General features: G+C 38.8%; 1 protein-coding gene across 1 annotated transcript; it reads right to left on the bottom strand.

Moving 5' to 3' along the window:
• Positions 1 to 19,929: 19,929 nt before the first annotated feature.
• Positions 19,930 to 53,024, bottom strand: CYTIP (cytohesin 1 interacting protein). The gene is made up of 8 exons (XM_047085383.1): positions 52,786 to 53,024; positions 45,529 to 45,578; positions 45,231 to 45,285; positions 41,157 to 41,259; positions 40,850 to 40,943; positions 37,948 to 38,017; positions 26,109 to 26,175; positions 19,930 to 23,280 (listed from the first exon to the last, which is right to left on the bottom strand). Exons 1-8 carry the CDS (start codon positions 52,957 to 52,959, stop codon positions 22,823 to 22,825), a joined length of 1,071 nt encoding a protein of 356 aa, XP_046941339.1. The 5' UTR covers positions 52,960 to 53,024; the 3' UTR covers positions 19,930 to 22,822.
• Positions 53,025 to 72,089: the final 19,065 nt, after the last annotated feature.

Below are 72,089 nucleotides of genomic sequence, written 5' to 3'. Positions count from 1 at the left end.
AGGTAGACACTACTATTATCTCCGCGTTATGGTGAAAGAAACAGGCTCGAAGGAGGTAAGTTTTTGTCTTGCCCGACATTACAAAGCTAGCAACAAGTAGTGGCAAGATTTGATTCCAGAGCTATGCACCTACAAACCCAAAGTCTCCATCATGTAAAAGTTGATTGTAAAGTTGATCATTGTAAAAGTTGATTAAAGTCACATTTTACATTTTACACTCTTGGGCAAGACATACAACCTCACTGTTCCACAATCTCCTCTTTTGAAAAATGGGAACAATAATATAACTGGCTCTCAAAGTAAGATGAATAGATATGACATAAAGTACAGATAAGAGTTTGAAAAATTCTAGAGCATATAGTAAGCATTAGATAAATGCTAACAGAAATTTTAATTCTACCCAACAATGTTCTTTGAGTAGAAATGCTAAACTCTATATAAATATCTTTGTGTGTTTCTTGAGGTCCATGTAGAACCAAGTTACAGTAACGAGAGTGAACCTTTCTGGAAAGAACTCAATCTGATCACACACTGTTAAAATGCTACAGTTGTTGGAGGTTAATCCTACTTGGATTTGTCCTTTGGTTCCAATCCCACTGTCCATGTGAACTAGTGTCCAATTTCTATGGAGAAAGGAAGCTATAAGTGAAAGCCCCTATACTGTTTTGTGATCCAAAATATTTATAAGACTCTGGTGTATGGAAACGGGAATGCAAGGTGCCATTTCTTTATGATCAAAGTAACATAGGAAAGAGACCCTCCTAAAAATGTTTTCTAAGAAGTTAATAGCGTATGCACTTTTTCTCTAACTTTGCCATTCAGGTTGGCCACCTTAGATGGCATCTCATTTTACACCACATCAAAGGACTATCCCGAAGGCTTACATTAAAAAAGAAACAGGCTTTACATATAGCCCTATCCTTCTACAATTGTTTGATTTGGAATTTCTGGGAAATATTAGATTAAAGGCATATTTATTCTATATTTTTCCTTGGCATCTATGAAAAGTGTCAAAAGCTTTTTAAATGGGGAAGAGCATTACAAGTTCAGAAAAGAGTTATAAAACAAATATAGAAACAAAAAATCATGGGACCATATTCACAAAATCTACCAATTTCTGTATAATGTTGACCAAAATGAAGGCAAAAGCTATAAACATACATATTTAAAGTAAGCCAGAGAATTGCTAACGATGTTTCCAATGATATTTTAAATAAAATAAGAAGGAATAAAGGCATGGCAGTCCACAAAAGACTTGGGGAATGGCCCTAAGAGAGTCAACATCAACACTTAGCAAATAGCATAGAAGTAATTGATACCGAGGCTCAAAAAGTTTTGATCTCAAAAAATCCATCTGGAGGTAACATGAGAAGAAGAAGAATAAAGAGAACAAAGACCAGATTTGTAGTTAAAGATGAATGCAACTGAGCAGAAATAAATCCAGAGTGATCACTTCTAAAACCACAGTAAGCCAAGAGGCTCTGTTGAAACCCAAGATGACCTCAGACAAGTTCACCTGCTCACCCCCAAAAGAACCATGCAACAAGGTCAATAAACAATTTTGAGTTGATGAGGACTAGTGAGGCACCATTCCCAATCTGAAGCTGTCCATGGCCCTGACTCAAGCCATTAGTGTGTTCCACACTGCTCTTAATCTAAGGGCTGGTAACATTAATTTCTTCATTCAAGACTAGTAACAAACATAAAGAGTCCAACATGAGACCCTCAACCAGAAGCTACAAAAACCTTTGTAAATGAACAAAAGGAGAAGAAAATAAGATAATACACTAAGAAATAGAAAACCATTAAACTATCCTGCTCTATGCTTAAAGGGATTATAAGCATATTCATAATCAAGGGGTTATGAATTCTCAAAAGGGATTTGGTGAAGAGCTACAGTGATCAAGGACATACCATAAGGGGCACCTGGGTGGCTCAATTGGCTAAGTAACCAACTCTTAATTTTGGCACAGGTCATGCTTTCATGGTTTGTGAGTTCAAGCTCCTCATGGGGCTCTGTGCTGACAGCATGGAGCCTGCTTGGGAGTCTCTCTCTCTCTTTCTCTCTCAGCCCCTCCCCACTCAGGTGTGCACATGCACACGCTCTCTCTCTCTCAAGAAACAAATAAAACAAAACAAACCAAACAGGGGCGCCTGGGTGGCGCAGTCAGTTAAGCGTCCGACTTCAGCCAGGTCACGATCTCGCGGTCCGTGAGTTCGAGCCCCGCGTCAGGCTCTGGGCTGATGGCTCAGAGCCTGGAGCCTGTTTCCCATTCTGTGTCTCCCTCTCTCTCTGCCCCTCCCTCGTTCATGCTCTGTCTCTCTCTGTCCCAAAAATAAATAAACGTTGAAAAAAAATTAAAAAACAAACAAACAAACAAAAAACACCATAAAAACATGTGACCCTATGTAAGAGTCACCAGAAGTAACACATAGTATTATTAAAGTCTTCAGATATTGGAGCTATCAGATACAGAATATAAAACAGCTATGTACTAAGTATTTTTAAAAATAAAAGATTGACTTTTCTTTCAATGCACAAGGACAAAAAAGTAATGATGAAAATTTGAAAAAGAACCAGGTAGGATATTTAGAGAATGGAAGCATTGAAATTAAACATTTAGTGGATGGATTAAATAGGAGATTAAGCAGAGATGAAAGGACCGTGTGAAGAAATTATCAAGAATTAAGTAATTATGAAGAAATCAAGATGAAAACAAAGTGAAACTTGGAGATGAAATATGCAAAAGCTCCATGAAAACACAGACGTATAGAATAGGATTTTCTAGTACACATCAAATTCAAAATGTGGAGGGGGAGAATAGAAAGAATGAAGGAGAGGTGATATTCAAGAGATACAGCTGAAAAAATTCCCTGACTTGCAAGATAAGCAGCCTTAGGCAATGAAATCAAAATATAATATGCCATTCAGGGTAAACAAAAGAAATTAACACCTAGACATATTGTAGTGAAAAGGTATATTATTGAAGATAAAAAAAGGACATTATAATTATTCACTAAAAAAAAACTAGCAAAGATAATAAATTAAGAGCAGATTTCTCAAGAGCAAAAATTGAATAAGGAAAATTGTAAAATAAAATCTTCAATGTTTTGAGAGAAACTGCTATGTGCCTATAATCATGAATCCGGCAAATCTTTATTTCAAAAAATGTGAAATAAAGATTTTCTTACATTAAGAAATGTAAGTTCACCATTAGACTCTCACTGAAAAGATCAATATTGGGAAGAAAGAAAATGATGTCAGAAGCACTATCTGAGATACAAGAAGGAATGGTAAGAAATTAATAAGGATGAGAGTAATAAATATTTACAAAATAATCATTATTATCATATTTGTATGGTTGGAAGAAAGAATTGAAATACTGGAAAACAATAGCATACAATTCAAGAGAAGGGTGATCACAGTTAATGGGTAGTATCTTTGCTTTCTTTAAAAGAAGAGGTTAACTGTGTCTACTAACTTCAGACCTTGCTAGGTTATTAAGTGCACATGGTACGAGTTCAAGCATGTCCATTGAAAGAACAAACTGGAAATGTATGCCTTCAAATCCAACCTAATGGGATGAAAAGCAAAAGCAAAATACATTCATTTAAAAAGCAGAATTTTTATTTTTTATTTATTTTTATGTATCTATGTTTTTGAAAGGAGAATTTTTAAAAGCATAGAAAAAAACAAGTCAATAGCACAATATAAGATACTAGAACACATACTAATAAAGTAAATAACCAAAACAAATAAAATAAAACTAAATGTTCCAAATAAAAGTAGATTTTTTTTTAAGGATGAACTTTTAAAAATCTGGCTATGTTATGTTTACAAGAGACACATTTACAAAATAAAGATCCAAATGTGTTAAGAACATGGAAAATGATATGCCAAATCAAGAACTGCAACAAAAAAACTCCGTAATATCTATTTTATATTAGAAATATGGACTTTAGTCCAAAAAGTATTAGAGACAAAGACATCTCTACATAGTGATAGAAGTTTCCAGGGGCACCTGGGTGGCTCAGTCGGTTGGGCATCCGACTTCGGCTCAGGTCGTGATCTCACAGTTCAGGGGTTCAAGCCCTGTCCGTGTAGGGCTCTGTGCTGACAGCTTAGAGCCTGGAGCCTGCTTTGGATTCTGTGTCCCCCTTGCTCTATGCCTCTCTCTCTCTCTCTCTCTCTCTCTCACTCTCTCTCTCTCTCTGTCAAAAATAAATAAACATTAAACAAAAAGAAGTTTCCAGTAATCAGAAAAATATAATTCTAGACACTTATACACCCATAAAATAACTCCAAAATATGGAAAGCAAAATTTTATTTAAACATGAGACGTTGACAAATCTAACAAAAAGTGAAAGATTTCTAAACATCTGTCTCCATTTAATGGCCAAGTATAAAAAATTGAATTGTATTGATTTGGCATCCAGATATTAGAGAATACACATCTGCTCAAATACACATGGAACAACAACAAAAAAGGCGACCATGTAACAAGCTAAAAGCAAATCCCAGCTAATCGTAAACAATAATTATTATACAAACTATATTACCTGCAGTGTAATTAAGGGATTCAATAACACAAAAGTAGGGGTGCCTCAGTGGCTCAGTTGGTTGAGAGTCTGACTTTGGCTCAGGTCACAATCTCAAGGTTCGTGAGTTCGAGCCCCACATCATGCTCTGTGCTGACAGCTCAGAGCCCGGAGCCTGCTTCAGATTCTGTGTCTCCCTCTGTCTATGCTCCTCCCCTGCTCACACCCTGTCTCTCTCTCAAGAATAAATAAAGATTAAATTTTTTTTTTTAAAATAACACAAAAGTTAAATAAAGTATCCCATACTTTTAGAAATATAAAATACAATTCTAAAAAAAAGCCACAGTTCTATATAGCTCATTTGCAAAACAAGTATTCATAATGCAAATTTAAGATATTTAGAACAAAACAATAAAAAAATACACATCCAATGTTTGTCAAAACCCATGGGATCCATCCAAACTAGTAATTAGAAAGAGATGTATAGCCTTAAATAATTACTTTAAAAAGCGCAAATCCATTCTAAAAAATTAGATACGTAACAGTAGACTAAATCTGAAGAAAGTAGTAGAGGGGAGAAAATTTTGAAAGCAAAAATCAGTAAAAGACAAAATATAGTAAGTACAACAAAGATAACATGTATACTTTAAAGACTGCTGAAATAGACAAGCCTCAGCCAAAACTGAAAGGGGAAAGTGAGAAGAGACAAACAAATGTTAGGATTTTTAAAGATAGCATAACTAAATAGTTAATGAAGATTAAAAAGAAAATCAAGGGGCGCCTGGGTGGCTCAGTCGGTTAAGTGTCCGACTTCAGCTCAGATCACGATCTCGCGGTCCGTGAGTTCGAGCCCCGCATCGGGCTCTGGGCTGATGGCCCAGAGCCTGGAGACTGCTTCCGATTCTGTGTCTCCCTCTCTCTCTGCCCCTCCCCCGTTCATGCTCTGTCTCTCTCTCTGTCTCAAAAAATAAATAAACTTTAAAAAAAAAAACAAAAAAAACAAAAACAAAAAAAAAGAAAAAGAAAATCAAATGATACCATGCAGAATATTATGCTAAAAGCTTTCAAAACTTACATGACATGAGCAGTCTTAGAAGTATGTAAGTTATTAAAAATCGCTCAAGAAGAAACAGAACTATCTTTTTAATTTTTTAAAAGTTTTTATATATGTATGAGAGCTAGAAACAGTATGAATGGGGGAGCGACAGAGAGAGGGGGAGACACAGAATCTGAAGCAGGCTCCAGGCTCTGAGCTGTTAGCACAGAGCCTGACACAGGGCTTGACTCACAAACCGTGAGATCATGAGCTGAAGTCGGACCCTTAACTGACTGAGCCACCCAGGCAGCCTGAAACAGAATTTTTGAATAATCCTATAATTAGTGTATAAAGTCAAGTAAAAATGTATAGATCTTCTTGAGAAGTAAATAGCAGGCCCAGATGACTTTACAGTTGAATACTACGAAGTTTCCGAGGAATAGATCATGCCTATCTTTCAGAAACTCACCAGGAGAAGAGAAAAAAGAGGAAACACTCCTTGATTCAATCCTTAGACTGATTGGTAGGTCCCAGAGCTACAATAAGGAAAATGAAGGTGATTCAGAGAAGACTTCTGGCCAGTACCAAAAATTTGGGATAATCCTCAACCTCAGATGGGATAGGAAGAATGGGGTAGGAGGGGGTGATTGAGTACCTGCAACATAGACAAGGAATAAGAAAACCAGGAATCATTAGCATGTGCAGGGGCCATCACAGTGAACAAGGGACTCTTACTAGGATAGAATGAGTATACTAATTAGAAGAGAATATTTAGAAACATAATTGGTAATTTCAAGGTGATATAATTCAATGCTAAAATGTTCCAGATATTAAGAACTTGATTCTGAGTTTTACAAAAATAAGTCGATGTGCCAAAAAGAAAAGTAGACCATGATTTATGAAGGAAGACCATCATAAATCAAGCAAAAAATGAAGAAAAATGATGGCAACCCAGGGTGGGGGGGAGATAAAAGATTTGGAGAACAGAATACGCAGATTGTTAAGCTATAAAAAGTGGGAATTCAAGAAAAAGAGAAGGTAGAGATAGAGCAGAGGCAATAATCACAGAAACAAAATAAGGGTAAGCCATCATTGGGTGAAAAAGGAGGTGAATTGTTCAGATCAAATGGTCAATCTAAACACGTGTAATGCACACAGACACCACTGATGCTCCTTGGTCTGATAGGCAAAATGTATCCGAGAATGTTTTCCAAGAATAAGTGCCCAAGAATTCCAAGAGTACGTATTTCAAAATATACTTTATAAGGGAAACAAACTGGCTTTGGATTGTTTACATGCAAAATGAGAACGCAAAAGAGAGAAAATATTTATTACCATCTTGAGAAAGGGCTGTCATCCTAAAGCACAATCCCCACCAGTAGAGCATTCACCTAAGAAAGCAAAGAAGAGGTGTTTTCATATATCAAAGGTTCAGAACATATGCATCTGATGAAGTTTAAAAATAAAGTTGTGGAACATTATATGTGGTAAAATTCAGTTTAGGTAAATGTATTAGATGTTTACGGTTTTTAGATATTAAAAACTACAATTTCATACATAAATTATATTTTTTACAGTACAATTTCATATAGACATGCCCAAAGGTCTGTAAGAAAACTCACTAAAATATTAACAATACCTCTGAGGACATGAGTAGGCGTTAACTGGAAACATTTTTTTATTTGATTTAATAAAAGCCTTGAGATGCCTCGGTGGCTCAGTCGGCTGAGTTGTCTGACTCTTAATTTTGGCTCAGGTCATGATCCCAGGGTCATGGGATCAAGCCCCAGGACCAGCTCTGTGCGGAGTGTGGAGCCTGCTTAAGACTCTCTCTCTGTCCCTCTCTCTCTCTGTCTCTGTCTCTCCCCCCCCACCCTTCTCCACTTGTGCTCTCTCTCTCTCTCTCTCTCTAAAAAAACAAAAAGCATAAAAATTATTTTGTCATTGCCAAGCAACGATGCCCATGAACGTTCTCGTTTGAGGATAGTCTCCTAATCCATGCTTAACTGGTGTTAAACATGTTCCCTCTTCTGACACCTCACAGAGGATTTTGCTCTTAGGAACCTGACATGTAAAAAAAAATTTTTGTTTCCAAAATGAGCCCAAAGGGCACACATGTCTCTCTTGCTTTCTAAAATGACTGCCAAATTTTGTGTGTCCCATGCTTAGTGATGCATACACAACATTTAGCTTTTTATTGTTGTTTGTAAGACAAGAGGGTCAATAAGTATCTTGTGGATCCTTTTGTTTATTAAATTTCCCCCCTAAAGGAGCAACAATCAAAACCCTCCAAATAAATGACACAAAGGGAAAGCACGCGGATTTGTGTGTGTGTGTGTGTGTGTGTGTGTGTGTGTAATTCTTCAAATTGTAAAATCAGCAGAGATACTGCAAACATGATCGGTCACACATTAAAATCCAAGGATTTTGTTAAAAGCAATGAACATCAACTCGACAGTGGTCTGGCAACACACCATTTCTAATCTCACTGTATCTTTTTACCAGGGGCTGGTTCATCTGTCACCTCCAATGACAGAGAAAGGGGAGACGCTCGTTTGTTACAACTGGCCTACAATTTCTGAGACAGATTCTAAGTCTCTTGAGTATTTAAATACGATCGATCCCAAACCCTCTGATTACCAATAGGTTTGAGCACCCATTTGAGGCCCTGATGAGCCTGCCCATTAGCATTATTTGGTGCCAAGTCAGAGAGAGAAGAGTTTTGAGGCACAAGAATCAAAGCCAGCTTCAAAACTTCGCACGTGCGTGGACAATGCTAGGTACTATGGGACACACAGAAATGAGTAAGTAAGCAAATCCGCCGTCAAAGAAGGTAGCATTTTTAGCGGCATAAGGTAAGAACATGTATGACGATATATTCCATACTGTTATATACAATATAAAAAAAAATACAATCAGTGCTATTAAGAAAGTGAAGCGCAAAGACCAAGGAAAGGTAAAGGATGGACAGTTCACATCAAGGAGGAGATATCAAGGGGGAAATTGTGGGTGCGTGTGTGGATGTGAATGCATATGTGTATTCGCACATCTGTGGTGCGACGGGGAGGGTGGCATCTGAGCCATTTACACACAATTTATTGAATTTGAGAAAATTAGAAACGGAGAGGGGGGGAGCTGTATGTAGATCAAAGGAACGGCATCAATAAAACAATAATGTCGAGAAAGCTTGGGAGTGAAATGACGGTGCAAAATACCCAATTCAACCCAAGATAATTTGGCATGCACTCGATCAATCTACAAATTTTGTTAAAGCAGGTGATCATAAAAACCAGAAGATTTCATCTAAAAGATACGGGTGTATATTCATTCACCAACATTGTAACCTAAAACCAAGTACCCTTCTTTGAGTATGGATTAGAATTCCAAAGGCATCATTCTCTTATAAAGCATTTATCTAGAATATCCAGCCCCAATTTCTTTAAAGTGTGAGGTGAATTCATAGACACTTGCGAAGCAAACCAATTGCAGGATTTGAGACTTTTATTATTTTCTTCCAATGTTTTATACTGTCCTGCCCAATTTCAGTAACATTTTTTTTAAAAAAATTAAGTTTATTTATTTTGAGAGAGACAGAGACAGCACGAACAGGGGAGGGGCCGAGAGAGAGGGAGAGAGAGAGAATCCTAAGCAGGTTCGGTGTTGTCAGTGCAGAGCCAGACTGGGGATTCCATGTCACAAACGGTGAGATCATGACCTAAGCCAAAACCATGAGTCAAATGCTCAACTGACTGAGCCACCCAGGTGCCTGCCCCTCAGCAACATTTTTAAATAGCAAGTACACTTGGGAATTACAAACAACCAAACCCTGAAGAGCATAACCTCAACAAAGGTTAGATGAACACACCGAATGTGAATTAACCCGGGAGTGGAGATCTTGTGTTGGTCTGATGAGGCAGTTATGCAGAGAAGTCTGTTAAGAAAGCCTCTACTGCAGTCCAGAGGCATGAGATGCTTGTAGAGAAGCTGGGGAAATACAGCTGAACGGGAAAATCGGGACTGTGTTGAAGGAAGCATTGAGAGCTCTGCTAAGGGGGCGCCTGGGTGGCTCAGTCTGTTGAACGGTCCACCTCCTTACATCGGCTCAGATCATGATCCCAGGGTCCTGGGATTGAGTCTCGAGTTAGGCTCTGCACTGAACGTGGAGCCTGCATAGGATTCTCTCTTCCTCCCTCTGCCCCTTCCCCACTTACACTGGCTCTCTCTCATCTCTCTCTCTCTCTCTTAAAAAGAAAAAAAAGGGGTGGGGGAGATTAACCTAGCAATCGAGTAGGATGAGAGGGAGTAGGCAGAGAGTGGGGGTAGGAGTGTGGATTGTGCAGGGAGTTTCTTCCACAGTCTAGATTTAGGTCCGAAATTGCAAACTGGTTTCCAGGAGGCTAAATATGGCTGCCAGATATATTTTCTTTGGCTTGCACTGTGTTTTCTCAAGTTCAAAATTTAGTTGTTGATGTTTAGAAACGGGGAGACCATGACCATGGACAAGACAGTTAAAAACAGAAAACCTGAAAAACAATTCACAGGAGCCAAGTAGCAGCTGCCCTTCTAGCCAGAAGCTCTACAGTCCCCATCTCTTTCTGCTGTCCTGACACTGAGGCTGATTTGTTTTTATCTTGCCTATACCACTCACTCATGTATGTACTCTCCCTAATCTTTGCAGTTATAGAAGCTGGAAGGTCTGTCCACTTGATACAATCGAAATACAGGATATCTAGGAGAGACAGGGAGAGTGGGGGTCAGGTATATTAGAAGCAGGGAATTCTGGCTTGAGAAAATGGCTGAGGAACACAAGTAATATTTCAAGTTGTGACACAGGAAGAAAACCCCAGGGAAAAGGGTAGAGAGGGGAAAGCAGAGAGCAGAGGATATAACTCAAGGAATGGCTCCATTTAGGTCAGTAAAAGAGGAATTAGAAAAGGAATAATCAAGAAGGCAGGACGAGAGTATTTCATAAAGGAGAGAGTCTGATTGCAGAGAGCAAGTGTTACAAAGAGGTTGAGAAAAACCAGGTTTAATATACACACATATTTAAAACATGTAAAATTATGACTGGATCCCCTAAGTCTAGGAGTGGAGACAAGTTATCTTGGAGTATGATTTTGTTATGAATAGGAAGTTTCTAGAGTGGATCCTTAATTAGCTAAATATAATCTACTGTCTTACAGAAATAACAGGACCTTTCATCAGCTAACTGCAGCTGCCCCTGGCATGCAAAGTTGGGCGCTATTGTAGATGAGACAAGAAAACACTGATGCCTCTTTTTAGACTCTAAAATTAGCCATTTAAGACCTCCACTGCATTGAGATTGTCCTTTAATGCGATCCACTCACAGGGAAAGGACACAAAGGAGATTGACCACAAGGGAAGGAGTAGTCTCAACAGATGGTCTTTGCTCAGTACTAGAACCCTGCTAGGCATGCAGAGAGGGGTTGCTCCCATGTGAAAATTAGAATAACTCCTTCCAATTCAGCCATCCCATCATGAAAGGGGTCCTGAATCCAAAAGACTAAGCATGAGAAATTGAAGGAACTGCCATCTTGAGAGCTCACGTTCTCTTGGCTGAATTAAATACCAGATGATCTAGACTGTCCTCTTTCCAAAAAATCCCAAGATACTGAAGCCTTGGGACCAGGAAAAATACCAATCAGTGCCCTACACTCTGGAGAGCAGGATTTCATTGATGACATTTTGTGACACAAACAGAAAGAACAGTAAGTGAACCTGGGCTGCCAAGTAACTTCTCACAGTCTCCATTTTTCTTTTCAGGAAGTTTGGAAGCACAACCAAGTAAAGTCCCAAGGTTCTCAGGGAATTTGGAAAGGAAGATAGAATAGGATCCATGAATGATAGTTTGCTCATGCTAAGTTGAGCACATCTGAGGATCACAAAATTTATTTCAATATTGAAGACATATGACCTTCTTTTTACTTTTCATGTTGGTAAAGCAGACTTAAGTATTAAATTCAGAATAAAGAAAGATGGCAAACATTTATAGGCCTGATGGAAGAAATCTGTGGCTGAGTACGAAAGATGTGGGACATGGGAAAAACGGATTCACATCAGTCAGTACCTTTTCTCAGAAGCAGGGCCAGAGGGAAAGTGACACAGACACCACTGGGGGTAAAAGAGTTGAGGATATTCTTTTCAGATGGCTTCCATTTCAGTCAAGTAAGAGTCAAAATCATTCCGTGTTGAAAATGAGGGAAGGGCACCTGGGTGGCTCAGTTGGTTGAGGGTCAGACTCTTGATTTCAGCTCAGGTCATGATTTCACGGTTCATGAGTTCGACCTCTGAGTTCGACTCATGAGTTCATGAGTGCTGACCGCTCAGAGCCTGGAGCCTGTTTCAGATTCCGTGTCTCCCTCTCTCTCTGTCCTTCCCCCACCTGCACTCGGTCTCTCTCTCTCTCTCTCTTTCTCTCTCAAAAATAAATAAACATTAAAAAATATATAATAAATTAAGACATGTAATTTTCGATAGTTTTCATAACTTTCTTATCCTTTTTCTCTTATCACTCAGAGTCCAACCCTTTACCAATAAGAGAGCCGGCAGAGAAACCATGAGCATAGAACAGTGTTTCTATGGTTCCTTGACTATTTGTGTAAGAATCTGTCGGGGAGCTTGCTTAAAAGGAAGATTCCTGGACCCCACCCAGGCCGATTTGACAGACTTTCTGGGATCTGATGCCTGCATTTTACAAGTTTCCCAGGTGGTTCTTATGCAACAAGCCAGCACTTGTCTGAAGACTGCTGTTTTAGAACCACTATCTTAGCTCATGTCTAGTCCAGCAAGTCTTAGGCACGACTACTCACCCACATCCTGTTTTTAATCGGTGGCTCTGTCTGTAGTTTTAGAACTAAAATAAAAGAGTCACACACTGTGGTGAGGAAATGGCAATTCTGTCTAATTAGGATCAGTCGCATACCCATTACTGTCTTCTATGTTTCACCTATGCATTTTTAAAAAACACTTAAAAAAATTTGCCTGTACATCACTTATGGTCAAGAATTGAAGGATACTATAATTAAGTATAATTATATAATTTTATAATATTAAACTGCATTGCCTAGTCAATCAGTTTATCATTGTCCACTATTTAGTTGTGGTGGTGATGAGGTTTAAAGATGTATTGACACATTAACTCAATTTCTGGACATTTGGGGAGAAAGCAATTACAAAATTTCACTCTCCAAACAGTGTCAATTATGTACTTCTCATTTCCTTTCTGGCATTACAGGTTCATTAGCATTTGCAGATTCGGATAATAAACAATTGGGGCAAGAATGGAAGACACTGTCTTCAAACATCCACTGAGAAGGGAAGGGGTACTAGGCGATATCTTGTGTGCTTACCATTTTGAGCATGGACATCAGTAATAATTTGTAATCTTACTTGAATGCTCTCAGGTTATAATCACGAAATTGACACTGTCGTAAAGAAAAGAAAAGCTTACTGCAAATTCAGGTGATTTGCTTAGAACAACAGTTTTATAATTTCCCTTATAATATATCTGATTGATTGATTGATGACAAACAACTTTTTTTTTTTTTTTTTTTGAGAAAGAGAGAGAGAGAGTGCATGTACAAGAGCAGAGAAGGGGCAGAGGGAGAGGAAGAGAGAGAATCCTAAGCAGGCTCTGCACTGGGCACGGATCTCAAGAGCTCAGTCTCAAGACTGTGAGATCATGACCTGAGCTGAAATCAAGGGTCAGATGCCTAACCGACTGAGCCACCCAGGCGCCCCTCATATATCTGTGTTAATGTCATAAATGAAGTGAAGTTCTTTGCACGCCTTCCCTAAAGGGTTTATGTACAAAAATAATCACTTTTCTGACTCCAGATTGAGTTAGATGGCCCTTGTATAGGCTCCTAAAATATATTATATATCTTCTTTACCTTAGAACTTATCATAATATGTGTCTTCTGACACAACTGTAAGTATTGAAATAAGAAACTTTTATCTGTTTTCAGTTTCTAACACAGTTCCCCCTAATTAAAACTGGTCAATTGTTCATTGCCTTGTTGAGTGATTGAAGAAACAAATGAAAACTGAACATAAGCATTCTTTTGTGAATCAAAATTCTTGTCCCTTTAAAAAATATTTCATTCATCTGGTAGCTACAAAATTATAAGAAGGAAAATTGTACATGCCACCAAAGGTGAATTAAGCTGTGCACCTAGGAAAGGCTAGTAGACAGTCTCGTGAAAGATATCACAAAGTGACACTCTTTATCATGGAGAATTTAGTTAGCAGTAGGTGTCCCCACCGTTGTAGATTTAGAAACTTGATTCTGTCATCATCAGTATTGTTCCTTGTAATCGGTCCTTTCTCTGGTTGCTTTTAAGATTTTCTTATTGATCTAAGTGTTTCATGGTTCCACTATAATGTGTGAGTGTGGGTGGATGTTATTTACCTGCTCAAAATGTAGTCTTTTTTGACTCTCGTAATTCATGGGTTTTTTCTTGGATTCTGTTAAATTCCCATTCATCAGCTTTTCAAAACAGCAGCCCTCTCATTTCCTCTATTTCATTAGATGTATCCTCAATATTTTCATTCCCTCCTCCCTCTCTTTAACCTATTTCTAATCTTTTCACTCTTTTTGTCTTTCTTTCTCTATGTGAACATAATTTCCTACATCTTTTAGTTCACAAATTCTCCGTATCTATGTTGGGATGTTTTGCTCCTCCCATCTGGAAGGTTTAAGTTCAATGACCATGTTTTTAGAGTAAAAATGTGCTTAAATTTATTTAAATCTTCCCAGTTAATCTTGATTAAAATAAAATTTCACCGTGCTTCCTATTCCTTCCTTTTATTCTTTTCAATCAACTTCCATGTACTTCTTTTTAATAAACTTTATTTCTAGAACAGTTTTGGTTTTACAGAAAAATTCTGGAGATAGTTCAGAATTCCCATATACCCAGCACCCAGTTTCCCCTATTACTGACATCTTATGTTAGTATGGTACATTTGTTACTGTTAATGAATGAATATGGATGCATTTTTAGTAACTAGAGTCCATACTTTATTCAGAATTTCTTTTTACTTAGTGTCTTTTTGTTGTTGTTGTTCCAGGATGCCATCCAGGAGACCATATTACATTTAGTCATCATACCCACCTTGGCTTCTCTTGGCTAGAACAGCTTCTCAGACTTTAGTTGTTTCCAACGATCTTAACCATGTTGGGAGTTTACAGTCAGTATTCTATGAAATGTCTCTTAACTAGGATTTGTCTAATGTCCGTCTCATTATTAGACTCAGGTTAAAGGTTTGAGAAGGAAGACTACAGAGATGTAGCTCTTCTCACTACATCATATCAAGCCTACATGTAATCAATGTCACCTGTCACTATTGATATTGATCTTGATCACCTGACTGAAGTAGTTGTCAAGTATCTCTGCTGTAGAGATACTTTTCTCTCCCCTTTCCATGCTGTATTCTTTGGAAGGAAGTAACCACGTTTAAGGAATGAGGTGCTATACTCCACCTCTTTGAGAGTGGAATGTCTACATAAGTTACGTGGAATTTTTCTGCACAGGAGATTGGTCTCTTCCCTCCATTCATTATTTATTCAGTCATCCATTTATATCAGTATGGGCCCTCCCATGGATATTTATTTTATATCTTTGGCTACAGTCTAATACTCTTTTAATTAATTTGTTGCTCAAACCTCCACATTTGGCCATTGGAGGCTTCTGTCTCCCTTTGATATCTCCATTACAATGAGGTTTTGTTTTTATATGAAATACTTTACATTCTGGCACTACAAAGTACTCCAGGTTCTTGTACACTTCCTGCCCCAGTTCTAGAATCAGTCATTTCCGCAAGGAATCTTGGCTTCTTTTACTGGAAATGGATTTAGAAACCAAGATCTTAGTGCTAGGTCTGCTCATTGATTCTAGGGTATCTCATTCCTTCTACACCTTCTCTGCTAACAGAGCAAATTAATATGTATGAGTATATTAACCCATGTATATAATATAACTATAAATATTTCTCTGTGTAACCATCTGTATCAGTATTAAGCTAATACTGAGTGCATACTGATGTCTCTATCTATAACCCATTTCCACATGGACCACCCTAGTCTCTTCCCTTACTTACAGTAAACTCCCACTCCAATAGAGAAAATCCAGGCTCTCATCATCAACCAGTCATTTATTAATAGTTCAACTCTAATATACATGTACAGAGGTATCAGAATGGTTTAGAGCCACCCCTATCAGAAACAATTTTTTTTCAACTGGAATATGTTTATGTATGGTTTCTTTTGCCTTTAATTTTATAGACTAATCATTCCCAAAGTTACTTAAGTCGGCTCCTTTTCCTTATCTTTTCTTAAGTAGGTTGTTTCATACATTAGTAATACAGTCAGAGTGTCTTGTCCCATTCTGCATTCAATCCTGGGATCCTCCAATGTTTTAAACGGGTTTTTGTTAATTCTCATACAATAAGTTATTTTTTGTGCTGTAAAGTTCTATGAGTTTGGACAAATAGGTAGTGTCATGTATCCACAATCACAATATCATGCAGAATAGTTTTATCATACTTGTCTTGGTCTGCTTGGGCTGACATAACAAAATTCCACAGATTGGATGGCTTAAACAACAGTTGCCTCACAGTTCTGGATGCTGGGTCCAGATCTAGTCTGACATTAAGGTTCCACAGGGTTTGGTTTCTGGGAGAGCTCTCTTCCTGGTTTGCAGATGGCTGCTTTGTCCTCAAATGGCCATTTGTACCCACAAGGCTCTGCTCCCGAGCAGTCAGTCACCAGAACTGTGAGAAAATAAATTTCTGTTGTCTAAGCTTCTCCATCTGCAGTATTTTGTTTCAGTAGACCAAGTAGACTTAGATCTACAAAACTCACCAGGGCTCCATCTATTCAACTTTCTCCACATACACATCCCTCCATCCTACCCCAGACCTCTGGAAACCACTGATTTATTTGTCTCTTCCAGAATTTCACGTAAATGGAATCTTATAATAGCCCTTTCAGATTAGCTTCTTTAACTTAGCAACAGGCATTTAGGACTTATCAGGTCTTTTCCTGTCTCGATAGCTCATTTTTTATACCTGAATAATATTCCATTATATGGATATACCACAGTTTATCCATTAACCTATCAAAGGACATTCAAGTTGCTTCCAAGTTTCAGTGATTATGAATAGAGCTGTTACAAACATCTGTGTGTGGGTTTTGTGTGAACATAAGTTTTCAATCAGTCGGGTTAATACCTAGGAGCACAATTGCTGAACCATATGGTAAAGCTATCTTTAGCTTTGTGGGGGAGAAAAAAGCCAAACTGTCTTCCAAAGTGACTGTGCTATTTTGCATTCCTACCAGCAATGCAAGAGCTTTTCTGTAGCACTACATCCTTGATGTCAATTGGCATGGCCAGTTGTTTAGATTTTAGTTATCCTGTAGCCATGTAGTAGTACTTCATTGTTGTTTGAATTTGTAAATCCCAAATGACAAATAATACTGCATTCTTTTCATGTATTTATTTATCGTCTACGTATTATCTTTGGAGATGCGTCTGTTTAGATGTTTCGAACATGGTTTAATTAGGTTGGATTCTTAGTTTTGAACTTTAAAAGTTCTTTTTGTATGTTGCATATAAGTCCCCTTCTAATATGTTTTTTTGCAAATATTTTCTCTCAGTCTATGCTTTTTCTTTTGATTCTGTCAACAGTATCTTTCCCAAAGCAGAAGTTTTTAATTTTAATAAAGTCCAGTATATTGATGTTTGGTTTCATGAATCATCCTTTTGTTTTACCTAAAAATTCATGACCAAACCCATGTTATCTTCCAGAAGTTTTAGACTTTTAAGTTTTATATATAGGCCTATAATTCATTTTAAGTTACTTTTGTGAAATGTGTAAGGGCTTGCATATGGATGTCCAGTTGTTCCAGAACCATTTGTTGAAAGCACCATCCTTTTTCCATTTAACTGCCTTTACTTCTTTGTCAAAGATCAGTGGCTATATTGTTACAGGTCTATTTCTGGGTACTCTCTTCTGTTGTGTTGATTTACGTGCTATTCTTTTGCCAATATCATGCTTCTTAATTATTGTAGACTTACAGAAAGTCAAGAAATTAAGTATTGTGATTCCTCCAACTTTCCCCTCCTCCTCCTCCTTCTCTTCATTCTTCTCCTTCTTCTTCACTTTGGCTATTCTAGGTTTTTTGCCTCTCCATAGAAATTTTACAATCAGTTTGTCAGGGTCTACGAAATAGCTTACTGAAATCTCGATGAGGATTTCACTAGATGTATAGATTAAGTTAGGAAGAAGTCACATCTTAACACGACGAAGTCTTCCAGTCCTTGAACACAGACTCTCTATTTATTTAGATTTTCTCAGACTGAATTTTTCACATATAGTAACAGTACATATTTTTTCAGGTTTATACTTAAGTATTTCATTTTGGGGTATTATTATAAGCTTTGCTGTCATGTTTTTGTTTTTGTTTTCATTTCAAACCCCAGTTGTTCAGTGCTTGTATATAAGAAATCAACTGGCTTTTGTGTAGTAATTTGTATTCTGTGAACTTTCTGTACTCACTTATTACTTCCAGGATTTTTGTTGTTGTTGATTCTTCCTGAATTGCTACATAATCATGTCATCTGCAAAGTTTAATTTCTTGTTCTCAGTTTGTATATACTTTTTGTTTCCTTTCTTGTCTTAGTACACTAGCTAAAACTTTTAGCACAATGGTGAATAAAAGTGATGACAGGACATCCTGAGTTTGTACTTGATCTTAGTGAGGAAATAGACAGTTTCTCACCATTATGATATTTGCATATATTCTTTAATAAGGGACTTCTCTTCTATTCCTAAGAAATATAAGTCTTATTTTCTTTCAAACTGCTTTATTTTCTCAAATTCTGATGATTCTGCTATTTGTGGCATCTCCTGACTTTTGCTCATGGTTAATCATTTCCTTCTGTGCTTTGTAGTTTTGATTATGAAAATTTTATTTTGTTTTTCTGTGCATTACTGACCTATGCTCATAAAGATGTACCCACATAGAAGTGACAAATTTCATCGTGTCAATCACTGAATTCACTTCAATACACTCAAATTCCCTGAGAAGAATTTTAAAGGAAGTAGCTAGTTCACACTTTAATATTCTTTGAAGTTTCCTAATATTTCATGCACCTGAGGAACAATGTTGGGAGGTCAGTAATGGACCTGAATTCAGTTTCCTCTTCAGCTTTTTTGCTTAGTTATACAATCTTGGCCAGGTTCTTTAATTTCAGAACTCTTTAATCTTACTACTTCTGTATTAAAAATTGTTAACATTCTCCATTTATATTTACTCAAAGAAGTTTAGAAAAGACTCACTGTATTATCAAGTTTGTGAACTCCTTGAATGATGTTGTGAACAAATCCTAAGGCACCTCCTTGATCCCCACCTCCTGATATTCACGCCTTGCGCAATCCCTGCTCTTTGAGCTTGGATGGATCCCATGACTTACGTCTAACATAATATGGCACAGTTGGTCGGTTGTCACTTGTGCAGCATGTCCTGCGATGTGGCAAAGATAATGTCACCTGTATGGTTACATTGCATTATTTAAGGCTGCCTTGCTTGCGGTCTCTCTTTCCATTGCTGGCTTTTGGTGAGCAAGCTTCCGTGAATCCTATCTATGGCACAAAGAAATGATTCTGACAGCAACCTGAGGGAGCTTAGTAATGTTTCTTTTCCCAGTCAGAACTCCAGGTAAGAAGTCATCCCAGATGACACCTTGATTGCAGCCTCATGAGTCCATGAGCAAACCCAGCTAATATTTGCCCAGACACCTGACCCACACAAATTTTGAGCTAATAAATGTGTTTGAAACCTCTAAGTATGTAGTAATGTGTTAAACATCAAAAAGCTAATACAAGGGCAAAGCCTCAATTAAGTAGGTAATGCCTTTTTAAAATGTCAGGGGCACCTGGGTGGCTCAGTCAGTTAAGGGTCCAATTTTGGCTCAGGTCATGAATGTCGCGATTTGTGGGTTCGAGCCCCAACGTCAGGCTCTGTGCTGACACCTCAGAGCCTGGAGCCAGCTTCCGAGTCTATGTCTCCTTCTCTCTCTGACCCTCCCCTGCTGATGCTCTGTCTGTCTCTGTCTCTCAACAATAAATAGATGTTAAAAAATTTCTTTACAAAATAAAAAATAAAAATGTCAAAAAATTAGGTATCAAGAGGTCGTCCCAGATTTCTTAAAAATCTGCTTTTAAAATAATCATTTCTTTTAAGGTGAATAGGTAAAGAGATAGAGATAGAGAGAAGGGGGGGAGAGAAAGGGAGGGAAGAGACCTCTGACACTGAAGAATAGCATTCTTTATTCCAGAAAGGTATTAACTTTTTTATTGCCCATATTCTGTAAGGAAATAGATACAAAGTACCAATAACCTTGTAAACTGAAGGGTTGGATATAGTTGTTATGTAGTATTTACTATACTTAAGTTGTATACATCCATAAATACTTATACTGTATGATCAGTACACACAAATTATACCCAAGTTTGATTTCTTCAGTTCAAACTAGGATTTTTAATACTATTTGTACATGCAACTAAGATATAAAAACACTACAAAGTAGAAAGTGATGAAGAAAAGCTCATTTCAAAAAAATAGAGTACCCACGTTTCTGACACCACAAAGGTGGTGTTCCTTTAGCCACATGACAGAATAATTCTCAATATGCTTCATTCAAACTTGGCTTCTCGATGCCTGCCATTCGACAAAAAAATGCATTTTCACAACCAGTTATCAATTAGTGAAATCCACCAATATCGCATATTTGACAACTTTGGGATAAGCAAAAAACAAAGCACTTAGCTTTTCAATTATTTTCTCAAAAATTACATCAAAGTGAGTCATTGTGCTCCAAAAGATTAGAGAAATGAAGTCTTCTAAAGCCCCACTGAGGTCACAAGTCTGAAAAGCTCTGCTGTGAGAAATTTACCCACATTTCCACTGAACAGCTAGTTTTCTTACAACTTGTGAACACACAAAACATGAGATACCCTTCCTTCCTGTACTTTGGTTAAAAAGTGCTTTTCTTTTTTTCCAGAACATATCAAACTCTTGACTCTAATTCTTCTTACCTCAGACTATAGTAAAATTTGCTCTGTCCCTTCCCTGAACTTTTTTAGATTTGACGATTACTGTAAGGAAGAAGCATTATACTGTATTTAACACGTAAAGCCAGAAGAAAAGCAAATAACCTATAACCTGCTTTCCCAGATGATCTGTGGAAGTTCTTAAAACACTGATCACGTTGTAGAAGAATTTAAAGTCATGTTTCCTCAAATAAACATGATGATTTCTTTCCCCCGGATTTGGCAAAATAAGGTTAACAAAATACACTGCAGATGATCATTCTAATCTATGATGGGAAATAAACACTGTCAGGCAATCACAACTGGTTTGCAAGCCCTTGCTTAAAATAAATGTATTGTTAACCACGTAGCTATTAATGTGCCCATATTTGAAAACTAGCCTGTGGAGGCCAAGAGAAAGAGTTATTCTAAATGTGTTTGTTTTCTTTTTTACCAAAGACAATTTTTATCCATGCAGAGTCTCTGAGGGGTGTGCTTTATGTATTCTCTGAGGAGTGGGGGTGAGGGGAAGTTCTGTGGTGATGACCACACAGAACCAGCAAAAGAGTAAACAATATCTCGAAAGACTGAAGATAGGCCAGAGCCAGAAAGAAATGGCTTTCGATGTAAGCCTCACCCTTGGCCATGGGAACTTCTCTGAATTCCTCCTCCTTTCTGTAGGCCTAACACCTATCTAACAGGGTTGGATCACATGGAAAGCATCTTTAACCTGCTAGGTATTCGTAAGTGGTACACAGGATTGTAACTGTTCCTGTGAAACACTACAAACTGCTTTTCATATGAATGATTCTCAAGCAGAGCCGACTGGATAATTCTAAGTTCAAATAATTAATGGAAAGCAGGTTCCAATTAGAAATCTTTTTATATTTTATTTTTTTAACATTCATTTATTACCCTACAGGCCTCCTCACGCTTCCTTTTTTTTTTCTCAAAATGACTCATTCTTTTGATTTAAGTGTGGTTCCACTCAAAGTCACCTATCAAACATCTCTTTCTCCCAAACACACACACACACACACACACACACACACACACACACACAGCTTTAAATCAGTAAGGACTATTTATTACACTATCTACTCTAGAATATAGGTCATGAGCAGCTGTATCACCAGAACAGAGTAACCATGGACTTCAAATGGATACTGAATGAAAATGTGATTGAAAGGCTAGAAGTAATGTGATACTAACATGACCAACACACAAAAGAATGCTAAGGCAGTAACTGTGGAATCTATAATATAAAGTGAGGAATAATGCGAAAAACTCTACAGGAGAAAAATCCTCTTCCTGGCTTTAATTTTTCAAATTTCAGACATTTGCTCAAAAACAAAGATTGCAAAGTTGTATGCAGGATCTTGAGAATTCTAGACTTGCCATCAAAGTTTAGGCAGAACAAAAGTTGAATTGCGTAAGTGACATTCTCACCTATTTTGTTTAGGCTGACTATAAAAAAGGCCGTATCATAATCTTCCTCAGCACCCCTATTAGACAACATGTTTCCATGGATCTCATGGATCTAAACCCTAATATTAACTTATATGCCTCCTGCTTTATTGTTGCTGTGTTTGTGAAACATAGCTGACAATCATCTTTATTTATAATCCTTCACAGATTTAAGCAGAAAACGTTCAAAATTGCCTATTATTAAGCCTCCCTGGAGGCTCCTGATCTTAAGCAAACATAAGGTTCCGTGACCTACCAATGAACCTACGGAAGGTATCCCAAATAATTATATTCCGTCACTCTTTTATTTACACTTGACTCTGAAAAGTTCTCAGTTTTTCACATAGATAATCCAGAAAATAAATATAACCCTTGCCTTCACAGGCAGCATTAAAATGAGCAGGAATGTGCATTAATTTGTTATAGTATCTAACTTATGACTTAATTCCCCTACCTTCTGGTTATAAACAGAGCTTTCCCGGCTACAAAACGACTTAAGAAGCAAAAATCATGACACAAAAATTTAAATAAAGGTCACTATTGCCATGAAATGGGGTTTCAGTTTTGCAATCCCTCCACAGTTTCCCACCAGGCCGGGTGGAGTTGTTCTAAACAAGTCTAGAGATATTTACGAAATAAGCTAATACAAAAGGGCAAGACAGCCCATCAGAAGCGACTCTCTTCCTCTTCCACTGCACGGTGAAGGCCGGGGATGAATTTTAAGAGTTGTTTCCGGACACTTCCCCTTCTGCTTTTCCGGGGCAGGGTCCCAAATATGTTTGACAAGTTGCCCTCCCACAAGGGGGACATGGACCCACTACTGGCAGTACTAATGCTTCGGTTCCTCCTCGAAGAAGACCTCTTCAGAAAATCGTCCCCATCCCTGGGGACAAAGCACTCATCATCTGTGCTCGTCTGTCGACTGAAGGCTCCCCTGCTTGAGTCCTCAGACACACACGTCTGGTAGCCATCTTCGCTGTCCATCGTCATGGAGCTCAGACAGCTACTCTCGCTGGATAATCGATTCCGGTCCAGGAGGGCAGGGCTGGGCCCAGGCAGGGTTCCAAACAAAACTGATTCATCTATGTCCATGTTCTCCAAACTCGAGCAGTTACCTGAGTCACCTAGAATGCAGAAAAGAGAGTCTACTGTGGAATGCCTATGAGCATCACTCCCTCCGAGTAAATACACAAAACTTCTCTTCAAAGGGTACAAAAAAGAAAGAGTAAAAGTGAATAATATTTTTCACTGAGCTTCGCCTATATGAACAAGTGACTTATTTTGAGGCCATTTGATAAACCTTGTAGGGGTGTTTCCCAAACTATTGTTCGTGGACTAGCTTCCATGTAACAGTGTTCCACGGTCACAGAAACGGTAATGCTAAATGAAATAAATTTAAACAAGATTCTTCGTATAAGAACAGTTCAACTCATCTGACAGTATGCCAGGGTGAATGGTCAATCTCCAAGAATATAATTTCTTTTTTTTTAATTTTTAATGTTTTATTTTTGTTTTAATGTTTTAATTTGTTTTATTTTGGGGAGAGGGAGAGACAGAGCACAAACAGGGGAGGGCCAGAGAGACAGGTAGGCAGAATCCAAAGCAGGCTCCAGGCTCTGAGCTGTCAGCACAGAGCCCAACATGGGGCTTGACTCACAAACTGTGAGATCATGACCTGAGCCGAAGTCAGATGCTCAACCGACTGAGTCACCCAGGCACCCCCAAGAGTATTATTTCTTAAACTGAAGTGACTCTGCAACATTCATTAAAATTCTCACAGAAATGGGGCTCTAAAGAATATCTTTGGGGAAAAAAATAAAGAATATACTTGGGGAAATGCTGTCTTATGGACTTCCTCCATTTAGTTCCTCTGATTTTTAGTTACCGTATTTTTATTTATTTTTTTTAATGTTTTTATTTATTTTTGAGACAGAGAGAGACAGAGCATGAGCAGGGGAGGGGCAAAGAGAGAGGGAGACACAGAATCCGAAGCAGGCTCCAGGCTCTGAGCTGTCAGCACAGAGCCTGACATGGAGCTCGAACTCACGGACTGTGAGATCATGACCAGAGACGACGTCGGATGCCCAACCGACTGAGCCACCCAGATGCCCCAAGGTACTGTGTTTTTTAAATAATTATATAATTACTGTAACATAAGTTGAAGTATATGGGAAACACAGTTATATAACCTGCGCCTATAGGCTGATTATAGAGAATTCAAAAGGTGTTTAAAACAGAAAAAAATACCTTTCAGCCTCAATATTCCTTGTTTCTTCCCAGACTACTTTAACACTTAAATGCTCTGGAATGCTAGTGTGCCCAGAAAACATCCCTGTCCTGAAATAAGTAACAATTCATTTGTACAAGTTGAATTTGATTGGCTTAGTTAAATTTGTTCATCAACTTTCTCTGTATCTGGGCTCTCCAAACTCGAATTTTAATTGCACACCAACATCCATCCTGTCCATACCCCACTTGCTTATGTACTACCTGAGTTGGTTGGTATGCTGCTGAAAGAAAGGGGATTAATTGTTATACCAGCCTGAGAATGACATAATTAGAAGGTGACTCTGCTTCAGGAAAATAAATAGAAGAGACTTTATTTTTCTATTTGATCTGCAAGGTTCAATATGTGAGCTCTGCACTGACTAGTCATAATGCTTTCCTTTTTACTAATAAAACCTACTTTACATCATCTGTCAACGAGTTGATGAATTCTTTTTGATTGGAAAGCCGTTGAGAATCTCATGCCTCGTGTATTTATTCTAGGCCTAGAAAAAGTAAACTAAAGAAGTCCTTCAATCTCTCAAAAAGAACATGTACAAAAGTGGCTTTATGCGGAGTTGTTTCCCTTAATCCTGAATGAAACACCTTGTCCGTACAAGCCTGTTCCTATAGAACCCCAGAACTGCCTGTACTTATTAGACCAAAACCCCATCTCCACCGCAGAATGCTCCAGAAGGGGAGGCAAAGGTTTCCTAAACACCCTCAAGTCTACAGAAATCCAGGAGGTAGCTGGATTTTTATACCTCTGTCCTGCTAGGACACTTCAGACCCCCCCAAAAGAATCTATTAAGAATTGTTTTAATATTAATTTTAAAACATACAAAAGAGAAGTAACTTATATATAAATTTCATTTAAGAGAACAAAATTTCAACACAAACCTCTATGTCATACATTAGTGACTAATTATGAATTAAATGTCTTTTTTCCCATAAATAAGTTATGACTTGAAACAGACATTCTGGGTTATAAATGGAGACTTTAGCTCAGTGTTATCTTAAGAAGATATAACCTATGTTTCACACCCACATACCTAGTGGTTTCAGTGAATTATTTGTATGTACAAGTTCATTCCTCGGGTTACAGGAGTCACATAGCAAATGTCGCATCAACAAATTTTTCAATCAACCCATTCCCTTCAGAATTCACACAACTGCGAGAGCCATGCACTGACTATTGGGATGATCATTCCGATTTCTGTCTTGGGTTTATGGGCCAAGAAGAAGAGATTCTCTGCACTCATATAACTTGTATAACATGAACAAATGACAGGAGGTCTACCCAAGAAGCATGCTACCATTCCAGCTTCCATAGTTTCTGAGACTCACACAACCCCCGAGCCATAAACATTGTCAGGAATTTAACTCATCTATGGCTCTTCTAAAATCTCCACGTGCCTCTTGCAATTGTGCACATGCATGTGAGCATGTGCGTGTTTTCATGTGCCGATGTGTTACACGTATGGAGGAGAGGAGGTGACTGGACTTACTCACCCTCCAGATACATAGGTCACTCCAAAAGTCATGACAAAAAACATACACTAGCATTCCTGATCCATGCTAGACAATTTTTTCTTACAACGATGATAATCTTAAAATAACGTAGAGGCAGAAATACAAAAAAAAAGATGAATGTTAGTGTGGTTTCTGAACAGGAAGTCACATTTACCATGAAGCAGACGCTGTTCCTGTAACTGCAGAGATCTGAACTCCACCCATTTTTTCTTCAAGGTTTGCTGATAAAGAAGAAAAAAAGTGTTAATTATTGGGAATCCCCAGTGAAGGTAGCAATTTACTTCTGGGTGTTGAGATTTGTCATTAATTTTTTTCTTCCTTTCTTTCTAGCACTAACAAACCCTCTCATTCATTCAGAAGATTATTTTCTATACAAAAGGAGGATGTTGGGAATACTACTTTCTCAAGAAATAATCTAGTAGCACCAATGAGTTGAAACAATTGACAATAGAAACAATGACTTTTTTTATTTTCATTTGTTTTAAATATTACATAACTGATTGTTTGGGTCTGTGTCCATTTACTAGCTGTTGAGGCAAGGATTTACCATCTAGGCTTCCCCCATGCACAAGATGAAGGCCTTCATAGAATCCAGAGCCTGGGATTGTCATGAAAATTAAGCAAGTTAGTAGATGTAGAATGTTTGGAACAGTGATTACAATTTAGTAAATGTTCAGTAAATGCCATCATTCTATAAGCCTGGGGCATTAAACCAGTGTTTTCTGCTGCACACCTATTTATCTTTCATACCAAAAAGGGGAAGCTGGCCTGTCTGAAAGGCTTCCTTTGGAGGGCTAAACTTAGAACACTGCTAATAAGGACCCTCACTTAACTGCTTCCTTCCTTGGCTGCTCAGCACCAGAACAGCGTCCCAGGGTGGGAACGAAGTGGCTGCTGTCAGTCAAGGCTGCTCAGGAGACCTGGCCTAACCCATCAAAGGGGCTGAGGTGAGGAAAATCAAAGCCAGCCAGGCAGAAGAAACCATCTGACAAGGATAGCTAGAGGCTCATTCTCCCTCACATCCTTTGGCCTTTACCCTACCCCCGGTCCTTGCCAGTTGCCATCCCCACAGCAAGCCCAGCAGGCAGGCACAGCTCCGATTTGCCTATGGACGCTTCATCCCAAAGGAAAGGCAGCCTAGTTGGAAACAGGCACTGCTCAGTAAGAAACAGTCTGGAAGAGGTAGATGAAGGCTGAAAAGAAGGAGGGAAAAAAGCACATTTGGAAGGGGAAAGCCTAAGGAAAAGAAAATAATACACTTACAAGAATATCGTCGAATGCTTAAGGGAAGAATGGCTTTCCTCAGTTCAGGGACTGAACAATCAGTGGGCGGGATTTTTCAAGCCTTGGTAACAGTAACACTAAGCATCAACCCTTAGAGTTACCTATATGATATGCAAGCACTAAATCAAAGCCATAAAATGCCTGGCTCAGTTGATGTCTTGTTTATTCTACATTATACTTTAGTCAGCGTGTCTACGAGATGGCCGGGCTACCTGAATTACAGCTCCTTTTATTTGTGCAAACTGTGGTCCTATGAAGGTCAGAGTTAAGGACCCATGGAGAAAAGAACTAGGATCCAGCGCCTTCCTCCTTACAGGGGTCTATCTCCTGCAAGAGAACAGAGTCCAGGAGAGGAGCACGGCATAGGCTGACAATCAACACTAAACACAGAGAGAAGCTTGCACTTGCTTTCAGAAATGCAAAGTCAGGCCTTGCCAAATAGTTATTTTTTGTGAAAACAAACGTTTTAAAACATCTAATCCGTTTATTTGGTCCAGTTATCTAGGCACATCATCATTTAAACCAAGAAAACACCAGAGTAAAGAGCAGATGTGTCAAAGTGATTAAGAGTTTTTGGTCTCTGTGGAAGCTTCCCCATTTTCCTCAGAATCTGTTTCTGCCTGTTCTTAACATTACAGTGGTATATTTGGACCAACGAGAGCTCTTGCCATCAGAAGAAAATGAAAGCATGTGGGAGATCTAACCCCATTGGGCCCTATTGCCTCAGTGTACCTAGCTCAGGGCCTGGTATGCAGCAGCTGCTTAGTAAATATTGGTTGAATGAACATATCAAAGGATGGCTTCCTGAAATCAAACTCAACTCTCACAGACGGGTATTTTGAGTTGGATGTATTTCCAACGTTTCCAATATACATGAGACATACAGCTAAACATTTCCATCTTTACGACTTTTATAAAGTGCTCTCGTGGATAATACGCGGTTTAATTTTCCTAACTGTCCTACGAAGTTCCAGATTAGAAAACAAAGGTGCAATGTACCAAATCCTTCCCAAGGGCTACGTACCCAGTAAAAAGCAGAGTTAGATTAAAAAGTAGCCCCTCCAGCTAGCACAGTGGATGTGCTGTTTTCATGTTAAACATCTGAATCAGAGGTCCTGAGAAAGGGAATCCCTGAAGCCATGGCTCAGAAGGGACCACTCTTTCTCAAGAAGAGCTTGTGGCCTCACAGAGTCTTTGAAAGATCAGTGCGTACTTATGTGGGACCCACAAACTAAATGTCATTGTGGGAAGGGGAAGCCAACTTGACCCTGGTTACACGTCAGATCCAGACATTTCTGGCTCGTGACCATGAAAATGAGGCTGAGAAAAGCTGCTAATGGTGGCTATGGCTCATGTAGAACTCGAGCCTAAAGAGGCAATTGTATAAAAATGCAGCCTCATGACCTGAGCCAAACAGGACACTAACCCTCTAGAAGGCATCCACACGGCCAGCCCTGGCTTGGGATTGCGAGCCTCGAAAGTGCAGGGTGGAGGAAACCCAAGCACAATATTGAGTGGAAGGGAGAGACCACCATATAAGGGAAATGGGCAGTATAAAGTCCAAAGGTATGAAAGGCTAGAAAACCGATTGTCAGCACATGGATTCTCTCCAAATAAAATGAAAACGAACAGTGTCCAAAGAAGACTTTAAAACAAGAATATTTATAATCCTCTGAGGAAGAAATGAAACCAATGTTGATCAGAACAAGAAATCTGAAACAAAGAAGTAAAACGAGAACTGATAGACATGAAAAAGAATGATCTGAAAATTAAAAATCAATTAATCCTGGGGCGCCTGGGTGGCTCAGTGGGTTAGTCATCTGACTTCAGCTCAGGTCATGATCTACCAATTCATGAATTCGAGACCCGCATCAGGCTCTGTGCTGATAGCTCAGAGCCTGGAGCCTGCTTCAGATTCTGGGTCTCCCCCTCTCTCTGCCCCTCCCCTGCTCACTCTCTGTCTCTCTCTCTTTCTCAAAAATAAATAAGCATTAAAAAAATTTTTTTAAGAATCAATTAATCCTTAAAGCTGGATGGAAATAACTCATTCTATACAGCATAAATACAACATTACTGAAGAACTAAACAAGAACCTAACAAAGAAGATAAAGTGATACAAAATATGAGTGGTTAGGAAGCAAGGGAAATAAATCAAAAGATTCTAAAATATGTCCAACATGAATTCCAAAAGATAATTCATGGAATGGTGAAGAAGGTATACTCAAAGAGATCAAGATGATAGTTTTCCAAAACTGAAGAAATTCATAAGTCTTTAGATTGAAAAGATAGTGCAATTTTTAAGCAATATAAATTTAGAAATGAATCCAGACCTAATCACATTTCAGTGAAACTTTAGATCAGTAAAGACAAAAGAACATCTTAAAAGTAACCCGAAAAAGACAAAAGATTGCCACAAATTGAAATACTGGTTTTTGAAAAGACTCAAAAATAGAAAATCCTCTAGAGTCCCATTAAAAAAGGCATAAAAAGTAGTACAAGTAAAAATGGGGGCATAATCCTTCTTGTGAAGAAAATAAAAATACGAGAATAGAATTTTTATTATCAACTTATTCGATAAATTTGAAAAATTTGAAAATTTATTAACAAAAACATTAATTCAATAAAACTGTCTCAAACAAAACAAAACAAACAAAACAGAAATCCTGAGAAGTCTTATAATTAATAAGGAAACTGAAACGGAGTTTAGAAATATTCTCACCAGAAAAGAACCTTAGCTCACGCTAAGAGTCCAGAAAACTTGATACCAACACTAAAGAAAGATAGTTTGAGAAAAGAAAACTGCAGGCCATTTTACCTATAAATGAAGCTACCTTCAAAAATCCTAAAGAATATATTAGCAAATCAAATCTACAATTATATAAAAAAATGATTGTAAATTATGACTAGGTTGCATTATTCTAGAAATGCAAGAGTAGTTTAACATTAGAAAATCTTTAAATGTCATTTGCCATATTGACACATTTTAAAAAAATACATAAACAGGAGGTGGCTGGGTGGCTCAGTCGGTTAAGCATCCGACTTCAGCTCAGGTCATGATCTTGAGGTTTGTGGGTTCGAGCCCTGCATCAGGCTCTGTGCTGACAGCACGGAGCCTGGAGCCTGCTTGGGATTCTGTGTCTCCTCCCCCTTCTCTCTGCCTCTCCCCTGCTCACACTCTGTGTCTTTCTGCCTCTTGATAATAAATAAATTTATTTTTTTTAATTCTTTTTTTTTTAACGTTTATTTATTTTTGAGACAGAGAGAGACAGAGCATGAATGGGGGAGGGGCAGAGAGAGAGGGAGACACAGAATCTGAAACAGGCTCCAGGCTCTGAGCGGTCAGCACAGAGCCCGAGGCGGGGCTCGAACTCACGGACCGTGAGATCATGACTTGAGCTGAAGTCGGATGCTTAACCCACTGAGCCACCCAGGCGCCCCTTGATAATAAATAAATTAAAAAAAATATTTAGAAGTACATAAACAAGAATAATACATGCAGAAAGCAGTGTTTGATAAAATTTAATACATAAGCACTATAAAAACTACTAGTAAATTTGGTATGGAAGGGAGCATCCCAAATCAGAAAAGTATATTCATAGAGAGAGCTCGTTCCTAATAGGAACAAGTGGGAATTCCCTTTAAAATCAAGAAAAAACAAAGATGCCTATTATTATAGTTTCTATTCAACACTATATTATAGGCTATAGTCAATGTAATGAAGAAAGAGAAACTGTTATTCTCAACGGTTACTATCTTCACAGAAAACCCAAAATAACCTACAGATAATTTGTTTAAATGATATAGTTTAGCAATAGTTTGAACAAGATAGTTTGAATGACAGCATAAAAATCGACTTTATGTATCTACACATCAACCTCAATCAAACGTTTATTTTTTATAAAGAAACTATAATACAAACAAAAGTCATTCATAGAAAGGGATACATCTAGCGAAAGACATACAGGATCTACTTGTGTAAAATTATGAGACTCTGTTGAAAGAGATAAAGAAAACAATTAAAAATGGTAAGATTATGAAAACTTTTCCTCTAAGATCAGGAAGAAGACACGATGTCCACTCTCACCACTTTGATTCAACAGAGTGGAAGTCCTCGCATGATAATCAGACATACAAGGAAATAAAAGGAATCCAAACTGGTTAAGGAAGAGGTAAAACTGTCACTATTTGCAGCTTGTATGACACCATATATAGAAAACCATAAAGATTCCACCAAAAACTATTAACACTAACAAACTCAGTAAAGTTGCAGGAGACAAAATTAAAATACCGAAACCTCTTGCATTTCCATACGCTAATAATGAAGTAGCAGATTATAATTGCATCAAAAAGAACAAAATATCTAGGAATAAATTTAACCAAATAGGTGAAAGACTTCTACTCTGAGAACTGTAAGACACTGATGAAAGAAACTGAAGACAATGCAAACAAATGGAAATATATTCAATGTCCACCCTTTGGAAGAATTAATATCATTAAAATGTCCATACTACCCAAAGTAACCTAAAGAGTCAATACAGAATACAGTCCCTATCAAAAGACAAACAGTATTTTGTAAGTTTATTTATTTATTTTGAGAGAGAGAAAGTATGAGTCGAGGAGGGGCATAGAGAGAAGGAGAGAGAATCCAAAGCAGGCTCAACACTGTCAGCACAGAGCCTGACATGGGGCTCGAACCCAGGCACCATGAGATGGTGACCTAAGGCCAAAGTCAGATGCCCAACAAACTGAGCCACCCAGGCGCTCCATGAATAGCATTTTTTAAAGAACTACAATAATCCTGGGGCGCCTGGGTGGCTCAGTCGATTAAGCACAAGACTTCGGCTCAGGTCATGATCTCAGGTTTGTGGGTTTGAGCCCCTGCATTGGCTCTGTGCTGACTCCAGAGCCTGGAGCCTGCTTTGGATTCTGTGTCTCCCTCTCTCTCTGCCCCTCCCCTGTCTGTGCTCTATCTCCCTCTCTCTCTGAAAAAATAAATAAACATTAAAAAAAAATTAAGGGGCGCCTGGGTGGCTCAGTCAGTTGACCATCCGACTTCGGTTCAGGTCATGATCTTGTGGTCTGTGAGTTCGAGCCCCGTGTCGGGCTTTGTGCTGAAAGCTCAGAGCCTGGAGCCTCTTTTGGATTCTGTGTCTCCCTCTCTCTCTGACCCTCCCCCATTCATGCTCTGTCTCTCTGTCAAAAATAAATAAACATTAAAAAAATAAAAAAAAAAGAACTACAATAATCCTAAAATTTGTATGAAACCACAAAAGAACCCAAATAGCCAAAACAATCTTAAAAATGAACACCAGAACTTGAGGTATCACAATCTCAGATTTCAAGATAAACTAAAAAGCCAAAGTAATCAAAACATTACACCAGCACAAAAATAGATACATAGATCAATGGACTAGGATAGAGAGCCCAGAAACAAACCCATAGTTATATGGTTTATCAATCTATGACAAAGGAGTTAATAACATACAATGGGGAAAAAATAGTCTTTTCAGTAATTGGGAAAACTGGACAGCTACATGCAGAAGAATGAAACTGGACCACTTTCTTATACCATATAAAAAATAAACTCAAAATGGATTAAAGACCTAAATATGAGACAGGAAACCATAAAACTCCTAAAAGGAAACATATGTAGTAATCTCTTGGACATTGGTCTTAAAAACATATTTTTGGATATGTCTCCTCAGGCAAGGGAAACAAAAGCAAAAATAAATTATGGGGCTACAACAAAATTAAAAGCTTTTGCTCAGCAAAGGAAACCACCGATGAAGCAAAAAGGCAACTGAATGTGAGAATATATTTGCAAATGATATCTGCAACAAGGGGTTAATATTCAACATATGTAAAGAACTTCCATAATTCAACACCAAAAAGCCCCAAATAATCCCATTAAAAATGGGCAGAGGACCTAAATAGACATTTTTTTCCAAGGAAGACATACAGATGGCTAATAGACACATGAAAAAAACACTCAACATCAGTTATCATCAGGGAAATGTAAATCAAAACCACAATGAGATATCATTTACATCTGTCAGAATGGCTAATATAAAAAACCCAAGAAATAAGAAGTACTGGGGAGTATGTGGAGACAAAAGAAACTTCATGCACTATTGGTAGGAATGCAAATTGGTGCAGCCACTGTGAAAAACAGTATGGAGTTTTCTCAAAAATTTAAAAATAGGCGCCTGGGTGGCTAAGTTGGCTAAATGCCCCACTCTTGATTTTGGCTCAGGCTATAATGTCACGGTCCGTGAGGTCGAGCCCCAAGTAGGGCTCCGCACTAACAGCTTGGAGCCTGCTTGGGATATGCTCTCTCCCCCTCTCTCTGTCCCTCCCCCACTCAAGTGTATGTTCTCTCTCTCTCTTTCTTTCTCTCTCTAAAAATAAATAAACTTAAAAGAAATAGCCAAGATATATAGGCACCCTAAGTGTCCATAAATAGAGAAATGGATAAATGGTGTCCATAAACAGTGGAATATTATTCATCCACAAAAAAGAATAAAATCTTGCTATTTGTGACAGCATGGATGGACCTAGAGGATATTATCTAAGTGAAATAAATCAGACAGGGGAAGACAAATAGCACAGGATTTCACTCCTATGTGGAATCCAAAAAAATTCCACAATCAATCAAACAAACAAAACAAACAAACAAAAAGAAACAGATTCAAAAAATACAGAGAACTGGTGGTTGCCAGAGGGGTGGGGAGTGGGAGGATGGGCGAAAAAAATGGCGAGATCGTCTGTCACTAAGAAAACTCAATACCATACAAATGTCAAGCATTTTAAAATTGAGCTATCTACATAAAATGTGGTATCAATCAAAATTCTAAAATGTACTTACAGAACTTGACAACCTGATTCTAACATTTATATAGATGATCAAAGAACCAAGAATAACCTGGACGTTTTGCTCAACGGAATACCAATATTTAAGGTAAAATAACGGAGTTTGAGATAAACAATGGATCGGAATACGGAGCCCAGAAGAAAATCCATGCATATATGAAACGTGCTTGAAAACAGAGGCTTCTCTGCAGTTCAGTTGGGGGAAAAGACGGACTATACAATACGTAGTACTGAGAGAACTGAGTATTCATATGAGAATCAGAGAAAATTAGAATCCCATCGCAAACCACATATAAAACTTAACTCTGGATGCATTCAGAATGTAAGTGTAAAAAAGAAAAGCCTTAAACCTTTTAGAAGAAAATATAGAAAGTGCAGATTACCTACAAAGGATAAAAAAATAGGAGATCTTTCGTAAACAAAAATATCAAAGGCGCAATACATTTAAAGTGCTAAGGAGACAGAGCATCAGCTAAGAATAATTCAGTCACCTCGCAAAACTCTCCTTCAGCAGTAGCAGTGAAAGATTTTCTTGGCAAAGAAAGACCTACTTACCCTTGCTAAAAGCAAGTACTACGGCAAAAAAAGAAAGTAAACCCAGAGGTAAGGAACAGAAAAAAACAGCAAGCAAGCCAATTCAACGTATGAGTGTATTTGTTCACTACCAGATATCTGCAACAGAAGCCTGTAGTTTTTCTTTCTAAAAGTTGATAAAATTCTCCAAAGGCAAGCAATAATAAGAAAGATGGGGTCTTAAATGGACATTTAAACATGTTAACGTTCTTACGATGTTCTATGAGAGGATGGGTATATTGAAGAAATTCATGCATCGTTTAAAAAATTAGGTAAGTATGAATATTAAAACTTCAAGAGAAAACATTGAAGGAGCAGAAATTGCTTAGAAACATGAAACGTGTTTTTTACAGGAGAATTCTTTATTCCGTGAAATATAGTCCTATTTGATCAGTCATACTTTAAATAACACCACCAGTTTATTTTGTACATTTCTTTCCTTTTTCTACAAAAGGTTAAAGAAGCCAGGTTTATTTAACAACAAAAACAACAACAACAACAACAACAACAACAACAAAAAGATGTTCACGAATACTCTCTTTTACAAAAACAAATTAAGTTTTGACAGTTTTAAAACCTAAATAGGGGAGCCTGGGTGGCTCAGTCAGTTAAGGATCTGATTCTTGATTTCGGCTCAGGTCATGATCTCACACTTGATCCAGCCCTGAATTGGGTTCTATGCTGAGCCTGGGGCCTGCTTAAGATTCTCTCTTCTCCCTCTCCCTCTCCCTTTGTCCCTCCCCACTTGCACTTATGCTCTCTCTCTCTCTCAAAAAAAAAAAAAAAAAAACACCTAAATGTAATATGAAGCACTGTTTATTACATACAAAATATTCATGATAAAATGTTAGAGGCATTCCCTTTAAGGTCAAGAACAAGAAGATAATCACTCTTGAACAACATGGGGGGGTTGGGGCACTGACCCCTGCACAGTAAAAAAATCTACATATAACTCTGCACTCCCTAAAAACTTAACTAATAATAGCCTACTGTTGACTGGAAGCCTTAATGATAACATAAACAGTTAGCACATATTTTGTATGTTATGTTACATACTGTACCCCTACAACAAAGTAAGCTGAATCCTTGCACTTCAAACCTTTGTTGTTCAAGGATCAGCTATATTTGAATAATCAGGGAGTAAAGGGCCAAACCTTTCAGTATCTGCAGATAATATTGTGTCTAAATAAAAAAATCTAAGAGAATCTACAAACATATTGGAATAAAGAGACTTCAGCAAGACTACTGGATTTAAAATTTACACAGGGGCACCTGGGTAGCTCAGATGGCTAAGCATCTGACTTCAGTTCAGGTCATGATCCCACGGTTTATGGGTTTGAGCCCCGCGTCAGGTTCTGTGCTGACAGCTCAGATTCTGTGTCTCTCTCTCACTCTGCTCCTCTCCTGCTCACTCTTTCCATCTCTCTCTCTCTCTTTCTCTCAAAAATAAACATTATTTTTTTTTATTTACACAAAAATAAATAGCAACAACCTAAAAGATCTTTTAAAAGTAAAAGATCATATTGGAGCGCCTGGGTGGCTCAGTTAAGCGTCCAACTCTTGATTTCAGCTCAGGTCATGATCTCATGATTCATGGGATCAAGCCCCCCATCAGGCTCTGGTCTGACAGCACAGAGCCTGCTTGGGATCCAATCTCTCTCTCTCTGTCTCTCTCTCTCTCTCTCTCTCTGTCTCTCTCTCTCTCCTCTTCCCCTCTCTCCCACTCATGCATGTGCACTCTCTCTCTCTAAAAATAAATAACATAAATAAATTACAGTTAAAAGGTCATATTTATTATAGCAAGAAAACTTAGAAGGTACATAAGAATAAACATAATAAAAGATATACAGCAGTGCATGAAGAAATTATAAAATATTTTTGAAGTACACAAAAAACCTGATTTAAAAGATCAAGTCCTATGTTTGAAGTAGGAAAAGTGAAAACCATAAAGATGTCAATTGATATTTATTCTATAAATGTCAATTCCCATCATAATCTGAACAGAGGAATTTTTAAAGAAATTTTACAAATTAACTCAAAATACAGCAATAAATACAATAACAAGAGTACAAAATCAGTGTTGATACAGAAGGAAACAGAGGTTATTGATGAACTAGATGTGGGGGGAGGGAGGAAGAATACAAGATAAAACAGAAACAGTAACTCTACCCTCACGGGCGCAAAAATTAAAATGTACACACTTCAGGGGCGCTCAGTTGGTTAATCGTCCAACTTTGGCTCAGGTTATGATCTCACAGTTCGTGAGTTCCAGACCCACATCGAGCCCTCTGCTGTCAGCACAGAGCCCGCTTCAGATCCTCTGTCCCCAGCTCTGCCTCTCCCCCACTGGCACGCACATGTGCATGCTCTCTCTAGTTCTCTCAAAAATGAATAAACATTAAAAAGAAAAGAAGTACATGCTTCACAAAGAAAATTGATAAACACCAGCTCTTGCTAAACACAGTCCAGGCAAGCAACCTGCCTGTAGTAGGCCGTGTGGTCTCTGCTTAGACTGGCCCCCTCACTGCCATGCAGGGGAGATCTCTGGGATAAAGAGATCATTGCAATCTGTAGGACCATGACTCACATGCACATGGGTGAGGGCTGCACTTCATGGCCTGGCAGAACCTCACCCATCTAGCAAACTGAGATTTTCAAGACCCCCAAAAAGCCATCCCAGGGAATTGTATCTAAACATCCTGCAATATGCACTGTCTCCTGGAAACTTAATTTTTTTTTTTTTTCCGCTTCAGAGTTGATTGCGTGTTGGCCAATGAAAGTAGATTCAAGGACAACCACAGGAGCAGAGGGAGATGATTTCTGGAGGAAGAAAGAGGCTGAACAGAAAGACACAGAAGAGGAAAGTGGAAAAACAAAACTTCTAGGCCCTCCTGCAAACAGGCAACACGGGGGGAAAAAATGAAGAAAAGACCGGCAACTCCTCCTTTGTTTCTTCCCCAAACAAAATGTAAATCAAGAGAGATCACAGGTGCATGAATGAAAAGTTCTTCAAGTGATGTGCCTTCCTGTTGCTTTTCTGAGCCTCACAAAAACACCGAAGGAGGAAGGAAGAACGTGATTTGCACTGGCTTGTGGAATTTAATATTCCTGTAAAGGTAATTGTGTGGCTCTTGATAATTCAGCAGTTTAGACTCATCATGACATTTCATCTTCAAGGGCTATTTCAATCCCTCAAATAGATTTTTATTCTACCACTCACACATTCAAGGATGAAAAAGGTACCTCGCTGTATTAAATTAAATTACCTTTAAAACTTGTAGCTTTGCTTCCAGCTCTGTTCTTTTGAGAATCATTGTTCCATTAAGAGTCTCTATCCTGTTTTAAGAGAAAGGGAGGGGGGAAGGGAACAGCATGAGTGATTCTTTCAAACAAGTAGCATCCTTGTAGATTATGCCACTTTGAGCACAGACTACACTTAAAAAAGCAACATAAATGTTATTATTTCCATGGCACTTCAAGTATCTGCACCTAGGCGGAATCTTCTGACAATATTCAGAGAAAGAAAATGGAACAAAAGCAACACAAAAACAAAATGTCCCCTAGAGAGGGAGGTTGAAAGAAAAGATACTGTTTAACTTGTAACCGATGGCTCGCTTTATAGATGCCAGCGTATGGCAATGATTGTTGTTCTCTAATGGAATCTATTCTTATGGTCTCTGACTGAATCACCTATTCTATTTGGTGAATATTTACTGGGCATTTACTGTGTGCCAGAATTTAGATAGTCACGCTTAGCATGAGGGGTCCAGCAATGAAACCAACATGCAATAGGGATTTTCAAACAGTGGAAGCAACATGCTCTTTCTTGGAAAAGGGAAACATCCTTTCTCTCCTGGGATGCTAGGGACCTTTACTCTGTAAATTGACTTAATTTTGCAGCTCAAACAAACAGAACCGAAACCACTAGGAGATAATAACCTTCATATGACTCTCACATCTTGGAACCATTTAAGTTTATAAACCTTAATCCTAGCATTATCAGTTTGATGCTGTTCTTTTCTCCCTATACCAAATGCCTTTCTAAAAATAAAAGGACGTGTTCTATCCTGAGTGATTTGTTTTGTGGGCTCATGTTGAGGCCTTTATTTTGACTACTAAGTCAGCAATCTGAATAAGGTAACAAATTTCATGTGTTAGTCACACACCTAAATATTTTTAAAGTATTGGTTCAAATTTCTTCTGACAAATAAGCTGTAACTATTTATTAAGATTCAGGAAATCTTTCAAGTCATGGGGGAATAATAGCATTAAATACGGAGACGAATTTTTTCTCTATTTCTAATAGCATCATTCCCAAGATAATGAAATGATAATGAAAGCCAAGATGTTGTCTCCTTTCTCATTAGGATGGTCTTGTCTCTGGTCATGAGTGAGAATCCCTATGAATCTGTTTCAGTGGGAACTTTAATGCTGACCTGAGCTGAACAAGCAATAAATGTCTATGTGCCAAACCTCAGGAATACACTGGTCACCCTCTTCAGTATTTATACAGTTGTCTCTCATTTTCCTGACGCCTGAATTTCCATTTGTCTCCACCCACTACTCCTTAATTACATACCTGCGTTCTACCCACTTCAACCATTTGGAACATAGCCTCCTGATTCTAACTGCCACCATTTTCCCTGGGATTCTATATGGCTCCAACCATATAGATTCAAGTTTCTCTGGAGTAAAGAGCTCCTTTACCCCGAACTCACAGGATCCACAGAGTTGGACCATCACGAGTCCCACACACAGTAAGAACATCTTGGAAGCTTTAGACCAGAATAACTGAAGAGCACCCAGGGGATTTTCTATTGGCAGCTTGCAATGAGCAGCTGTGGGGTAGCTGAAGACAACAGATCTTGGCTTCCAGAGTGGGGGGTCAAATCCTAGCCCAGTCACTTACTATATCATTGATCTTAATTCCACCTAACTTAAGCTTCAGGCACTTGATCTATAAATAGAAATAAAACTAACATCACAAGGTGGCTGTGAAGGATGAGCGAGATAATGCACACACACCCCACCTTAGTCAGAACAAATGCCTAAATTACTTAGCCTGACAAGACCCATGCTCTGCCCCCTGGCCAACTCCCTGCCTTCATTTCTTATATGCTCCCTAATCTACCAACCACCCATCACACTGGTTGTTTCTCTATCTCTTGGACATGCCGAGCCCATTTTGAGAATTCACAGACCTCTCTCTTTGCCTGAAAGGCTCTCACCAGAAGTTCACATGACCATCCCTTCTTTTTCTTTATGTCTCAGCCCAGATTTCCCCTCCTCAGGCAAGATCCCTCTAAACGCAGGTAGAATCCTCTTACTCAGTATTCTACCCCGTTCCTCATTTTACTTTCTTAATAGCAGTAACCAAAAGTTGAAATTTCAAAATTACTTATTTTGAAGGCTTTCCTTGTCCATCTCCCTCCACAGATCATAAAGCACTACAAGAGTCCTTGTCTTTGTCTCTCCTGAGCCTATATCACAAAGCTGGAAACATAGTATTTGCTCAATAAATAGCATTTGAATGACTGAGGAAATTCCATCTTTTAACTAATTACTGAAGTCTTATTAGGCTCTAAAGGATGGTATGGTAGAAAATTCAGTCAAATCTCTAGTTGGGGAGAACACTCTCCCATGAATAAGTCTGGACTATTAGTAAGTGTGAGTGTGTGTCGCAGGGCAGGGAGGGTTGACCAGAGTTTTCTTCCTGCTAAATGGAACACTAGAAGAGAAAAACAATTGGCTTATGGTGTGAGAGTAAAAAACTCAGCCCTCCTGACCTTTTATTTGTTCTAACCACAAGATTATATCAACCATGGAAGCTGGACTAATTCCCCTCTATCCAAAGAGAATGTGGTGCCAGTTTAGTTGAATTTCACATTAAGATAAATAAATAAATAAAATTTCTAAATGCCATCCCTCCCACACAGATGTTGGGGCTATTGATGTCCTCTGACTTTAGATGTTGACAATACTTTCAAGTTTGAGGAAACCTTGAGAAACAAAAGGGACTGATAATACACGTCTGTACCCGATCCCAAAGCTTTGGTGCACTGCCTCCCTTCTTGTGATCCTGAACAAAAAGCCTATTCATTCACTCAACAGGCATTGTGAGAGACCATAACATTTCTGAAGCCCCATGGGAAGCAGATGGATAGTTACGTTAACACGTTTCCTGAAGATCTGATCAGGTCAACGACTTGTTTGTGGGTAAAGCCTTCCGTGCTCACACCATTGATATTTGCAAGGACATCACCTGGGAGATGCCAAGGAAAGTGAGTGTTAAAACACTTGCTTGAAGAATCCCTCCTGACATGCAAATAAAACAAAACAAGCAAGCCCCAAACCTTAGCAACATAAAAGAGGGAAGAAAATTCAAAGCAGCAATCACATCCTGACCTTCGGTGGCATAAGGATTTCTTTTCTTGCTATTTAAATCATTCCCAACATGAGCAAAGTTATAAATTACCAGTTTGCAGGCCAGCGTAGTGGGCTGGGCTATCCTCCTGTATTTTGCAAATCAGAGTGCACATCTCAGAAGAGCACATGTTCTGGTTCTGGAGCCTGTAAGTCTAAAAATTCAAGTGATACGTAATTATTATTCAAAAAATTCAAAATCTACATGTCAAAAAATAAAAGGGTGTTGATTACACAGCGGAACAGGTAAAAGTACAAAGAACAATTGGAAAGGCTTTCTTGAATATAAACTGAATCAAAGGTACCAGTCCTGAGATTCTATGATGAAATCTGTAGCCAACCCTTTTCATTAAAAAAAAAAAAAAATCCAGGGTGAGACTAAAAGTGGGATAAGACTGACTCAAGATTTTTCCATTTTCAAGCCTGAGAGACCACCTGATGCTCTCATTATTACATATCTATTAAGAAAAATTAGGTTTCTTATTTCCGAATGGGAAAAAACAATAGTAGCCAAAAAGCAAAGAGAAAAATCTCTGTGTGGTTCTCCCAAGCTAAAGCACTCATTACAAGAGCATATGGAACAGTACACATCCAGGAAGGGAGATGTGCCAACAATAATTATTTTAAATCAGAGCTCTGCAAATAATGACAATCTGCCCTGTATTTTTTCAAAAGTGCTATAATTGACGTGATTACCTTCTTGTCTAAGTGCTCTCTGGTATGCCTGCCTGAATACTCACCGGTTCATTAGTCACTCAACTAAATTAGAAAAAGTTATGCTTCATCTCTTGCCTCAGTTTGTCAAAAGCCGCTTGGTTTTGTTTTTATTTTTGTTTCAAATTGTACCAAGAACACTCCATAAATATTGCTCGATATAGTGGCCCAGTGACCTATAACAAACATATTTTTCTTTTGCACACGTTTAAGTTATGAAGCCTGGTTCCATTTAGAATCAAAATCAGTATCTGAGTTGAGTAATCTGATTCCTAAAGTTATTCCTATTACAGTACTGCTTCTCCGTGGAGAAATTAATGCCTGATGTTCACTCCTTCTTATTTTACAGACACAGAGACTCCAGAACCAGAAGTCAATCATGTGCATGCAACTCCTAGAAACTTGACTTAGTTAACATCTAAGGAATCTCTATTCACTCTGCAAGGCATTTAGAATCCCTATATCATAAAGGTACGAGGGACCTTTAAAGGTCATTTATTACACTTCCCTCTATGTCAGATCCCTTTAACAGCTTTTCTGCCAGGAAGTCTTGCTACAGCCTGGACCCTTTCAGGAATGAAAAGGTGATCTAGTCCATGCGGTACATGAACCAAAGCTCTAACAGTCACTCCTCTGGGAAACCACCGTTATAACAGCTCTTATTAGCAGTGAGAATCTGCCCTCCAGGTCCAGTGATCAAAGTGAGTACAATGAGGGGAAATATGTTGATTTACACAGCCAGCATATATGCGCACAACCAGTGTAAAATTTGTGGATTGGGGACAGAGAAGAAAAGGCAGAAGCCCCATAGTTCTGGATTGAAATAGTCAAATAATCCCCCCCGCCCTCCTCACACACACACACACACACACACACACACACACACACACACCTAGTCTTCTAGTTCCCATTTTTAGAAGCCAATGACAGAACAATCCCCTGCATTTCTCAGAGATATAAAAGTCACATTGCCCTCTCTCAGGCCCAGTGACCTTTATTCTAACACCTGCCATTGTTTGATCTACTGGTACCGGGCACGTTACTAAGGACTTTATATGACGTATTCTTTCGTTTGAAACTCCTAAGAATCCCACCAGGCAGCACCAGGAGAACATGAACTTGGTGTGTATGAATCTAACATTTGTGTTGCTATCAAACTGTGTGACTCTCACTAACAGTATAAAACTAGCACCCAGGGAAATCCAAAGGGGATGTGTAGTTTCTTTGCCAATGTGCCCTTCACTTGGTAGACCAGAACCCAAATACATGTTAACCATGGGTGCACGATGGGGATACACGAGGCTCTATCTGGTCTTCAAAAAATTCCCAGAGTATTTCCCCTATTTGATGACTACTGCAAATCTTAGGACTGTTAAAGAATAGATTATGGTGTGGGGACGCTTGGTTGGCTCAGTCGGTTAAGCGTCCGACTTCCACTCAGGTCATGATCTCGCTGTTCGTGGGAGCTGTGGTGACGGCTCAGAGCCTGGAGCCTGCTTCAGATTCTTTGTCTCCCTCTCTCTCTGTGCCTCCACTACTCTCTCTCTGTCTCTCTCAAAAATAAATAAACATTAAAAAAAAAAAGAATAGATGATGGTGTGGAGCTGGCAATGGAAAGCATATACCAAGAGGAAATTGGCAGAGGACTGGGTTCCTGCTTTACTGGAACACACTGCAGTTCAGAAATAAAATCATCAACTCGTGTTTATCTACAAAGGTTCTAGCTGCTGTAACCTGCTGTCCACTAATGACAGTTTTGACTTGTGCTCCATGTGGAGTCAGCATTCATGGTATGGGGGAGAAACATGGGGAAACAATGACATAGATCATAGAAGAGTTAGAAGAAAATCCTCATTTGTTACGTTAAATAGGATAAGGGGGTAGTCATCGATCTTGTTTCCAGTAGCAACTGCTACATACCCTCTGGATAATTCTCATTTAAAAGCAAGCACAAAAGGCAGTGTCTCCACAGCAGAGAGAGAGAGAGCGTTTCGTATGAATGGGGAGTAAGAGAGAGTACTATGCTTCTAAAACCTCACAGAAGAATCATAGATGTCACCGAATTTAAAAGTAGAATAGTTCAGAAAGTAGAAAGTATCTTTCTTCTTCCTATAGCCTTCTCCCTATTCCTTATAGCTAGGGTTCCATTTGGTTTCTTTATTCAGAAGGCATGTTTTACTTATTAGCAGTTTCCTGTTCCTAATCTTCAAATACACAGCATCTTTCCAATTTGGGGGTTGATATTCAGTCTTTTGATAGCAGCACCAAAGTTAATCTCAAAGCTGATGTGCACTATAAGAATACGATTATGCAAAAGACTACGATTATCTAAAAGAAATGCCAAAGTGTGATGGAGGAAAAAAAAACAATAATACATAAGCTATTACTGTTGCACTTAATTGGACTGGACTTCATCTGACCTAACTCACCATCTTTACAAATATGGCCATGAAAAAGCAGAGAGCAAATAAGAAATGAAATTTTTAAGCTATTAGAAATTGAAACCTATATGAGGCACCTGGGTGGCTCAATCAGTCAGGTGTCCAACTTCAGCTCAGGTCATGATCTCATGGTTCGTGAGTTAGAGCCCTGCATCGGGCTCTGTGCTGACAGCTCAGAGCCTGGAGCCTGCTTTGGATTCTGTGTCCCCTTCTCTCTAGCCCTCCCCTGCTCACGCTCTGTCTCAAACTCTCTCTTTCTGCCTCTCTCTCTCAAAAAATAAACATTTTTTTGAAATGTCAAAAAAAAAAAAAGAAATAGAAACTTACGAAGACTGTTAGAAACTTCGTAGAGCATGAGACAATATGCAGGTAGACCCAAATGTTCTAAAATGTTTCAAATAGTAATTATAAGGTGTTGTCATTAAGAAAAAAGTCCGATTTTCTTCGCCATATCCAAGATGAAATCCTTAGTATCTCAAAATGTAACAGAGGTTCCACACGAATACATGCAGTCCCATATACACAAATATACACGCTTTCAAGTATTTCTTGAATGCCAGAGAATAGATTTAAAATCTGATATACAGTACAAAAATGATTATGCAAAACACATCTTAAATGCAACTATATAAAATGCACATCTGTAATAGAGTATTTCACTTTCTTATTTAGAAGATCTGGCTGAAACCAAGTATTTCTGATCAGGCTCAGACTTACAGGAAAACTAAAGCAACTCAGAACAAGGAGCTTAGCAGGTCTCAGGGGTTTTATTTTGGCTTCAATGTTTTCTTTCCTTGATGGCACCCAGCACGCTGAAAAACTCCCCCAAACCACTGCACACTGGATAAAAGTCACAGATACAAGTCACGGAGCCCATGATTCTCTGATCCTGTCTTCACTCTTTCTTTGCAAATATCATACTATCAGTGCCACTTTCTTCATTAAAATCTGGAAAATTGAAAACTGCCCACCTGAATTTCAAATCCAAAAGTTCCATTATCTTGCTTTTCCACGGTAACAAGCTTTCTGTAACAAAAAAAAAAATTGAAAAATATGCATGAAGACCAAAGTATCACATTTGTCACATACGTATCATTAAATAACTGCCACAATTACGAACAGCTGACGTTCTTGTAAACCACAGTATGTGAGACTCTGTGTGTGTGTGTGTGTGTGTGTGTGTGTGTGTGTGTGTTGTCGTCCACAGTCTGAAGAGCTGTGCTCCTGAATGCCTTGGTGAGAGACACAAAAATACAAGAATCTCTTTACCTTTGAGACCAGGAGAAGTCACCTAAAGAACTTGATCTCGTCAAAGCAAGCTGAAAAATATAATAAGCACACAGTTATCCAAAGGTCCTTAAGACACAACTATGAAGTGTTGTAAATCACCAAGCACTTTGTTCTTTGTCACCTTCTTTGGCCCAGCTCTGGGAAATTGTTATGTAAAGGTGGTAATTTCCATTTTCTAGTGGTAGCAAAGGAGAGCGGGGAAGGGGAACGTTGGAGCATTAAAAGGCTAAATGAGGCTCAGATAATAATACACCCTGGCAAAAAGAGTCCACGTAATGTGGCAAAACTCCAAAGCTTCCAAAAGGAATGTCATCTCTAATCTCTATTTAAAATAGCCTCCGAAAGATTAACCATAGCAATTTCTAATCACACGGAAATCCAAAGAAAACAACACCCACAGAATGGCATATAAAACTCAAATGCTTGATAGTTTTTTGAGATACTGATGAAATGACTGTATTTATTATAATAGTTCAATATGTTACTGTTTTTAACAGGATAAAATAATCTCTAAAGAACCAACTCATATGCAGAAGCACAATTCAGGTGAAACCAGGGACTCAAAACCTCAATTCTGCTTATGATTGATTTTTGCAGAAGGTCTGGAAGAGTGCGGTGAGATCTGCAGCCAAGAGAGCAAAGGAACCAAATAGTATAAACAACAGGAATACTACCACCTTTCCTCCTCGGCATATTTTGGAAAAAGATCCTATAAACATAAACCGAGATACCTTCTACCCTTGTAAATAGGAAACGTAAGCAAAAGGCAGCATCTTGTTTTTTCAGGTGATGGCTGTTTTTTCTGTGTTTTTGTGTTATTGTTTAGGAATTAACAAATGGTAATCAGCCCTTTCTCAAATGTTGGTCCAGTGGCCCAAAATGTAAACTGCAATCCTAGCTAACCCACGGGTGTTTCATGGTCAACCTGACACGCCTGTCATCTATCAGTGAATACATAAAAATGTCAGGGGCCGCTTGGGTGGCTCAGCCAGTTAAGTTTCTGACTCTTGGTGTTGGCTCAGGTCCTGATCTCGAGGGTTGTGAGTTCAAGCCCCACATCGGTCTGTGAGCTGACGCTATGGAGCCTGCTTGGCATTCTCTTTCTCTCCCTCTCTCTCTGCCCCTATCCCGCTCATGCTCTCTCTGTTTCTCTCTCTCTCTCAAAATAAATAAATAAACTAAGAAAAAAAAAGTCAGGAGATCAACACATAGTCCAAACAAATAGAGGTTGAAAATCAGAAGGCGAAAAACACATAAAATTAATGCACAAACAAAACCCTCATTAAGGCATTTGTTAGGACAGAAGCCTACGTCACTGTAATGAATCTGAATTATCAAGTACGAAATGCCAGCCTTTTCACAAACTTTCTGAAATGGCTCTGCGTTCAGAATTTGGCTACTGATTGGTCAGTTAAGCTAATGTAAGGAAGAGATGATCTCTCCTTGCTTTGATGCAAATTGATTACGTTTTGGAATTCCTTGTCTTTTCAGTTCCACCCCTCAAATCATTTGCATCACCCTGAAGTCTGCAATCAGAAGGCTCAGACCCAAAAAGATTCTCTAGATTTGCCAGAAATTATTTATTTTCAATTTGTAAGGACTAACGATAGATGGCCCGCAACAATGTGCATAGTTTATTTCATCCTGATTTGTCCTACTAACCACAAACATGGGCGAGGGACAACTCAGCTATGCAGTAGGGCTGCCTTCTTATAAAAGAGAGCAATGAACTTGATATTCCCAAGTATTTTCATCTCGCCAGCACACTGCACTCACATTGTCTCAATCGACTTTCATTATTTGCATCTCCCTGGCTTTTATCCTTGTTTCCGATTGCAAGCTTCTTAGGTAGGTCATATCTACCTGTTACCTGTTATCATAACCAGGGCTTATATTTAAAAATACTACTCTTGCTATCAATATTCATCATATTAGTCACACATTCTTGTATGTGGAGACTGTATGTGTATTTATATAAAGGGTATGCTGGATCAAATACCTCGCCTCTGTACAGAATTATCTTTATCCTTAGAGCCACGTGGGGACTGTACTTGTTTTGCTTTCTACCCCAGTGCCTAGTGCAGTGCCTGGAATATAGGGGAAACTTCAAAATAGCTAAATAGACAAATAAAGTAAACTATTAGACACCAACGTAAGTAAGTAGTGGTGAAAGATCAAGTTCAGGAGAAATGCATTAAAATATTCTTCAACTTTGCCCTTCATCAAATTTTAAATATTTGCAGGCAAAACTCAAGGGTAATCATTAAAAATAGAAAATTAAATTTAAGAAAATCCCAAACACGTGGCAACATCAAAAATGAAAAACAAAACAAAACAAAACAAAAAGAACAAAACCATCTCAGTCCAAAAACAGCAAGAACCATAAAGGATTAACAGGAAACAAAGGAAGTTCTAATGCCTTAATACATAACTGCCAAATGAATAAATGGTGGCCAAAATGAATGAGTTATTTCCAGCCTTTCCTCAGCAATTTTAAATGCCCTTTTGCCAGGCAAATAATCACAGCACTGAAAGGAACCTTAAGATTTCATCTGGTCCACCTGTAACCTGCCTTCTAAAGTAAAAAAAAAATCATTCCAGATAAATTCAAATATAAAATAGTTTAACTCCACAAGACAAACCCAAATCCTCTACACAGAAAGCAATTTTCCTACTTTTCTCTGGCTCACCTCTCTATCTAGCTAATCGACTAGTTGAAAATATTTGCCTAGCACACCGTGAGGCGCACGGCAGAGACCCAATTCCTGTGGATCAACTGATTTGGGTTACCAGCCACACACACACAAAATCAGGCTATGTCAAATTGTAAATTAGTTTCTACTCTAGATCAGCGATGAACCTCTCTTAGGCACCTGATGTTTAAAGAAAAAACAATTTAAACAAATTAGGCACCATCAAATTCTCTGACACGTGCTGCATCTTGACACACAGCCTCCTTGCATGTGATCTGGGCTGTCAGACTCAGGCCATGTGGAAAGGAATGTTCCCAGGGTTCAGCCCATGCTCAGGCACCCGGGTATCTGCCGAAGTGGGAAGAAGCATGCCTAAGGCCTTATCCAAAGCATCACCCTTTGAAAAATATTTTGCCCACAGCCCTTTTCCTAGAGTGAGCGGTCCTGTTCTAGGCTCTAACCTGTTCTAGGCTCTAACCTGTTCTAGGCTCTAACCCGGGGCGTCAGTGCTCCCGAATGCGCTCCCAGCCAGAGCCTTTTCTCGGGGTTGCAGCGGAGACACCAAAACGTATGGATAAGGAACGGGCGTGTGATGAACGGCATATGCCGGCAACAGCTGTCTTTTATTACACATTATCTAATATGAGAACTCTAGGTTTGGCAATTTGGCAGGCCTGCAAGCCACACATTCAATGACGACCGCTGATTAGACAAAGCTCCTTAACCCCTTGTTAGCCACTAATATAAAGATGCCTGGGGTTGAGTTTATGATTCCTCTTCTTTTGTTTTTAGTCAGAGGGCTTCAAAGATCAGGCATTAATATTCAAAACGGAATTTTTGCCGCTATGCGGTGATTTACAATGTCCCTCTTTAGGGGGAAGCCAACACTAAATATTTCAGCTGTCAGTTTGCAAAAGATCAGGGTAATCTGTAGCTCAGCCAGAGAGCCAGCAGACTCACAGGAGCTCAAAGTTCAATACTGCAGCCACTTCTGCTGCTAAGTAACAGATTGTTACTTCCTGGTCCCCACTGAGTGAATGCATTTCCGGAAAGTATTGGGGGTGGAGAGAGGATATATATTAACATGTTTCTTTTGTTTCTATTGTTTGTTTCAAAAGCCCAAATCCTGTGCCTTGTTCTCTTTTCCAGTCTCTGCTGCAATCTCCCTAATTCTTCCAGGAATCCAGGTGTTTTGTTTTTTTTTGTTTTTTTTTTTTTCTGTTTCCCTTTTAACCCAGGAACCTTGGGTTAGCAAGGCTCTACAGACTATTCTAAGATACAGCAAAATAACGGAACCGTGTGCAATTTCCTAACTCGTAAGTGCCCTTAAGGAACCCAAATAAACGTCACAGCTTCCCAAGAAGGTCTCACTGTGGACTCATGAGCTTCTTTTCCAAGAAAAACTGTGGGCTATTCACTCAGGGCATGCCACAGTATGAATTAGACAATACTTTCCCAATTATTTCGTAGTGAAATTAACACAGTGTTCTACCTAAAAGTATTCATTTAATGATCAAGATACCTTGTTGCAGTTAGAAACTTGGCAGTTTGGGGTCACAGATGGGTGAACAGACAGAAATCATGTGAAAGCTTCTGCAGGGCAGAACCCATCCCAGAAATAGACACGTTACAGAGTTTAGCACAAAATTCCAGATCAGAACTTTTAAGTGAATTCACCCTTTCTGAAGTTGCCTATTGAGTAATAATTTAATAACCTGGAGAACGTCAGGCAAAGACAACCTGTGGTACCAGTGAGGCACATTCCAGTTTCTAACCCATTTGTCAGGTCCCTGGTTCTTAAACTACCTTCCAACTGCAACCTACTACCCTTGAGGGAGCGGAGCGGCCCAGAGGTACAATCACTACTCCTTTGTTATCACCACATTTATAAAGCCTATCTTTATTTCCTCCCGTCTCCTTCCCACACTGTTTCCCATTGCAGGGATTTTTACCCCCCAAAAATATGTTCAGAAGTAGAAGCTGTACTGAGATGTCTGTCGCCTCCTACAAATACAGGTATTGAGATAAGAGGTACACACAGAAATCTATTTTTAAGCAATTCCAAGTGTAAACACCCAAATGCTTCCGAAGATTAATCTGAAACTACATGCTCACCAGATACAGCTTTGCAGAAACCAAAGCCAACAATAACGAGAAGTATGAACTGTTGACGTCAGCCCTGAAAGTGTTGAAAATAACAGTGGGCAGAAAAACACCTGCTCATGTGGTTGCCTCACAGGGATCTTGTTGCCTGCGATTCAGGGAGTGCCAAATGGGTGATTATTCTCTACAAACCACTTAAAGGAAATGAACATCCATTTGGAAAAGCCTGAAATGTTGAGATAAACTTGCATCAAGTCTCATTGATGCTAACTGTACAGAATCATAAGTATCATGCAGAAGAGAGTTTTTGTTTTGCCTTCTTTTTTTCCTTAAAGTCATTCTCACAACAGGAAGAAAACACTGTTTGAATAGGAGTTTGCTATGGGAGAGAATAGGAGAAAAGGGAGAAGACGGGGCCTAAAAAGATAAGAACATCAGATAGATTCGTCGGTGTGAGAATGTGGGCATTTGTGTGTATATAGGTTATATACCTATGCACAATGCATGTGTTTTGTGTGCCCAAATCCCTCTCCTTATCTCCTTCCAGTAACCTCGTACTGACTGCCTTCTTTTTAGTGGAAGCTATCTTCCCTTGAGTTTAAGACCAGACGTGACTCCTCCGTTTTCACTGCCTTTCACAGCCAAGTCTCCGGGTCTCCTCTCCATTCTGTCCATTTCCTTTTTCTCCAACTACTATAAAAGTTGGTCCCTCATTGCTAGTCTCTACCCATGTACTCACCATGTTTCTAGAGTGAGGCTCCTAAAACCCTCTACTGCTCAAACTGCCCAGTGGCTACCTGTGTTGGTGAAATCACTGCTTCCTCAGGGGAAGTGTTTAGTAAAGCAGCCCTCCGGCTTCTCGGCCTTTACGCTAAGATCAAGCGTAAAGGAGCCCAGCACCAAGGTCTCCACTCCCCTTCAACAGACACTTATTGGGTCTCCCAGACATAATAATGTGCTGTTACCTCAATGTGCCCTAAAGGCCCCGAGATCTGTGCCTTGGCATTAATTATTCCCTTGCTCTGGAATACCGTTCAGAACTGGAACATCCTATCCTTCAAGGTTAAATTAAAAGACATGTCCTTGAATTAGAGCATTTATGTTGTGTAATGCCTATTTTGTTCTGCCTACTGAATTGTTAACCCTAAAAGGCCAGGAAATGCGTTCTTTTCATCTCTGTACCTTCTACACACTGCTCCATATCTGAAACCTGAATAAAGACCTTGGTGCTTCCTATAGCTGCTTTATTTTCAGACAGGCAGTAAATTGATAGAAATGTTCATCATTTGATTAAACTTAATGTCATAAAAGCACTTTCACATTAAACGAAGATCAAAAATCCCAACCATGGCAAATTATGCCCTTATCTTCATTGTGAAAAATAACGAGGAATCAGCTGTATACATTGCTGAGAAAAGATCATGACTCGCCCACTATGCTCTAACTCTCTAATCCTGAAATTAGAAGGCTTAAGAGGAGCACATGATGTACATGGAGGATTGAAGGGCAAAAATTCATGCTTTAAAGCAATTCCAGTTATAAATTCAGATATGCACTTGGAGCATGATAGCAAGTTATATAACTAAAACCTGAAGAGGTGCTATGGTTAAAAAATTATTTTAAAAATTGGAAATTGTAGAATCAAAGAAACGAAAAATAAACTCAGCTGGACATGGATTTTCCTAAGTGAGTTTTCATCTCTAGGGAAATCCCTTACAATAAAAATAAAAATGATAACATGATGGTTGAGCACCAACTTCACGTCAGGCGCTGTGTTAGGCACGGCGCATTTTCTTCACTTACGCCAAAGAAGAGCTCCTTAGGGTGGTTCTATTATTATCTCCATTACAGAGAAAAGAAAACGAAGTCTTAGGCAAGTGGCTTGCCCAAGGTCCCACCAGCTAATAAATAGCTGAGCTGGTACTCAATCTGCCAATTTATCCAGTAAAAGCCTTCATTCCCAATGGCATTAGGTATGTACCTGTGCCCCCGCACTGAAAACAATTTAGTCAACAAACGCTGTCCTGGAGAAAAGGTACTCTCATTCCATTGAAAATGACTATCACGGAGTGAGGCTGGGAGGCATAGAATCAATGGGACACATACAGGGGGAAAAGATCAATGATTCTCAAACGGGCCACATCTGCATGCACTCTCTAAGTTTGATGCACTTAACGATTTTCATTTTACCTGAACACCTCTTCAAATGAGAAAAACAATCTTCTTTTAAGTTTGGCCTTGAAAACAATATTTTATTATGGTCTTAAATCTTTTGGACTAGTCCATGAGCAACCTGGGCTTCCTGGCTGCGTCCTCCCCCATACTCTTAGTGACTAATTCCAAGCCTCTAAAGTACAAGTTCAGTGCAAAGTCAGATAAACATATCACTCTGCTCCCAAGAGAACAGGAAAACTCTCAAAGTACAAAATAGTAATCATACCTGCTTTCTTCCCCGAGGCAAAGTGGCCACTGTGTCTGCCAGCATTTGAATCCTTCTATTATCATCCATTCGGAAGCTGCCTGTGAGTGTGGAGTCAGAGTTATAAGATGGACCAGCACAGTAGTCCACCAGATTGCCATTGCTGTTCTGTTGCAGGAGCCTTTGTAAAGACATTGTGAATAAAGATTACTCCAGCTAGCACATGGTTGAGTGGCCTTGCAGGATGGGGGAAGCTAAAACTCTAACCCTCTGACAAGTAATCAAAAGTAGCAAAGCAGAAAGAGCCCATGTGACTTCTGTGGTTTTAGGTACTTGTTACACAAACCCTATCTTGCAGTTCACTCCCATTTCTCAATGCTTTTTTTTTTTCTTTAAGCCCCTGGGAGAAACAATACTTTTACCTTTAAAAAAAATCAACTTATTATTTTCTCTTTCAAAAAACCAGAACTCTTATGCTTTTATGAGCTGTGGCAAATCGTGTTCAAAAAACCATCTGCCTTATTTTAAAAGGAAGAAAGAAATATTTCCCCAAGTTCTGCCATTTGTTACCCACCCATTCTCCTACTTAATATGGGCAGTTCAATGTCAAAGTCAAGATACACAGACATTCAGTTCTTGTGGATATAAGCAAGAATTACAGGGTCCAGTCATAATGTTCTCTTACAAAGTCCTTGTAATGTACTTTCCCCAAAGTACACCCTAGCTCATTAATGTTCATCAAAAAGGCATTATATCTGCCACTTGGATAACCATTCAGCATTCTTCCGGTTGCCCTTCTACTACTTTGTCCTGACTCAAATTATCCATCATCTTACAAGGAACAATGGGAGGAGAAGACCAGCACGTTCAGAGCTCAAAGTTGACCCTCTCTTAGACTGGACTTTGCTGCAGCATCAGCCTGTGGTCCTCGGGGAATAATGGAAAGAACAGGAAGTTATCAGGCAAACCAAGGTGGCGCAAGAATGTTTCTTGTTGGTCCGGGCATGAATATGGGTCAAGGACGCCATCATGAAGTACTCAAGATCACAGATACTTTTTTTGGTGGGGGTTTGAGACCTGTAGTTTTGAAAGAACTGGTTTCAGAGGAGGAGCGGGGATGTAAGTAGAGAAAAGAATCAAAACAAAAACCAAAAAAAAAGAAGTTTTACCTACTAGAAAAAGTCAACTGTGATTTTCAAAATAATTGTGAAGGTCAATAGTAGGACGTAAAGGAGTTAGAAAGTTTTGAACTAAAATGGAGGTCAAGGTAAATCCAGGCCGAACAGAAGCTGCCAAGTATAAAGGGTAAAATCTTGAACAAAACGATGTTTCTAAAAACATAAAAATATCTAAATCAGGGATTACAACTGCATTTGCCTTCAGGGCGCAGATGGGTAAAATAATATAACATAAATGTGTAAAACAAAAGAGAGTGGTAGAGACTTTGACAACTAAAGAATGTGTCAGTTATGAAGACATTTATGTGGTTTTGTGTGTGTGTGTGTGTGTGTGTGTGTGTGTGTGTGTGTGTGTGTATGTGTGTGAGAGAGAGAGAGAGAGAGAGAGAGAGAGAGAGATTTTAAAACATCTCCAGGCTATGAGGTACATGACTTAAATCAACACTGTTAATTGAGGACAGCAGTGCACCTGCCCCCTCAGAATTTTATAAAGTTAAGTAAATATTTTCATATTTCAAAATGCCAAATGGAAATTATACACTTGCCTGATATAAGGCCATATAGCAAAATGACAACCAAGCATTACAGATGGATGCCAAAATTGTATCAATTTAATTTGTTATGCTGACCTTAGCTAATATAAATTATAGAAGTTTATTATTAAATTAAGAAATTAGAAAAAAAAGCTTTACTTATTTTATGACATTTGTTTAAGAAGGAGAATCTTTCAAATCGTAAGATCCATTGCTGTGCAACCAGAGACAAAGGCAGAGCTGACATTCAGTCAGTATATACCAGATTGGTCAGACTTGTTAATTATATATTTAGGACCTGGCCTATTTTGATTGGCCAGTTCCTTTCTCTGATTGTCAACGTCTTGTGTCATACCAGTTATTAAATATTTTTAATAACATCCTCCATCAAAAATAGCCTTTGTGATAAAATGTGGAGAAATACTAATATTTTCATACAAATATGACTTCAAGCCTCAAATCCTTGATTCACAAAGGTGTTCTACTATTTACAATTTATTTGTTCTATAGAATTTACCTCAGAATAATTACACTATTCCTAACTCTCTTCCTCTTCATCCTCCCCTTTATTTTATAAAGCTGATTCAGAAAATAAATCAGATCAATCTATCTACCTACTCAAAAGATTTCAAAATTGCCTCATTGTCCACAAAATAAAATAAAATAAAACTTTTAAAAAGTCCAGTTCTTATCTAACTTTATTCTCTGAAATGTCATATCATTTTTTTCAGATCTTTCTTTTGAACTTAACATATGATACTTAGATTACACCTGGAAAGTAAGAGCCAATTTGTATCTTTAAATGTATACTCGTGTCCTATGTATAGAAAGCATTCAAGCAATGTTTGTTAACAAAAAGGGGAGGGAAGTAAATATTTAACAAAAATGAATTAATATTCATCTAAAGCACCAAAGAAGAAAAACTAAACTGGTAGAAAATTCTTGTATTATGGACCCATAGTCCAAAGAGCCACAATCTTACGTAAAGAGAAATCTGAGAGATGCAGAAAGAATCTCTTTTAAAATATGTTTGTCATGGGGCGCCAGGGTGTCTCAGTCAACTACCTGAATTTTGGTTTCAGCTCAGGTCAGGATCTCATGGAGTTGGAGCTCTGCATCAGGCTCTGTGCTCTCTGTCCCTCCCCCACTCATGTTCCCTCCCTTCCTCTCTCCTTCTTTCCCTCCCCCATTTCTCTCTCTCTCTCTCTCATCTATCTCTTTCTCTCTCTCAAAATAAATAAGCTTAAAAATATATATATGTCTGTCGTCTACTCAGAAACCTAACATCCCATTATTGGGGGGGGGGACATTCTATTTGAGGCATTTTTTCATAAATATGCAAATACTCGTGGATTGAGTTAAGTTTTAGTACAAATGAATTGAATCCTGAGGAGCTGGAACATGGGCAAGATGTGATAGAGGCCTCTGAGAAGGGTATATACCTAGAGGACGGAACATAGAAAGGCAGGAGGGTCTAGAAGGCAAACTTGGCCAATTCCATAACACCCATTAAACTCATAGACAGCTATAAGAAGGTTAACAACAGCAGTTTCATTGCCTAACTTTTTGGATTCAAATCCTGGCTCTACAAGTAGCGTTTGACCTTGGAAAAGTCATTTATTCTTTCTGCTATGGACTGAATTGTGCCCCACTATACTCATATGCTGAAGCTCCAAACCCCCGTGTGACTGTATTTGGAAACAGGACCTATAATTAAGGAGGTAATTAAAATTAAATGAAGTCCTAGGGTGGAATCATGATCCAATAGAATTGATGTCTTGATAAGAAAAGACATCAGAGAGCTAGTGCCTGCTAGCTTGCTCTCTTATCTCTCTGCCATGTGAAAACATAGGGAGGGGGTAGCCGTCTGCAAGCCAGAAAGAGAGGAAAGAGAGCTTTCACCAGGAACCCAATCTATGGGCACCTTGATCTTTGACTTTCCACCCTCTAGAACTATAATAAATTTCTACTGTTTAAGCCACCCGGTCTGTGGTATTTGTTATTACAGTATTGGTCCCACCTGACTAATACGCTCTCTAAACCACAGTTTTTACATATCTAAAATAAAAATTTGTAGGGAAGAACAGATAAAATAGTCCATGCATAGCACTTGGTTCAAAGTAGAGTATTACTATTGAATTTTAAGTAATAAGAATTCAAAAGGAAAAACTTCAAAGGAAATTACTTTAATTCTCTATGAAATGCCTTATCTACTACCAAATGCTCATATATGCAGCAAGGATGAGCAGTCTAAAGGCCAGCGTACATGTGAAAACCCTTGTTGTCCTGTACCATTTTGCAATGCTTGCAAAACACTGTCAGAGCCAACGTCAGAAATTTCTGGGTTTCCATTACCCCTAATTCATCTATTCATTAGAGTAGATATGGGACAGAAGGAAATGGCTGCTCAAAAAAAAAAAAAAAAAAAAGAAAAAAGAAAAACCCAAGAATTCCTTTGTGTCCTTCAGGTTTTAAGACAGTTGTTGGGTTTATTTTATTTTGGCTGTTTGCCTTTATTTGCACAAGAAGTCTTTATTTGCTTCCTGGAAAACCATAGGGTTTTGTTTTGGTTTGGTGTTTGGTTTTGCTTATTTGTTTTATTTTTGCGTTTTGCCTTCATTTACACAGGAAGCCCTTATTTGGCTACTTGCACTGACATAGACACAGGTTATAGTCACACAGACAATATTTGAGTCTTTTATGTTTGAGTTTATGTAAGGTAAATTTAATTTGGTAGGGCTACTCTCATATCTGAGAGCTGACTAACAGTGACAACTGGTTTGTCCTATTTCTCACCTATTTGTGTGATTGGACTGGGTGGATGGGTGTCTCTATCTTCCTCAAAAACTCTGTGTGCATCCCTGGGATTCTGAGAGAGTTCCTTAAAGGGAATTCTCCTTCTTCAGAAAAAGGTAAACGACAATCAGGGCTGGCTCTGAAAAATAACAAGCTCAGGAAAGGGAAATAATAGAAACAGAGATCATGAAGTCCCTATATTAGAAACCCTAATGTGGATACAAACCAAATATTAGCTTCAAGTTGTGACGTACTTATTTAAAACCACACACACACACACACACACATGCAAGACTTTAAATCTAATATAAATAATAGTTAACAATAGATCATATCCATTATGTTTTATTACAAGTACAAGGAAATTTTCTGACCTATTAAAGCTTAATCCAACCAGTCATGAAGCTATGGGTAGACTATAGTGCCACCTAAGAGATTTAGCTGCTGAATTCATCTGGGGTCCTAAACAGATGATCTAGATCAGGTGTTCATGAATCCATTCAGTAAGATAATTTCAAGCCTTATTTCAAATGTAAAAACAGATTATCTTTGTGCATTCATTTTGTGCATTTATCGCATAGAAACATAATTAACTGCTTTTTAAAAAAATTTATTTACATCATTTTACCTACTTCAGGTTTAGGGAGCGTGCTCTGAGCATGATGGGAATATGCCAAAGATGAGTCTCTAAGAAGGTCCATGTTAAAGGTATAAAGTTGTATGTGGGCCACTTTGAGGTGATACGTTATGTGTGTAGGTTTTATCCCGGATCTTTGTGGGTGTGTCAATACATCTATACAAAATGCTCTGTAGGTACGAAGGACTTAAGTCTTCAGGACACAGTCTCTACAAATTATTTTATTTATTTTAGTTATTTATTTAATTTGAGAGAGAGCGCGCACGAGAGAGAGCACGTGTGCGCGCATGCAAGGGAGGGAGGGGCAGAGGAAGAGAGAAAGACTCTCAAGCAGGCTCCACACTCAGCGCAGAGCCCAACGCAAGGCTGGATCCCAGGACTCCGGGACCATGACCCGAGCTGAAAGCAAAAGTCCGAGCTCAACCAACTGAGCCACCCAGGCACTCCCCTACAATGCTTTTAAGACTGTACTCCTCAGAATGTAAGAAGATCCTTGAGTTACCCGGAGGAGAAAGGTGTGCCAGCTTCTAGAATTTCCAGCCCTGACTTGAACCACAGTAGCTCCATCTTTATTTGCTTTGTACTGTGTTCCTCCTCATACCACATGGTTTCCTTGGCTTAAAAAACGAAAGCTACAGGCTTATAGAACAGAAAGCTACAGGCTTCACAACACATACTGTGTGAAAAATAATAGCCTGTTAAGTCACTCGTTAAGAAAGTGTCAGTCCGCAAATGAGTTTCCCGGTATTCACAGACATGGCTCTCTTTTGGAGGGAAAAACACTAACAGTGAGATAGTTAGGGTTCATGGGGACACGCCCCAAATGAAAAACGTTGTGTACCCGAGGCGCTTTCTGTTGCCTACTACTGTGAAACTGTTTCTCCTCCGGAACAGAACCAGAAAGGGGCCACAATGCAGCCTTATATACAAGCCAGACTTAAAATGGGAGACCCCGGCTCCAAGCCACACCAATGAGCTTCCTGAATTGCCTGTCAGTATTGACCAATCAGAACAAGGCCCTTCCAACCTTTTTGGAGAAGGGAGGGCACTTTCTGTATGGGAGGCCTGCCTGACTGGGGTCTGTCTGTTGGTGCTGTTGCTCCTGTAAGAATAGTAAAGACTCTTTAAGCATGAACACAAAGTAACCAGTGACCAGTAGCCCAAGGATCCCTAATTCTGGATTTGCTGAAAAAAGTTTTTAAACTACTTTTTTCCCCCATGAATTTATTAAGAGAAAGGTGAAGATGCTTTAAGCAAACTGAAGTACATTTTCATCCTAAAGTCATTCTCTGATATGAAGATGCCTTTCTCAGAAATATAAAGTCTCTAAGAGAAATAAATTGGCCACCTAATTACCAGAATATTTTCCTTGCTTGAGGATTATTATATTAAAAAAAAAGTAGCTATTTTTTTTCTTTTAAAGTTGCTTCATTAATAAAGCATTTGGGATATGACCAACACGTTTAAACATAAAGGTCAAAATATGTATTGTTTTTTATTCTAACAACCATAAAATAGGTGAAAAGTATCAGCTACACCTAATAAAAATTACTTCAGTAAAGTATGTGGTTTCCATTTGAACATAGGGGTAATTCACTGAAATGAGTTCATTCAGATCCATTTGAGTCAAAGAATAGGACCTTAAGCATGTGGGCAAGAAGATAAAATATTTATAAATAGATAATATATACATATGTGTGTATACATAGATGAGTGTGTGTGCGAGAGAGAGAGAAACTGTAATCTTTATTGGTGATATGGTTGCATAACTAGAATATCCGTGACAATCTGCAAGCCACTGAAAAGCAGACTCAGTAGACGGTTTTCTTAAGTGTGAGTTTCAAAGGATACCATATAAAGAGAAATGAATTTATCATACTGCAGCAATGGATGAAAAGAACTGAAATAACGGGGAAGAGAAACATTATCAAAAGAGCCAAAAACCATAAAATAGGAATGAACCTAGCATGTTTAAGATTTTATGAAGAACATTATAAAATCCAGACTAAGGAAAAGAAATACCATGTTCCTATATGAGAAGAGTCCTTCTTATAAAGATATCTGTAAATTTCCTAAAGTATTCAATGTACTGCACATCAAAATCCCCACAGGTTTTGTTAGCTTGTTTGTTTATAACATTTTATATACGTTCTTACACTCATCTGAACAAGGAAGTACACAAGACTGGCTGAGAAGAATTTGAAAATAATAGTGGTAGGTAAGTATGGGAATTGAGAAAACTATCATACCTGAGTATCAAAAAATATCATAGGAGTTAACACCATCAAATAGAATAGGTCAATAAAAAGAATATTAACAAATAGAATATTGTCAAATGGATAGAGAATCCCAAACACATCCATGCATATTCAGGTATTATATCATTAAAGCAATTAATTTCATCAGGAAAAGAATAGACTCTTCAATAAATGTGGTTGCTACCCATGTGGAAAAAAATTAAGTGATAGTATTTTATTACAATGAATAATAAATTCCGGATGGTTTAAAAAGTTAAACGTGGGGCGCCTGGGTGGCGCAGTCGGTTAAGCGTCGGACTTCAGCTCAGGTCACGATCTCGCGGTCCGTGAGTCCGAGCCCCGCGTCGGGCTCTGGGCTGATGGCTCAGAGCCTGGAGCCTGTTTCCGATTCTGTGTCTCCCTCTCTCTCTGACCCTCCCCCGTTCATGCTGTCTCTCTCTGTCCCAAAAATAAATAAATGTTGAAAAAAAAATTTAATAAAAAAAATAAAATAAAATAAATAAAAAGTTAAACGTAAGAAAAAAAATTTACATATATGAAATAGTAGTGGAAAATATAGAATATTATAGTAAGATCAGGTTGGGAATGGTTTTCCTAACAATATAAAAGTCCAGACAGCATTAGCAACATAAAGATTAAAAATTCATGTCCAATGAAAACTATAATGAACATAGGTCAAAGCTAAATGGCAGATGTCAAGAAATTGTGATGCACAATTGATTACAGAAGAAATACAAGGCATCAACACATTTATTAAAGGATATTCAAACATGTTAGCAATCAGGAAAGTAAAACTTGAAATAATAGACACTAATTTTACCCACCAGATAAACAAAAAAATAAGAATGGATAATACCTAGTACTGGTAAAGTTACAGTTAAGTGGACTCTTAGAACTTTGTAGGAATATAAATCAATAAAGCTTTATTAATAATTTGACAGTATTGAAATCAAAATATACATACCAGGAATTCTAAGAATTTACCACACAGAGGTACTCTTAACACATGCAGAAAACAGTACAAAAATGTTTCTTGTGACATTGTTTGTAATTATGAAAAATTGGAGTTTTAAATGTATATATATTGGGAAGTGTCTAAGTAACTGATGATAATTCCATGGAATATTCTGCACCCATTAGAAAATACAAAATAAATATGTACATGCATAAAGATCTTTAAGGGAAATAAAGCAAGAGAAAAGAATAATGTGCATAATAGGATCCCATGTTTGTTCCTTAAAAAAAGATCATTTATGTAGATGTGCACAAACATATGCCAACCTGTGAATACTGGTTACTGCTGGAGAAGGTGCTGTGGGGGCAAGGGAGGAGGGGTATGAAAGAAGCCCTACAAAATTTAGTCTATGTGTTTTGAACCTTTAATAACAAATATGCATTCCTATACTAGTTGGTCAACTTAAAAAATACCAACAATTCACAGAGAATGTTAAAAAGACAATCACCTTTTGTTGATAATATCTTAGCATTTTCAAGGTCACCATACCTGTTTAAGCTTAGTGATGAGAATTATTGGATGTGTGGTGTTTGTTCACAGCCTACGATTTTGCTTTGTTTAATGGGATATTTTGCACCCATTTAGGGAATTCTTTCATATTTCTTTATCATTTTCTGTCAACCAACTAAACTTCTTCCTCAGGAAGGACCGCTGGACTCCCCACAACATAGTGTAGTAAAGGAGAGGAACACAATCACAAGCCACTGATTTTTATGCAAGTAAAGGGCACCGGTTCGTCCTATTGAAACCCCCTCCTAAACGGCAGAACTGCCAAGTTCAGTTCTCATTAGTCTTCTATTACCCCTCCCCTTCCCCACCACACACCCATAGCTCCATTTCAAAACACAGATCTTTCATCAAAATTCAAGGTAAACAAGTGACAGTGTTCCTTCCTTTTCCCTCAGTGAACACCTTGCATCACCCTCAGTACTCAGCTTTTTCTTAACTCCCCCAGGGGCTGCAGGCAGTGCCACCCCACAGAATGGGGAAGGGTTTCGGAACTGTAGAAGGGAGCTTCTTAGAAAGCAAGAAACCTGTCTGGGACTGGAATTTTGCATACTACTTGGAAGACTAAAATACTTACTTGCTAGTTAGGTAATTTCCTCCTGGCCTTTGAATAAAATCCAAACTCCTTAGCCTGCCCTTTGAGGTTGTGTATATTCTGGTAGATCCTATGACCTCATATCATACCACACCCTGGTTACACAGGCCTTTCTTCTGACCCTCCAACAGAAAGCATTTCCTCCTCAGGGCTTCTTGCACTCACTTTTCTCTATGCCCAAAACAGTGCTCTCCCCACCATCTTCAGGTGGCTTGTCCTCTGTCTCTTCAAAGTTCAGCTCAAATATTGCCTCTTGGAGAGGCCCAAACTATTCCTAACTGAATGGATAAAGGTGTTAAATAAGCCAGTCCAAGCAGAACAACTCTGGGAGGGAGTGTGCACCTTGGAGTTTCCTAAGTAGACAGCTCTCCAATCTACTGAACACCTGGAGCTGCCTGGATTGACCTTACTACCTGTAAGGGACTTGCTTTCGACAATAGCAAGAGAGGCAGCAGAGAAAGGCTAGCAGGAAGCAACTTACTGGAGTGTACTTCACCTTCTCCATTTTTGCTTTTAGAGTCTAGAGAGATGGGGTGTGTGTGTATACGCGTGCATCAGAAGGAAATACAGAAGAACAATAAGGTAACTCTTAGAATATCAGAATTCTCTATTTTACTTCCATCCCTGTCTACTTACAAAAAGAAGGAAAGACATGAAATCTTAATTTCTCTGAGATCCAAATGTAATACAGGGAAGGACAGTATATTAGTCATTTCCATGTGTCCATAAAGTTATGAACAGAGCTGGCTAAAATGGGCATCTATAAATTTTTCCTATTATTTAATTGAAATAATAAAGTCAGACAGACACTGTACAAGGTAGTAAGCACAGGAGACAAACCAATGACAATGCATCCTTCTTTGGTAAATCCATAGTTAGAATCTTCAATATAGAATCAACTAAATATACAACTGAAAAAAACATATATATCCTTGAAGTCATAAGAAAATACTAGCTGAATTTACCGAATGTTAGACTGGAAGGAACCTAAGAGTCATCTCAGCTAACTCCCTTAATTTTGGGGTAACAACAACAACAACAACAACAAAAACAACAACTAAGCCCTAGAAAATGTAAGTCTCACTGAAGAGACAGAGTAATTTCATGGCAGAATTATAAGTAGACTACTTGGTATTCTTCGATCCTACAAGCATTTACTGAGTATCTAATCATAGTAACATCTCGGCAATGTCTAAAGTGTTTACTCTCATAAAAATCATAAGAATAGTATTATATTTATCATTATTTTTCAGTGAAGCTCACATACTTGCCTAACCTTACACAACGAATATCCAGGACAGTCAGGATTAAAATCCACAGCAGACATTTCCAATGATAACAACATTAACCACTGTGCAATATTGCTTCCCCAAAATTGCTCTAACACTATGGGGACATAAAGATGAGCCAGATAGGACCTTGCCCTCATGGAGAGCAGAATCCAGACATATAGGGAAAAAAGTCTCTCAGAATGATAGCAATTAAAACAATAATTCAAGAGGCACCTGGCTGGCTCAGTTGGTTAAGCGTCCGACTTCAGCTCAGGTCATGATCTCGTGGCTTGTGAGTTCAAGCCCCGCGTCGGGCTCTGTGCTCGGGCACAGCTCAGAGCCTGGACCCTGCTTTGGATTCTGTGTCTCCTCCTCTCTCTGCCTCTCCCATGTTCATGTTCTGTCTCTTTCTGTCTCTCAATAGTAAATAAATGTTAAAAAAAATTAAAAAAAATAAATCTAAAAAATACTATGGATTTACTAAAGAGGGACCAATTATTTCCTCTACTGTAGCTCAGTTCATTCCCCTAAGAAATGTACAATCTAGACACAGTGGTATGATTTGTACATAATTAAATCAAAATAAAAGGAAGAGTACCACAGGGACTGAACTGTGTCTCCCCCCCAAAATAATGTTGAAGTCCTAACCCTTGGTACCTGTGACCTTATTTATTAGAGTGTCTTTGCATATGTAATCAAGTTAAGATGAAGATTTAGGGTAGGCCCCAATCCAGTATTATTACCCGAAGATTTAGGGTGGGCCCCAATCCAGTATTATTACCCGTGTCCTTAAAAGAGGAAAACATCATATTGAAGGGAGACACATAGGAATCACACAACATAGCAGAGACAGATTTTGGATTGCTAAGCTTTGTGGGTGCAAGTCAAGGGACACCAGGGATGAAAGGGCACCACCAGAAGCTGTGAAGAGAGAAGGAAGGATTCTACCCAGAGTCTCAGAGGACACATGGCCCTGATTCAGAACACAGCGAAAGGTCTGTGAAGTGACAAGTATTGACATTTTATACACAAATTCACGACAAGGAATTATGCTGAATTTGGAAACAATGATACTTTCTCTTTAGCCAAGCACTGATCATTCTTTTTTACTAATCACTGGATGGGGCTGGGGAGAAGGTTGTGAAATGAATGATCTAACCTAAGATAGGTAGACAGCTGGCCTAGTTCCCAAAACAAAAGCCTTGGGAAATTGCCAAGGAGTCCGGACACTAAGTTTCCGGAGGCAGCCAGCTAGGGTTTTTCCCTCCCCACTGATGGAAAAATACAGGAACTACTGCCTCTCTGGACGAACACCTGATCATATGGTCCTGCCAGTGTCAACCAGAAAGTGGTCCACATCTCTTGTTGAGCAAGAATATGATCTACTTAAGAGTACTGATTTCCAGTGTTGAGCAAGCCTATCAATTACTATATATATATATATATATATGCCCATTTGCATCTCTGATTGCAGAGGAAATTGTTAAGATAAAAGTAAGTGAGGACCAAATAAGGACAGTAGCAATGACTTAGGCTCCAGAAGATCTTGTTTCCTTCCCCAGCTCTGCCACCTACCAGCCTGAGGGCTTTGGCAAAGTCAGTGACAATTTGGGGTACGTTTCTCCATGGACTCAATGCCGGGGGAAATGCCACATCATTATGTGGATCAAAATAAATGACATAGGAAATGGAAAAAAGATCTATGAGATTGTAGTCTTACAAGAATCTAAGGGTTTTAAAGTTCCCTAGAGGATGCTAGAATTTGATGCACAACCTACACTCTTCTGGTACCATATTTCTAAAAACCACTTTGGTCCACTTCCATTATATACACCATAGCAGTGAGAACGTAGTATTTCAAACCCAGGGATGCCATCACATCAGCTACAGAGTAAGCTTCAGAGTCCTTCACATAGTTTGTGGCCCCTTCCTCGGCCTGTGTCCAGGACCCTTTCACAGCTGTGTATCCCTGTGTGTGACCTTACACGTACACTGCTTATGAAAGGAGTAAGGCCAACCTTTCGGCTTGAGCTCTTAGGCCCCTGGGCAAGTTACTGAACTGATCTGTGTGCTATTGTCCTCACCTATAAAATGGGACTAGTTATACTGCACATCACCAAGGAAAACACAAGAGTACACAGAACCTAGTATTGTTCAGTAAATGCTTCCTGAAACCATTATTACTCATACTGTTTACTCATATTGGCCCGCCAGCCACCCTGGACTGCTGTGTTCCTTCTGTACACATGATTTTTTCCAACTTCTTACCTTTGTTCACAACACATTGTTCACCTGAATCTACCTACACCAGCTCTATCCGTAGAAATCCAACCCATCCTCCCAGGCCTGACTTAAATACCCTATCTTTCACGAAGCGTTGCCCGATGTCCCCAAGCAGATATGAGCATCCAAAACACATTTTTGGGGATCTCTCTTATGATGAATCACATTTCCTCCTCTCCCTTAATAAGTCGTGAGCTCACCTCTCCACCCCCCCCTCCCCAGGATAGAATTCTTTCCTCATTCATCTCTGTATCCTTCCAGCTAGCACTTGGAAGAGTGACTTTCTCATAAGAGCTGCTCAGTAAGCATTTGATGAATGCATTCATAACCTGCCCAGAGCTCTGGCAGTTGATTTATTCTCCTGGTGGTTCTTTACTCTGGGCAATGTAGGCATTTGATGAATAATAGTTACTGTGTTTTCAATATCCATGTGTAATTTATGTTTTCTGGATTGTTTGGCTTAATTGTAATGAGTGTGAAATAATTTGGTAGTTTGAAAGGAAAACTTAATACGGTAATAATATACATTTTCTACTTTATTTCTGTGCTGGTAAAGTGCCATCAACTGCCATTGAAATACTATATTTTTCAAGGAAACTTCCACATTAAATGTACCCATAGACGGTAAGAAGCATCCTAATATCAGAAATGTAAACTGTGGAAAAGATATGCATCAGAATTGAAGAAGTGTAATTAGGGCTCCTTTCTCCCAGCATAGACCCCTCAGTGCTCCGAGATGTACACACTTTATAAATTAGACTCACCTAGCCAGTCCTGTAGGGCAGAATGCAGCCTCTCACTTTGTTTCAGACTTCTCTTTTTCTACTTGATTGAACCTCATGTTTTGTCACTTCTGCCTCTAGAATGTCTAACGTCTAACATCTGACCACCTACCTGCCTCTTCCAAGCTCAGACCCTGGGTCCAGCAGCCTACAACACAACAAAATGGTAGGCAACTGATCTCCCTACGTACAGTCTCCCCCAACCCAACTATTCCTGTCTGACTGTGTCATACCTCAGGCCTACTGAATAAAGTTTACACTTCTTAGCCTGGCATTAAAAATCAGAATCTAATTCTTACCTAATTTTCCAATCTTAGCTTTTAATCCAAATAAATTTAGAGTCCCCAAGGTGTGAAAGCCTTCCTCCTGAGAATATACCTAGCATTGTCATACCTCAGCATCTTTGTTTAAACTCTCCCCTCTTCCTGTGTCTGGGTGGCTCAGTCCGTCGAGCATCCAACTTTGGCTCAGGTAGTGATCTCACAGTTTGTGAATTTGAGCCCAGCATCGGGCTCTGTGTTGATAGCTCAGAGCCTGCAACCTGCGTCATATCCTATGTCTCCCCCTCTCTCTGCCCCACTCGTGCTCTGGCTCTCTCTTTCAAAAATAAATAAACATTAAATAATTTTAACTGTCCCCTCTTCCTAAAACCTCCCCCTCATTTCTATTTGTTGAAACTTCCTCCACTGTTAAGAGCTAAGCTCATGTCCTACCTCCTCGGTGAAGTATTCCCTGATGATAGCAGCCAGCCTATCTCACTACCGCTAAACTCCTATAAAATTTAGTATCTGCCTCATTCATACAGCCCTTGACACATCACCATATATTCTAGTCACTTATGTGAATCGTCGTCCTCCTACTATTTGGATGAGAACCTCATTTTATATATATTTATCCCCCTCATGGGCTTAAACCACATATTGGTTTAGTAAAAATCAAACGGATAGATATCAAGTGAGTAAACAAGATACTTGGAGCAGATAACTCACTTGACTGGATGTCACATGGAGGTTTCTGGAGTGACATGGGGGGAGTCAGAGCCGATGAAAATTACTGAAATTAAGAATTTTACTTCAAGCTATTCCATAGGCTCGTTTGACAGGGCACTCAGGAGCGTGATAGAGGAACAACTGGCATGCTTAAGGATGCCCCTTAAGGCTATTGGTAAAATAGCCACTGTCCCTAACCGATTGGTTTTGTTTTGACCAAGTAGAAAAAATGCAAAGTAGAAGGGCTAAACTATTAAATATTCTTGGGGTCACGGAGAGGAAACCCTCAAGTGTATGTCACCACCGAAATACCTGTTGTAGGTTAGCAGTGTCAGAAAAAGATGTCACCACTTTACAGGAAAGAGACGAGGAAGGAAAAATATGTCATTTTGTGGAAAGAGAAAAGGAAGCATTTCACGTCTTCCCTGCTGGTGGTTCAACTTCAGCCGACAGGCTCTGTACCGCGGAGGATTTCGGGACCACCCTCCTCGGCAACACTGGAGAAGCATAAAAATGAAGTCTGTAGAAGAGATGCATCTGGAGAGAGACAGTAATTACTGGCCAGGACTGATTAAAATTCTCGCTAGGACCTCAGAGAAGCGCTGAGCGTGGCTAAGCAAAGAAAGGAAAGCATAACTGCTGCTTCCCAGAGCACGTGTGGAGTGAGGAACAAAGACAGGAAAATATATCACTGGCTCCTAGCCACAAGCTAAGAAAGTGAATGAAGGAAAAGCCAGATTGTATCGATCTGTCGCTCCTATCTATGATATGATATTCAACGCCCTAATCAGTGTGTAGGACAACGCTTTCGCTCCCTGTAAGCAGATTGTTAATATTCCCTAGGTCTTTCTCATGCTGCTGCATTTCATCTCCCTCAATAACAGCAATCATAGGGGCAAAGTTTGTTTGTGCGAAACACTTGTCTCACTCATACACCTGGCAAAAAAAAAAAAAAAAAAAAATCCCGTATGTGTTACACACTGACACACTGATGTTTCCTTCCCTCTTCACTCCAGAAAACAAACTTAAGGTTTTACTCCCTGAACCAGGGATGACAAGGTAGTTTTTGTTTTTTTCTTTCTTTCTTTTTTTTTTTTTTTTGCCAGGTTGTTGACTCCCACCTTTCCCTGACCTAGAGAGTTGGTTTACTAGCTGGTTTCTCAAGTAGATTTTTAAAAAATAAATGCTTTTGAAGTATTCTGTCCAAGATGTAGGGCTAACATGAGCAACGGTCTTCAAGGCAATTAACTTTGATTTGTTTTCCAATAACTGCTAGCTGATGATGTTACTAAACTTACGCCTTTGAACTTTTCTAAGGATACAAATTCCGTTCAGGAGTAAATGGGGTGGGCCTGGGTGGCTCAGCCAGTTGAGCATCCGACTTGATTTTGGCTTGGGTCATAATCCGAGAGCCCCGCATTGGGCTTCTCGCTGAGTGTAGACACCTGTTTAAGGTCCTCTCTCTCTCTCTTCCTCCCTCTGCCCCTCTCCCCCCCTCACATACTCTCTCTCTCTCTCTCTCTCTCTCTCAAATGTAATAATCAGTTATACCATTATAGATTTGTCACTCTCCACTATATCCCTTGCTTGCTGTTTGCTATCCTTTGCGTAATGGTTTTGTGAACATGGTTCACTCTCCCAAGCAAATGGAAAGCCAAACCATCTAAATCAATGAACTCCCTAGGAAAAACAGCGTACTTGAAAATGCTGGCAGTGTTTAGGGACACGCTAGTCTGTAATATGGCTTTTGTCATTTTCAAGTGAACAACCATGGCTTAGTGTAAATTTCCCTTTTTCTCCACTTTTTAAATGTGATTTCCCTGAAGGCAGGAATCATGTCATGAAAACTATGGACTAAATAGGATCTTTTTTTTTTCAATATATGAAATTTATTGTCAAATTGGTTTCCATACAACACCCAGTGCTCATCCCAAAAGGTGCCCTCCTCAATACCCATCACCCACCCTCCCCTCCCTCCCGCCCCCCATCAACCCTCAGTTTGTTCTCAGTTGGACTAAATGGGATCTTGAAGATCATCTAGCCCTGCTTACCAAACCCTGAGGCCCTCTTTGTCATTCCCCAGGTAAGCAGTAGTTAATTATTTACTTAATTCCATGGGTGCTTGAAGGATTTAGGTACAGAGAGGAATGCAGTTGTGTGTTATTTTGCTTTTAACTACTGGTAGTTTGTTAGTAATAGTTTTGTAATTGTCTGTCTTTTTCTTTTCCTTATTCCTCCACTTTTTTACAAAAACTCTAACAAGGTTTGCAAAGAAACACAAAATTGGCATGCAAACAAGGTTTGAGAAAAAGCAGGGCAGGCTGAGAGGAAACCAGCGATCTCCCCAGAAGAAAGTGTAGTTGGCATTAATTTTTCTATTTACATTCCTTTTTTTTTACAGCTGTTTTTTGAAAACCGCTAAGAATAAACAAGATACAATGGTCTTTGTAAAGGGAAGGAAAAGAAGATAAGCGTTGCACCCAAATGCCAACATCACAGATTGAATAGAATTGCCCCAGGTTTTATGACTGTTTCATCCCTAGCTTGAAAAATACTGTATATTTTTTTGTCACCAAGGCTAATTTCATATACTTTGTACGTTTCTCCTGTATTCCTGGTGGATGAGAAGCCATTATAAAGTTTGAGATGGGGGGACCTTAGAAATAACTCAATACAATGCCTTCATTTTACTGATGGGGACAATCTGAACCAAAGAGGTGAAGCCACTTGCCTGGAGAGACATGGAACCCTGGAGGAGCTGTGGAGTAAGGCATGGGGCTTCCACTTCCCACACCAATGCTCCTTCTGCCAAACCACACCACCTTTTACCAGAAGATCATCATTAGAACCTACTTTGCCTTTTTCTTTTCTTTCCGCATAACTCCAGGCTACTAGACTTTCAATCATTTTTATGATCTTTCAACTAATCAGTAAGATTGTGGCATGGCGTAAGATCACAGGTAACTTTTCAATAAAATATAAAACCATCAGTTCATTTGCCCATAATGGCATCTATTGTTCTAGCTCTCTAGCTTTACTAGTTTTCTGTTCCTCTTAATAAAAATAGTTCTTTGCTGCTATTTTCTGTTTGAAAACCAAACTCTCATACATATTTCTGGTTTTTGCTCTTTTCCTACTCCTTTTCATGTGCTACAGATCAGACTGCTAAGATTTCTGAAGCCTGACACAAGAATCGCTTAGTGCTCAATCCCGCTGCCTTACTGCCTGTCATCCGTCCATCAATTCAAAAATGAATATGTAGGAATGTATTTCACAGTCTTGGCAGGACAAATTTTTTAAAGACTCTGACTGATTTACAACATTTAACCAAATTGCTAGAAATATACCCTGACAAAAAATAACCCTCAATACTAAAACATAATTATAGGAAAGAAAAAATAAATTCTTTCTTCAGGTACCTGGAAAAAAGTCTGAGTTATAACAACACCGAATGAACTCCTGGTTTTTGTTTTGTTTTGTTTTGTTTGCCTGTTCTGCTAAATTAAATAAACTAAAAAACTTTTTTATGCTTGGTTATTTGAGGTGGGGTAGGAAAGGAGATAGAATATAAATTCAATCATGGTAACTGGCATTTCAATGGAAAACAAGATTAACATATTAAAACAATAAAAACCCATTGTACTAACTATGTACACTGGGTTAGCATGCCCTTCTTCCATGAGAAAGAAAGATACTATGCATATGAAAGGGGTCTCACATCCTAATAAATATTCTCTCTGCTAAGCCCTTGTTGTCTCAGGTGGAAAACTGGGAAATGCAAACTCAATTTAATACACAAATAATAAAGTTTAAAAAACACACATGCACACTGCCACAGGGTTTTTGTTCAATATGAGTCTACGTAAGAATAAGAACTTGGGGGTAGTCATTCCAAAAATGTTCCAAGTGTGCTGCTTAGAAAATTATGCCTTCTTACCTCTGGAAGAATAAAATGGAAAGAAAGAAAAAGAAGGCGGAACATAAGGAGAAAGAGGAGGAAAACAGGAAACAAAGAAGAATAAGAAGGAAAGCAGCAGGAGGAGGAAAAAGTCAGACTCTTCCTGAGTTAGGGGAAGGCTCTCACAGAGAGAGGAAGATAGTTCTGTTTGCACCCAGATCTTGTTCAACTTTATAATTCTTGTCTTTCTACCCAACGGTCTTTTCTAATCACCATTCTGTCCACACTAAAGGTTCATCTAGAATCACAAAATTTAAAAGATATGATTAGAGTAAAAAAGTCCTTGGGACAATCCCCTTCCTCTGCTACATTTGACACACAAGGAAACTTAGGTAGAGACAGTGTATTAGATTTGCCCAAGAACACAAAACATTATTCTAAATAAACTAGAAGAGATAAATTCATTCCAAAACAAATTTACTCGGGGTAAGGGGTGGTAAGAGTGGTCTTTTATATCAATTTAACAGTAAGTTACACCTGCGTGTGAAAACATTCAAATTGGAGGATTAAAATGTCCTTTGTG

The sequence above is a fragment of the Lynx rufus genome, unplaced genomic scaffold (genome assembly GCF_022079265.1).
Source record: "Lynx rufus isolate CCGP_SWC_20201006 ecotype Redwood Valley unplaced genomic scaffold, mLynRuf1.p SCAF_2, whole genome shotgun sequence".
Classification (NCBI taxonomy): domain Eukaryota; kingdom Metazoa; phylum Chordata; class Mammalia; order Carnivora; family Felidae; genus Lynx; species Lynx rufus.
Note: the sequence above shows the minus strand (reverse complement) of the source record. Positions and strands in the feature narration are given on the sequence as shown.

Coding starts and splice junctions, on each gene's coding strand:
- CYTIP (XM_047085383.1), bottom strand. CDS start 52,959: ATGTCTTTACAAAGGCTCCTGCAACAGAACAGCAATGGCAATCTGGTG. Junction 38,018..40,849: donor TCTTCAGGAAACGTGTTAAC/GTAACTATCCAT, acceptor CTCTTAAAACAG/GATAGAGACTCTTAATGGAA. Junction 23,281..26,108: donor GGAACAGCGTCTGCTTCATG/GTAAATGTGACT, acceptor TCTGCATTCTAG/GTGACTCAGGTAACTGCTCG.